Here is a 72,089-nt window from a genome sequence, read left to right on the forward strand (position 1 = left end):
CTGCAAATGCCTCTGGAAGTTTCATGCCGTTCGTATGCAATGTTGCAACACGAAAATGACCCGTTTTCCCATTCCGAGGGATTTCTGTGCGACCCTAACAGCCCCTGACCCACAAGAGAGACATCCCCGCTAATTTATAGCGTTTGATGGGGTCCATCCGTGAAAAATATTATTTTTTTAGTGCACATGCATTTCTGCTGCAAATGCCTCTGGAAGTTTCATACCGTTCGTATGCAATGTGGCAACACGAAAATGACCCGTTTTCCCATTCTGAGGGATTTCTGTGCGAACCTAACAGCCCCGTGACCCACAAGAGAGACATCCCCGCCAATTTCTAGCGTTTGACGGGGTCTATCCGTGAAAAATATTAATTTGTTGGAGTGCACATGCATTTCTGCTGCATTTTCCTCTGGAAGTTTCATGCCGTTCGTATGCAATGTGGCAACACGAAAATGACCCGTTTTCCCTATCCGAGGGATTTCTGTGCGACCCTAACAGCCCCGTGACCCCCCAAGAGAGACATCCCTGCCAACTTCTAGCGTTTGACGGGGTCTATCCATGAAAAATATTAAAGTTTTTGAGTGCACATGCATTTCTGCTGCAAATGCCTCTGGAAGTTTCAAGCCGTTCGTATGCCAATGTGGCAACACGAAAATGACCCGTTTTTCCATTCCGAGGGATTTCTGTGCGATCCTAACAGCCCCGTGACCCACAAGAGAGACATCCCCGCCAACTTCTAGCATTTGACGGGGTCTATCCGTGAAGAATATTAAATGTTTTGAGTGCACATGCATTTCTGCTGCAAATGTCTCTGGAAGTTTCATGCCATTCGTATGCAATGTGGCAACACGAAAATGACCCGTTTTCCCATTCCGAGGGATTTCTGTGCGACCCTAACAGCCCCGTGACCCACAAGAGAGACATCCCCGCCAATTTATAGCGTTTGACGGGGTCTATCCGTGAAAAATATTAAATTTATTGAGTGCACATGCATTTCTGCTGCAAATGCCTCTGGAAGTTTCATGCCGTTCGTATGCAATGTGGCAACACGAAAATGACCCGTTTTCCCATTCCGAGGGATTTCTGTGCGACCCTAACAGCCCCGTGACCCACAAGAGAGACATCCCCGCCAATATCTAGCTTTTGACGGGGTCTATCCGTGAAAATTATCAAATTTTTTGAGTGCACATGCATTCTGCTGCAAATGCCTCTGGAAGTTTCATGCCGTTCGTATGCAATGTGGCAACACGAAAATGACCCTTTTTCCATTCCGAGGGATTTCTGTGCGATCCTAACAGCCCCGTGACCTGCAAGAGAGACATCCCCGCCAACTTCTAGCGTTTGACGGGGTCTATCCGTGAAGAATATTACATTTTTGAGTGCACATTTATTTCTGCTGCAAATGCCTCTGGAAGTTTCATGCCGTTCGTATGCAATGTGGCAACACGAAAATGACTCGTTTTCCCATTCCGAGGGATTTCTGTGCGACCCTAACAGCCCCTGACCCACAAGAGAGACATCCCCGCCAATTTCTAGCGTTTGACGGGGTCTATTCGTGAAAAATATTAAAGTTTTTGAGTGCACATGCATTTCTGCTGCAAATGCCTCTGGAAGTTTCAGGCCGTTCGTATGCCAATGTGGCAACACGAAAATGACCCGTTTTCCCATTCCGAGGGATTTCTGTGCGACCCTAACAGCCCCTGACCCACAACAGAGACATCCCCGCCAATTTCTAGCGTTTGACGGGGTCTCTCCATGAAAAATATTAAAGTTTTTGAGTGCACATGCATTTCTGCTGCAAATGCCTCTGGAAGTTTCATGCCGTTCGTATGCAATGTGGCAACACGAAAATGACCCGTTTTCCCTATCCGAGGGATTTCTGTGCGACCCTAACAGCCCCGTGACCCCCCAAGAGAGACATCCCTGCCAACTTCTAGCGTTTGACGGGGTCTATCCATGAAAAATATTAAAGTTTTTGAGTGCACATGCATTTCTGCTGCAAATGCCTCTGGAAGTTTCAAGCCGTTCGTATGCCAATGTGGCAACACGAAAATGACCCGTTTTTCCATTCCGAGGGATTTCTGTGCGATCCTAACAGCCCCGTGACCCACAAGAGAGACATCCCCGCCAACTTCTAGCATTTGACGGGGTCTATCCGTGAAGAATATTAAATGTTTTGAGTGCACATGCATTTCTGCTGCAAATGTCTCTGGAAGTTTCATGCCATTCGTATGCAATGTGGCAACACGAAAATGACCCGTTTTCCCATTCCGAGGGATTTCTGTGCGACCCTAACAGCCCCGTGACCCACAAGAGAGACATCCCCGCCAATTTATAGCGTTTGACGGGGTCTATCCGTGAAAAATATTAAATTTATTGAGTGCACATGCATTTCTGCTGCAAATGCCTCTGGAAGTTTCATGCCGTTCGTATGCAATGTGGCAACACGAAAATGACCCGTTTTCCCATTCCGAGGGATTTCTGTGCGACCCTAACAGCCCCGTGACCCACAAGAGAGACATCCCCGCCAATATCTAGCTTTTGACGGGGTCTATCCGTGAAAAATATCAAATTTTTTGAGTGCACATGCATTCTGCTGCAAATGCCTCTGGAAGTTTCATGCCGTTCGTATGCAATGTGGCAACACGAAAATGACCCGTTTTTCCATTCCGAGGGATTTCTGTGCGATCCTAACAGCCCCGTGACCTGCAAGAGAGACATCCCCGCCAACTTCTAGCGTTTGACGGGGTCTATCCGTGAAGAATATTACATTTTTGAGTGCACATGCATTTCTGCTGCAAATGCCTCTGGAAGTTTCATGCCGTTCGTATGCAATGTGGCAACACGAAAATGACTCGTTTTCCCATTCCGAGGGATTTCTGTGCGACCCTAACAGCCCCTGACCCACAAGAGAGACATCCCCGCCAATTTCTAGCGTTTGACGGGGTCTATTCGTGAAAAATATTAAAGTTTTTGAGTGCACATGCATTTCTGCTGCAAATGCCTCTGGAAGTTTCAGGCCGTTCGTATGCCAATGTGGCAACACGAAAATGACCCGTTTTCCCATTCCGAGGGATTTCTGTGCGATCCTAACAGCCCCGTGACCCACAAGAGAGACATCCCCGCCAACTTCTAGCATTTGACGGGGTCTATCCGTGAAGAATATTAAATGTTTTGAGTGCACATGCATTTCTGCTGCAAATGTCTCTGGAAGTTTCATGCCATTCGTATGCAATGTGGCAACACGAAAATGACCCGTTTTCCCATTCCGAGGGATTTCTGTGCGACCCTAACAGCCCCGTGACCCACAAGAGAGACATCCCCGCCAATTTATAGCGTTTGACGGGGTCTATCCGTGAAAAATATTAAATTTATTGAGTGCACATGCATTTCTGCTGCAAATGCCTCTGGAAGTTTCATGCCGTTCGTATGCAATGTGGCAACACGAAAATGACCCGTTTTCCCATTCCGAGGGATTTCTGTGCGACCCTAACAGCCCCGTGACCCACAAGAGAGACATCCCCGCCAATATCTAGCTTTTGACGGGGTCTATCCGTGAAAAATATCAAATTTTTTGAGTGCACATGCATTCTGCTGCAAATGCCTCTGGAAGTTTCATGCCGTTCGTATGCAATGTGGCAACACGAAAATGACCCGTTTTTCCATTCCGAGGGATTTCTGTGCGATCCTAACAGCCCCGTGACCTGCAAGAGAGACATCCCCGCCAACTTCTAGCGTTTGACGGGGTCTATCCGTGAAGAATATTACATTTTTGAGTGCACATGCATTTCTGCTGCAAATGCCTCTGGAAGTTTCATGCCGTTCGTATGCAATGTGGCAACACGAAAATGACTCGTTTTCCCATTCCGAGGGATTTCTGTGCGACCCTAACAGCCCCTGACCCACAAGAGAGACATCCCCGCCAATTTCTAGCGTTTGACGGGGTCTATTCGTGAAAAATATTAAAGTTTTTGAGTGCACATGCATTTCTGCTGCAAATGCCTCTGGAAGTTTCAGGCCGTTCGTATGCCAATGTGGCAACATGAAAATGACCCGTTTTCCCATTCCGAGGGATTTCTGTGCGACCCTAACAGCCCCTGACCCACAACAGAGACATCCCCGCCAATTTCTAGCGTTTGACGGGGTCTCTCCATGAAAAATATTAAAGTTTTTGAGTGCACATGCATTTCTGCTGCAAATGCCTCTGGAAGTTTCATGCCGTTTGTATGCCAATGTGGCAACACGAAAATGACCCGTTTTCCCATTCCGAAGGATTTCTGTGCAACCCTAACAGCCCCTGACCCACAAGAGAGACATCCCCGCCAATGTATAGCGTTTGACGGGGTCTCTCCGTGAAAAATATTAAATTTTTTGAGTGCACATGCATTTCTGCTGCAAATGCCTCTGGAAGTTTCATGCCGTTCGTATGCAATGTTGCAACACGAAAATGACCCGTTTTCCCATTCCGAGGGATTTCTGTGCGAACCTAACAGCCCCGTGACCCACAAGAGAGACATCCCCGCCAATATCTAGCTTTTGATGGGGTCTATCCGTGAAAAATATCAATTTTTTTGAGTGCACATGCATTCTGCTGCAAATGCCTCTGGAAGTTTCATGCCGTTCGTATGCAATGTGGCAACACGAAAATGACCCGTTTTTCCATTCCGAGGGATTTCTGTGCGATCCTAACAGCCCCGTGACCCACAAGAGAGACATCCCTGCCAACTTCTAGCGTTTGACGGGGTCTATCCGTGAAAAATATTACATTTTTTGAATGCACATGCATTTCTGCTGCAAATGCCTCTGGAAGTTTCATGCCGTTCGTATGCAATGTGGCAACACGAAAATGACCCGTTTTCCCATTCCGAGGGATTTCTGTGCAACCCTAACAGCCCCGTGACCCACAAGAGAGACATCCCCGCCAATTTCTAGCGTTTGACGGGGTCTATTCGTGAAAAATATTAAAGTTTTTGAGTGCACATGCATTTCTGCTGCAAATGCCTCTGGAAGATTCAAGCCGTTCGTATGCCAATGTGGCAACACGAAAATGACCCGTTTTTCCATTCCGAGGGATTTCTGTGCGATCCTAACAGCCCCGTGACCCACAAGAGAGACATCCCCGCCAACTTCTAGCATTTGACGGGGTCTATCCGTGAAGAATATTAAATGTTTTGAGTGCACATGCATTTCTGCTGCAAATGTCTCTGGAAGTTTCATGCCATTCGTATGCAATGTGGCAACACGAAAATGACCCGTTTTCCCATTCCGAGGGATTTCTGTGCGACCATAACAGCCCCGTGACCCACAAGAGAGACATCCCCGCCAATTTATAGCGTTTGACGGGGTCTATCCGTGAAAAATATTAAATTTATTGAGTGCACATGCATTTCTGCTGCAAATGCCTCTGGAAGTTTCATGTCGTTCGTATGCAATGTGGCAACACGAAAATGACCCGTTTTCCCATTCCGAGGGATTTCTGTGCGACCCTAACAGCCCCGTGACCCACAAGAGAGACATCCCCGCCAATATCTAGCTTTTGACGGGGTCTATCCGTGAAAAATATCAATTTTTTTTAGTGCACATGCATTCTGCTGCAAATGCCTCTGGAAGTTTCATGCCGTTCGTATGCAATGTGGCAACACGAAAATGACCCGTTTTTCCATTCCGAGGGATTTCTGTGCGATCCTAACAGCCCCGTGACCTGCAAGAGAGACATCCCCGCCAACTTCTAGCGTTTGACGGGGTCTATCCGTGAAGAATATTACATTTTTGAGTGCACATGCATTTCTGCTGCAAATGCCTCTGGAAGTTTCATGCCGTTCGTATGCAATGTGGCAACACGAAAATGACTCGTTTTCCCATTCCGAGGGATTTCTGTGCGACCCTAACAGCCCCTGACCCACAAGAGAGACATCCCCGCCAATTTCTAGCGTTTGACGGGGTCTCTCCGTGAAAAATATTAAAGTTTTTGAGTGCACATGCATTTCTGCTGCTAATGCCTCTGGAAGTTTCATGCCGTTCGTATGCCAATGTGTCAACACGAAAATGACCCGTATTCCCATTCCGAGGGATTTCTGTGCGACCCTAACAGCCCCGTGACCCACAAGAGAGACATCCCCGCTAATTTATAGCGTTTGACGGGGTCCATCCGTGAAAAATATTAATTTTTTAGTGCACATGCATTTCTGCTGCAAATGCCTCTGGAAGTTTCATACCGTTCGTATGCAATGTGGCAACACGAAAATGACCCGTTTTCCCATTCTGAGGGATTTCTGTGCGAACCTAGCAGCCCCGTGACCCACAAGAGAGACATCCCCGCCAATTTCTAGTGTTTGACGGGGTCTATCCGTGAAAAATATTAATTTGTTTGAGTGCACATGCATTTCTGCTGCATTTTCCTCTGGAAGTTTCATGCCGTTCGTATGCAATGTGGCAACACGAAAATGACCCGTTTTCCCTATCCGAGGGATTTCTGTGCGACCCTAACAGCCCCGTGACCCCCCAAGAGAGACATCCCTGCCAACTTCTAGCGTTTGACGGGGTCTATCCATGAAAAATATTACATTTTTTGAGTGCACATGCATTTCTGCTGCAAATGCCTATGGAAGTTTCATTCCGTTCGTATGCAATGTGGCAACACGAAAATGACCCGTTTTTCCATTCCGAGGGATTTCTGTGCGATCCTAACAGCCCCGGGACCCACAAGAGAGACATCCCCTCCAACTTCTAGCTTTTGACGGGGTCTAACTGTGAAAAATATTAAATTTTTTGAGTGCACATGCATTTCTGCTGCAAATGCCTCTGGATGTTTCATACCGTTCATATGCCAATGTGGCAACACGAAAATGACCCGTTTTCCCATTCCGAGGGATTTCTGTGCGAACCTAACAGCCCCGTGACCCACAAGAGAGACATCCCCGCCAATTTCTAGCGTTTGACGGGTCTATCCGTGAAAATATTAATTTGTTTGAGTGCACATGCATTTCTGCTGCAAATGCCTATGGAAGTTTCATGCCGTTCGTATGCAATGTGGCAACACGAAAATGACCCGTTTTCCCATTCCGAGGGATTTCTGTGCGACCCTAACAGCCCCGTGACCACAAGAGAGACATCCCCGCCAATTTCTAGCGTTTGACGGGGTCTATCTGTGAAAAATATTAATTTGTTTGAGTGCAGATGCATTTCTGCTGCAAATGCCTGTGGAAGTTGCATGGCGTTCGTATGCAATGTGGCAACACGAAAATGACCCGTTCCCTATCCGAGGGATTTCTGTGCGACCCTAACAGCCCCGTGACCCACAAGAGAGACATCCCTGCCAACTTCTAGCGTTTGACGGGGTCTATCCGTGAAAAATATTACATTTTTTGAATGCACATGCATTTCTGCTGCAAATGCCTCTGGAAGTTTCATGCCGTTCGTATGCAATGTGGCAACACGAAAATGACCCATTTTCCCATTCCGAGGGATTTCTGTGCGACCCTAACAGCCCCGTGACCCAAAAGAGAGACATCCCCGCCAATTTCTAGCGTTTGACGGGGTCTATTCGTGAAAATATTAAAGTTTTTGAGTGCACATGCATTTCTGCTGCAAATGCCTCTGGAAGTTTCAAGCCGTTCGTATGCCAATGTGGCAACACGAAAATGACCCGTTTTCCCATTCCGAGGGATTTCTGTGCGACCCTAACAGCCCCTGACCCACAACAGAGACATCCCCGCCAATTTCTAGCGTTTGACGGGGTCTCTCCGTGAAAAATATTAAAGTTTTTGAGTGCACATGCATTTCTGCTGCAAATGCCTCTGGAAGTTTCATGCCGTTTGTATGCCAATGTGGCAACACGAAAATGACCCGTTTTCCCATTCCGAGGGATTTCTGTGCAACCCTAACAGCCCCTGACCCACAAGAGAGACATCCCCGCCAATGTATAGCGTTTGACGGGGTCTCTCCGTGAAAAATATTAAATTTTTTGAGTGCACATGCATTTCTGCTGCAAATGCCTCTGGAAGTTTCATGCCGTTCGTATGCAATGTTGCAACACGAAAATGACCCGTTTTCCCATTCCGAGGGATTTCTGTGCGAACCTAACAGCCCCGTGACCCACAAGAGAGACATCCCCGCCAATATCTAGCTTTTGACGGGGTCTATCCGTGAAAAATATCAAATTTTTTGAGTGCACATGCATTCTGCTGCAAATGCCTCTGGAAGTTTCATGCCGTTCGTATGCAATGTGGCAACACGAAAATGACCCGTTTTTCCATTCCGAGGGATTTCTGTGCGATCCTAACAGCCGCGTGACCCATAAGAGAGACATCCCTGCCAACTTCTAGCGTTTGACGGGGTCTATCCGTGAAAAATATTACATTTTTGAATGCACATGCATTTCTGCTGCAAATGCCTCTGGAAGTTTCATGCCGTTCGTATGAAATGTGGCAACACGAAAATGACCCGTTTTCCCATTCCGAGGGATTTCTGTGCGACCCTAACAGCCCCGTGACCCACAAGAGAGACATCCCCGCCAATTTCTAGCGTTTGACGGGGTCTATTCGTGAAAAATATTAAAGTTTTTGAGTGCACATGCATTTCTGCTGCAAATGCCTCTGGAAGTTTCAAGCCGTTCGTATGCCAATGTGGCAACACGAAAATGACCCGTTTTTCCATTCCGAGGGAGTTCTGTGCGATCCTAACAGCCCCGTGACCCACAAGAGAGACATCCCCGCCAACTTCTAGCATTTGACGGGGTCTATCCGTGAAGAATATTAAATGTTTTGAGTGCACTTGCATTTCTGCTGCAAATGTCTCTGGAAGTTTCATGCCATTCGTATGCAATGTGGCAACACGAAAATGACCCGTTTTCCCATTCCGAGGGATTTCTGTGCGACCCTAACAGCCCCGTGAACCACAAGAGAGACATCCCCGCCAATTTATAGCGTTTGACGGGGTCTATCCGTGAAAAATATTAAATTTATTGAGTGCACATGCATTTCTGCTGCAAATGCCTCTGGAAGTTTCATGCCGTTAGTATGCAATGTGGCAACACGAAAATGACCCGTTTTCCCATTCCGAGGGATTTCTGTGCGACCCTAACAGCCCCGTGACCCACAAGAGAGACATCCCCGCCAATATCTAGCTTTTGACGGGGTCTATCCGTGAAAAATATCAAATTTTTTGAGTGCACATGCATTCTGCTGCAAATGCCTCTGGAAGTTTCATGCCGTTCGTATGCAATGTGGCAACACGAAAATGACCCGTTTTTCCATTCCGTGGGATTTCTGTGCGATCCTAACAGCCCCGTTACCCACAAGAGAGACATCCCTGCCAACTTCTAGCGTTTGACGGGGTCTATCCGTGATAAATATTACATTTTTTGAATGCACATGCATTTCTGCTGCAAATGCCTCTGGAAGTTTCATGCCGTTTGTATGAAATGTGGCAACACGAAAATGACCCGTTTTCCCATTCCGAGGGATTTCTGTGCGACCCTAACAGCCCCGTGACCCACAAGAGAGACATCCCCGCCAATTTCTAGCGTTTGACGGTGTCTATTCGTGAATAATATTAAAGTTTTTGAGTGCACATGCATTTCTGCTGCAAATGTCTCTGGAAGTTTCATGCCATTCGTATGCAATGTGGCAACACGAAAATGACCCGTTTTCCCATTCCGAGGGATTTCTGTGCGACCCTAACAGCCCCGTGAACCACAAGAGAGACATCCCCGCCAATTTATAGCGTTTGTCGGGGTCTATCCGTGAAAAATATTAAATTTATTGAGTGCACATGCATTTCTGCTGCAAATGCCTCTGGAAGTTTCATGCCGTTAGTATGCAATGTGGCAACACGAAAATGACCCGTTTTCCCATTCCGAGGGATTTCTGTGCGACCCTAACAGCCCCGTGACCCACAAGAGAGACATCCCCGCCAATATCTAGCTTTTGACGGGGTCTATCCGTGAAAAATATCAAATTTTTTGAGTGCACATGCATTCTGCTGCAAATGCCTATGGAAGTTTCATGCCGTTCGTATGCAATGTGGCAACACGAAAATGACCCGTTTTTCCATTCCGAGGGATTTCTGTGCGATCCTAACAGCCCCGTGACCCACAAGAGAGACATCCCCGCCAACTTCTAGCGTTTGACGGGGTCTATCCGTGAAGAATATTACATTTTTGAGTGCACAGGCATTTCTGCTGCAAATGCCTCTGGAAGTTTCATGCCGTTCGTATGCAATGTGGCAACACGAAAATGACTCGTTTTCCCATTCCGAGGGATTTCTGTGCGACCCTAACAGCCCCTGACCCACAAGAGAGACATCCCCGCCAATTTCTAGCGTTTGATGGGGTCTCTCCGTGAAAAATATTAAAGTTTTTGAGTGCACATGCATTTCTGCTGCTAATGCCTCTGGAAGTTTCATGCCGTTCGTATGCCAATGTGTCAACACGAAAATGACCCGTATTCCCATTCCGAGGGATTTCTGTGCGACCCTAACAGCCCCGTGACCCATAAGAGAGACATCCCCGCTAATTTATAGCGTTTGACGGGGTCCATCCGTGACAAATATTAATTTTTTAGTGCACATGCATTTCTGCTGCAAATGCCTCTGGAAGTTTCATACCGTTCGTATGCAATGTGGCAACACGAAAATGACCCGTTTTCCCATTCTGAGGGATTTCTGTGCGAACCTAACAGCCCCGTGACCCACAAGAGAGACATCCCCGCCAATTTCTAGCGTTTGACGGGGTCTATCCGTGAAAAATATTAATTTGTTTGAGTGCACATGCATTTCTGCTGCATTTTCCTCTGGAAGTTTCATGCCGTTCGTATGCAATGTGGCAACACGAAAATGACCCGTTTTCCCTATCCGAGGGATTTCTGTGCGACCCTAACAGCCCCGTGACCCCCCAAGAGAGACATCCCTGCCAACTTCTAGCGTTTGACGGGGTCTATCCATGAAAAATATTACATTTTTTGAGTGCACATGCATTTCTGCTGCAAATGCCTATGGAAGTTTCATTCCGTTCGTATGCAATGTGGCAACACGAAAATGACCCGTTTTTCCATTCCGAGGGATTTCTGTGCGATCCTAACAGCCCCGTGATCCACAAGAGAGACATCCCCTCCAACTTCTAGCGTTTGACGGGGTCTATCTGTGAAAAATATTAAATTTTTTGAGTGCACATGCATTTCTGCTGCAAATGCCTCTGGAAGTTTCATACCGTTCGTATGCCAATGTGGCAACACGAAAATGACCCGTTTTCCCATTCCGAGGGATTTCTGTGCGACTCTAACAGCCCCGTGACCCACAAGAGAGACATCCCCGCCAACTTCTAGCATTTGACGGGGTCTATCCGTGAGAATATTAAATGTTTTGAGTGCACATGCATTTCTGCTGCAAATGTCTCTGGAAGTTTCATGCCATTCGTATGCAATGTGGCAACACGAAAATGACCCGTTTTCCCATTCCGAGGGATTTCTGTGCGACCCTAACAGCCCCGTGACCCACAAGAGAGACATCCCCGCCAATTTATAGCGTTTGACGGGGTCTATCCGTGAAAAATATTAAATTTATTGAGTGCACATGCATTTCTGCTGCAAATGCCTCTGGAAGTTTCATGCCGTTCGTATGCAATGTGGCAACACGAAAATGACCCGTTTTCCCATTCCGAGGGATTTCTGTGCGACCCTAACAGCCCCCTGACCCACAAGAGAGACATCCCCGCCAATATCTAGCTTTTGACGGGGTCTATCCGTGAAAAATATCAAATTTTTTGAGTGCACATGCATTCTGCTGCAAATGCCTCTGGAAGTTTCATGCCGTTCGTATGCAATGTGGCAACACGAAAATGACCCGTTTTTCCATTCTGAGGGATTTCTGTGCGATCCTAACAGCCCCGTGACCTGCAAGAGAGACATCCCCGCCAACTTCTAGCGTTTGTCGGGGTCTATCCGTGAAGAATATTACATTTTTGAGTGCACATGCATTTCTGCTGCAAATGCCTCTGGAAGTTTCATGCCGTTCGTATGCAATGTGGCAACACGAAAATGACTCGTTTTCCCATTCCGAGGGATTTCTGTGCGACCCTAATAGCCCCTGACCCACAAGAGAGACATCCCCGCCAATTTCTAGCGTTTGACGGGGTCTATTCGTGAAAAATATTAAAGTTTATGAGTGCACATGCATTTCTGCTGCAAATGCCTCTGGAAGTTTCAAGCCGTTCGTATGCCAATGTGGCAACACGAAAATGACCCGTTTTCCCATTCCGAGGGATTTCTGTGCGACCCTAACAGCCCCTGACCCACAACAGAGACATTCCCGCCAATTTCTAGCGTTTGACGGGGTCTCTCCGTGAAAAATATTAAAGTTTTTGAGTGCACATGCATTTCTGCTGCAAATGCCTCTGGAAGTTTCATGCCGTTTGTATGCCAATGTGGCAACACGAAAATGACCCGTTTTCCCATTCCAAGGGATTTCTGTGCAACCCTAACAGCCCCTGACCCACAAGAGAGACATCCCCGCCAATGTATAGCGTTTGACGGGGTCTCTCCGTGAAAAATATTAAATTTTTTGAGTGCACATGCATTTCTGCTGCAAATGCCTCTGGAAGTTTCATGCCGTTCGTATGCAATGTTGCAACACGAAAATGACCCGTTTTCCCATTCCGAGGGATTTCTGTGCGAACCTAACAGCCCCGTGACCCACAAGAGAGACATCCCCGCCAATATCTAGCTTTTGACGGGGTCTATCCGTGAAAAATATCAAATTTTTTGAGTGCACATGCATTCTGCTGCATATGCCTCTGGAAGTTTCATGCCGTTCGTATGCAATGTGGCAACACGAAAATGACCCGTTTTTCCATTCCGAGGGATTTCTGTGCGATCCTAACAGCCCCGTGACCCACAAGAGAGACATCCCTGCCAACTTCTAGCGTTTGACGGGGTCTATCCGTGAAAAATATTACATTTTTTGAATGCACATGCATTTCTGCTGCAAATGCCTCTGGAAGTTTCATGCCGTTCGTATGCAATGTGGCAACACGAAAATGACCCGTTTTGCCATTCCGAGGGATTTCTGTGCAACCCTAACAGCCCCGTGACCCACAAGAGAGACATCCCCGCCAATTTCTAGCGTTTGACGGGGTCTATTCGTGAAAAATATTAAAGGTTTTGAGTGCACATGCATTTCTGCTGCAAAAGCCTCTGGAAGTTTCAAGCCGTTCGTATGCCAATGTGGCAACACGAAAATGACCCGTTTTTCCATTCCGAGGGATTTCTGTGCGATCCTAACAGCCCCGTGACCCACAAGAGAGACATCCCCGCCAACTTCTAGCATTTGACGGGGTCTATCCGTGAAGAATATTAAATGTTTTGAGTGCACATGCATTTCTGCTGCAAATGTCTCTGGAAGTTTCATGCCATTCGTAAGCAATGTGGCAACACGAAAATGACCCGTTTTCCCATTCCGAGGGATTTCTGTGCGACTCTAACAGCCCCGTGACCCACAAGAGAGACATCCCCGCCAATTTATAGCGTTTGACGAGGTCTATCCGTGAAAAATATTAAATTTATTGAGTGCACATGCATTTCTGCTGCAAATGCCTCTGGAAGTTTCATGCCGTTCGTATGCAATGTGGCAACACGAAAATGACCCGTTTTCCCATTCCGAGGGATTTCTGTGCGACCCTAACAGCCCCGTGACCCACAAGAGAGACATCCCCGCCAATATCTAGCTTTTGACGGGGTCTATCCGTGAAAAATATCAAATTTTTTGAGTGCACATGCATTCTGCTGCAAATGCCTCTGGAAGTTTCATGCCGTTCGTATGCAATGTGGCAACACGAAAATGACCCGTTTTTCCATTCCGAGGGATTTCTGTGCGATCCTAACAGCCCCGTGACCTGCAAGAGAGACATCCCCGCCAACTTCTAGCGTTTGACGGGGTCTATCCGTGAAGAATATTACATTTTTGAGTGCACATGCATTTCTGCTGCAAATGCCTCTGGAAGTTTCATGCCGTTCGTATGCAATGTGGCAACACGAAAATGACTCGTTTTCCCATTCCGAGGGATTTCTGTGCGACCCTAACAGCCCCTGACCCACAAGAGAGACATCCCCGCTAATTTATAGCGTTTGATGGGGTCCATCCGTGAAAAATATTAATTTTTTAGTGCACATGCATTTCTGCTGCAAATGCCTCTGGAAGTTTCATACCGTTCGTATGCAATGTGGCAACACGAAAATGACCCGTTTTCCCATTCTGAGGGATTTCTGTGCGAACCTAACAGCCCCGTGACCCACAAGAGAGACATCCCCGCCAATTTCTAGCGTTTGACGGGGTCTATCCGTGAAAAATATTAATGTGTTGGAGTGCACATGCATTTCTGCTGCATTTTCCTCTGGAAGTTTCATGCCGTTCGTATGCAATGTGGCAACACGAAAATGACCCGTTTTCCCTATCCGAGGGATTTCTGTGCGACCCTAACAGCCCCGTGACCCCCCAAGAGAGACATCCCTGCCAACTTCTAGCGTTTGACGGGGTCTATCCATGAAAAATATTAAAGTTTTTGAGTGCACATGCATTTCTGCTGCAAATGCCTCTGGAAGTTTCAAGCCGTTCGTATGCCAATGTGGCAACACGAAAATGACCCGTTTTTCCATTCCGAGGGATTTCTGTGCGATCCTAACAGCCCCGTGACCCACAAGAGAGACATCCCCGCCAACTTCTAGCATTTGACGGGGTCTATCCGTGAAGAATATTAAATGTTTTGAGTGCACATGCATTTCTGCTGCAAATGTCTCTGGAAGTTTCATGCCATTCGTATGCAATGTGGCAACACGAAAATGACCCGTTTTCCCATTCCGAGGGATTTCTGTGCGACCCTAACAGCCCCGTGACCCACAAGAGAGACATCCCCACCAATTTATAGCGTTTGAAGGGGTCTATCCGTGAAAAATATTAAATTTATTGAGTGCACATGCATTTCTGCTGCAAATGCCTCTGGAAGTTTCATGCCGTTCGTATGCAATGTGGCAACACGAAAATGACCCGTTTTCCCATTCCGAGGGATTTCTGTGCGACCCTAACAGCCCCGTGACCCACAAGAGAGACATCCCCGCCAATATCTAGCTTTTGACGGGGTCTATCCGTGAAAAATATCAAATTTTTTGAGTGCACATGCATTCTGCTGCAAATGCCTCTGGAAGTTTCATGCCGTTCGTATGCAATGTGGCAACACGAAAATGACCCGTTTTTCCATTCCGAGGGATTTCTGTGCGATCCTAACAGCCCCGTGACCTGCAAGAGAGACATCCCCGCCAACTTCTAGCGTTTGACGGGGTCTATCCGTGAAGAATATTACATTTTTGAGTGCACATGCATTTCTGCTGCAAATGCCTCTGGAAGTTTCATGCCGTTCGTATGCAATGTGGCAACACGAAAATGACTCGTTTTCCCATTCCGAGGGATTTCTGTGCGACCCTAACAGCCCCTGACCCACAAGAGAGACATCCCCGCCAATTTCTAGCGTTTGACGGGGTCTATTCGTGAAAAATATTAAAGTTTTTGAGTGCACATGCATTTCTGCTGCAAATGCCTCTGGAAGTTTCAGGCCGTTCGTATGCCAATGTGGCAACACGAAAATGACCCGTTTTCCCATTCCGAGGGATTTCTGTGCGACCCTAACAGCCCCTGACCCACAACAGAGACATCCCCGCCAATTTCTAGCGTTTGACGGGGTCTCTCCATGAAAAATATTAAAGTTTTTGAGTGCACATGCATTTCTGCTGCAAATGCCTCTGGAAGTTTCATGCCGTTTGTATGCCAATGTGGCAACACGAAAATGACCCGTTTTCCCATTCCGAGGGATTTCTGTGCAACCCTAACAGCCCCTGACCCACAAGAGAGACATCCCCGCCAATGTATAGCGTTTGACGGGGTCTCTCCGTGAAAAATATTAAATTTTTTGAGTGCACATGCATTTCTGCTGCAAATGCCTCTGGAAGTTTCATGCCGTTCGTATGCAATGTTGCAACACGAAAATGACCCGTTTTCCCATTCCGAGGGATTTCTGTGCGAACCTAACAGCCCCGTGACCCACAAGAGAGACATCCCCGCCAATATCTAGCTTTTGACGGGGTCTATCCGTGAAAAATATCAAATTTTTTGAGTGCACATGCATTCTGCTGCAAATGCCTCTGGAAGTTTCATGCCGTTCGTATGCAATGTGGCAACACGAAAATGACCCGTTTTTCCATTCCGAGGGATTTCTGTGCGATCCTAACAGCCCCGTGACCCACAAGAGAGACATCCCTGCCAACTTCTAGCGTTTGACGGGGTCTATCCGTGAAAAATATTACATTTTTTGAATGCACATGCATTTCTGCTGCAAATGCCTCTGGAAGTTTCATGCCGTTCGTATGCAATGTGGCAACACGAAAATGACCCGTTTTCCCATTCCGAGGGATTTCTGTGCAACCCTAACAGCCCCGTGACCCACAAGAGAGACATCCCCGCCAATTTCTAGCGTTTGACGGGGTCTATTCGTGAAAAATATTAAAGTTTTTGAGTGCACATGCATTTCTGCTGCAAATGCCTCTGGAAGTTTCAAGCCGTTCGTATGCCAATGTGGCAACACGAAAATGACCCGTTTTTCCATTCCGAGGGATTTCTGTGCGATCCTAACAGCCCCGTGACCCACAAGAGAGACATCCCCGCCAACTTCTAGCATTTGACGGGGTCTATCCGTGAAGAATATTAAATGTTTTGAGTGCACATGCATTTCTGCTGCAAATGTCTCTGGAAGTTTCATTCCATTCGTATGCAATGTGGCAACACGAAAATGACCCGTTTTCCCATTCCGAGGGATTTCTGTGCGACCCTAACAGCCCCGTGACCCACAAGAGAGACATCCCCGCCAATTTATAGCGTTTGACGGGGTCTATCCGTGAAAAATATTAAATTTATTGAGTGCACATGCATTTCTGCTGCAAATGCCTCTGGAAGTTTCATGCCGTTCGTATGCAATGTGGCAACACGAAAATGACCCGTTTTCCCATTCTGAGGGATTTCTGTGCGAACCTAACAGCCCCGTGACCCACAAGAGAGACATCCCCGCCAATTTCTAGTGTTTGACGGGGTCTATCCGTGAAAAATATTAATTTGTTTGAGTGCACATGCATTTCTGCTGCATTTTCCTCTGGAAGTTTCATGCCGTTCGTATGCAATGTGGCAACTCGAAAATGACCCGTTTTCCCTATCCGAGGGATTTCTGTGCGACCCTAACAGCCCCGTGACCCCCCAAGAGAGACATCCCTGCCAACTTCTAGCGTTTGACGGGGTCTATCCATGAAAAATATTACATTTTTTGAGTGCACATGCATTTCTGCTGCAAATGCCTATGGAAGTTTCATTCCGTTCGTATGCAATGTGGCAACACGAAAATGACCCGTTTTTCCATTCCGAGGGATTTCTGTGCGATCCTAACAGCCCCGGGACCCACAAGAGAGACATCCCCTCCAACTTCTAGCGTTTGACGGGGTCTATCTGTGAAAAATATTAAATTTTTTGAGTGCACATGCATTTCTGCTGCAAATGCCTCTGGATGTTTCATACCGTTCGTATGCCAATGTGGCAACACGAAAATGACCCGTTTTCCCATTCCGAGGGATTTCTGTGCGAACCTAACAGCCCCGTGACCCACAAGAGAGACATCCCCGCCAATTTCTAGCGTTTGACGGGTCTATCCGTGAAAATATTAATTTGTTTGAGTGCACATGCATTTCTGCTGCAAATGCCTATGGAAGTTTCATGCCGTTCGTATGCAATGTGGCAACACGAAAATGACCCGTTTTCCCATTCCGAGGGATTTCTGTGCGACCCTAACAGCCCCGTGACCCACAAGAGAGACATCCCCGCCAATTTCTAGCGTTTGACGGGGTCTATCTGTGAAAAATATTAATTTGTTTGAGTGCAGATGCATTTCTGCTGCAAATGCCTGTGGAAGTTGCATGGCGTTCGTATGCAATGTGGCAACACGAAAATGACCCGTTCCCTATCCGAGGGATTTCTGTGCGACCCTAACAGCCCCGTGACCCACAAGAGAGACATCCCTGCCAACTTCTAGCGTTTGACGGGGTCTATCCGTGAAAAATATTACATTTTTTGAATGCACATGCATTTCTGCTGCAAATGCCTCTGGAAGTTTCATGCCGTTCGTATGCAATGTGGCAACACGAAAATGACCCATTTTCCCATTCCGAGGGATTTCTGTGCGACCCTAACAGCCCCGTGACCCAAAAGAGAGACATCCCCGCCAATTTCTAGCGTTTGATGGGGTCTATTCGTGAAAAATATTAAAGTTTTTGAGTGCACATGCATTTCTGCTGCAAATGCCTCTGGAAGTTTCAAGCCGTTCGTATGCCAATGTGGCAACACGAAAATGACCCGTTTTCCCATTCCGAGGGATTTCTGTGCGACCCTAACAGCCCCTGACCCACAACAGAGACATCCCCGCCAATTTCTAGCGTTTGACGGGGTCTCTCCGTGAAAAATATTAAAGTTTTTGAGTGCACATGCATTTCTGCTGCAAATGCCTCTGGAAGTTTCATGCCGTTTGTATGCCAATGTGGCAACACGAAAATGACCCGTTTTCCCATTCCGAGGGATTTCTGTGCAACCCTAACAGCCCCTGACCCACAAGAGAGACATCCCCGCCAATGTATAGCGTTTGACGGGGTCTCTCCGTGAAAAATATTAGATTTTTTGAGTGCACATGCATTTCTGCTGCAAATGCCTCTGGAAGTTTCATGCCGTTCGTATGCAATGTTGCAACACGAAAATGACCCGTTTTCCCATTCCGAGGGATTTCTGTGCGAACCTAACAGCCCCGTGACCCACAAGAGAGACATCCCCGCCAATATCTAGCTTTTGACGGGGTCTATCCGTGAAAAATATCAAATTTTTTGAGTGCACATGCATTCTGCTGCAAATGCCTCTGGAAGTTTCATGCCGTTCGTATGCAATGTGGCAACACGAAAATGACCCGTTTTTCCATTCCGAGGGATTTCTGTGCGATCCTAACAGCCGCGTGACCCACAAGAGAGACATCCCCTCCAACTTCTAGCGTTTGACGGGGTCTATCTGTGAAAAATATTAAATTTTTTGAGTGCACATGCATTTCTGCTGCAAATGCCTCTGGATGTTTCATACCGTTCGTATGCCAATGTGGCAACACGAAAATGACCCGTTTTCCCATTCCGAGGGATTTCTGTGCGAACCTAACAGCCCCGTGACCCACAAGAGAGACATCCCCGCCAATTTCTAGCGTTTGACGGGTCTATCCGTGAAAATATTAATTTGTTTGAGTGCACATGCATTTCTGCTGCAAATGCCTATGGAAGTTTCATGCCGTTCGTATGCAATGTGGCAACACGAAAATGACCCGTTTTCCCATTCCGAGGGATTTCTGTGCGACCCTAACAGCCCCGTGACCCACAAGAGAGACATCCCCGCCAATTTCTAGCGTTTGACGGGGTCTATCTGTGAAAAATATTAATTTGTTTGAGTGCAGATGCATTTCTGCTGCAAATGCCTGTGGAAGTTGCATGGCGTTCGTATGCAATGTGGCAACACGAAAATGACCCGTTCCCTATCCGAGGGATTTCTGTGCGACCCTAACAGCCCCGTGACCCACAAGAGAGACATCCCTGCCAACTTCTAGCGTTTGACGGGGTCTATCCGTGAAAAATATTACATTTTTTGAATGCACATGCATTTCTGCTGCAAATGCCTCTGGAAGTTTCATGCCGTTCGTATGCAATGTGGCAACACGAAAATGACCCATTTTCCCATTCCGAGGGATTTCTGTGCGACCCTAACAGCCCCGTGACCCAAAAGAGAGACATCCCCGCCAATTTCTAGCGTTTGACGGGGTCTATTCGTGAAAAATATTAAAGTTTTTGAGTGCACATGCATTTCTGCTGCAAATGCCTCTGGAAGTTTCAAGCCGTTCGTATGCCAATGTGGCAACACGAAAATGACCCGTTTTCCCATTCCGAGGGATTTCTGTGCGACCCTAACAGCCCCTGACCCACAACAGAGACATCCCCGCCAATTTCTAGCGTTTGACGGGGTCTCTCCGTGAAAAATATTAAAGTTTTTGAGTGCACATGCATTTCTGCTGCAAATGCCTCTGGAAGTTTCATGCCGTTTGTATGCCAATGTGGCAACACGAAAATGACCCGTTTTCCCATTCCGAGGGATTTCTGTGCAACCCTAACAGCCCCTGACCCACAAGAGAGACATCCCCGCCAATGTATAGCGTTTGACGGGGTCTCTCCGTGAAAAATATTAGATTTTTTGAGTGCACATGCATTTCTGCTGCAAATGCCTCTGGAAGTTTCATGCCGTTCGTATGCAATGTTGCAACACGAAAATGACCCGTTTTCCCATTCCGAGGGATTTCTGTGCGAACCTAACAGCCCCGTGACCCACAAGAGAGACATCCCCGCCAATATCTAGCTTTTGACGGGGTCTATCCGTGAAAAATATCAAATTTTTTGAGTGCACATGCATTCTGCTGCAAATGCCTCTGGAAGTTTCATGCCGTTCGTATGCAATGTGGCAACACGAAAATGACCCGTTTTTCCATTCCGAGGGATTTCTGTGCGATCCTAACAGCCGCGTGACCCACAAGAGAGACATCCCTGCCAACTTCTAGCGTTTGACGGGGTCTATCCGTGAAAAATATTACATTTTTTGAATGCACATGCATTTCTGCTGCAAATGCCTCTGGAAGTTTCATGCCGTTCGTATGAAATGTGGCAACACGAAAATGACCCGTTTTCCCATTCCGAGGGATTTCTGTGCGACCCTAACAGCCCCGTGACCCACAAGAGAGACATCCCCGCCAATTTCTAGCGTTTGACGGGGTCTATTCGTGAAAAATATTAAAGTTTTTGAGTGCACATGCATTTCTGCTGCAAATGCCTCTGGAAGTTTCAAGCCGTTCGTATGCCAATGTGGCAACACGAAAATGACCCGTTTTTCCATTCCGAGGGATTTCTGTGCGATCCTAACAGCCCCGTGACCCACAAGAGAGACATCCCCGCCAATTTCTAGCGTTTGACGGGGTCTCTCCGTGAAAAATATTAAAGTTTTTGAGTGCACATGCATTTCTGCTGCAAATGCCTCTGGAAGTTTCATGCCGTTTGTATGCCAATGTGGCAACACGAAAATGACCCGTTTTCCCATTCCGAGGGATTTCTGTGCAACCCTAACAGCCCCGTGAACCACAAGAGAGACATCCCCGCCAATTTATAGCGTTTGACGGGGTCTATCCGTGAAAAATATTAAATTTATTGAGTGCACATGCATTTCTGCTGCAAATGCCTCTGGAAGTTTCATGCCGTTAGTATGCAATGTGGCAACACGAAAATGACCCGTTTTCCCATTCCGAGGGATTTCTGTGCGACCCTAACAGCCCCGTGACCCACAAGAGAGACATCCCCGCCAATATCTAGCTTTTGACGGGGTCTATCCGTGAAAAATATCAAATTTTTTGAGTGCACATGCATTCTGCTGCAAATGCCTCTGGAAGTTTCATGCCGTTCGTATGCAATGTGGCAACACGAAAATGACCCGTTTTTCCATTCCGAGGGATTTCTGTGCGATCCTAACAGCCCCGTGACCCACAAGAGAGACATCCCTGCCAACTTCTAGCGTTTGACGGGGTCTATCCGTGATAAATATTACATTTTTTGAATGCACATGCATTTCTGCTGCAAATGCCTCTGGAAGTTTCATGCCTTTCTTATGAAATGTGGCAACACGAAAATGACCCGTTTTCCCATTCCGAGGGATTTCTGTGCGACCCTAACAGCCCCGTGACCCACAAGAGAGACATCCCCGCCAATTTCTAGCGTTTGACGGGGTCTATTCGTGAAAAATATTAAAGTTTTTGAGTGCACATGCATTTCTGCTGCAAATGCCTCTGGAAGTTTCAAGCCGTTCGTATGCCAATGTGGCAACACGAAAATGACCCGTTTTTCCATTCCGAGGGATTTCTGTGCGATCCTAACAGCCCCGTGACCCACAAGAGAGACATCCCCGCCAACTTCTAGCATTTGACGGGGTCTATCCGTGAAGAATATTAAATGTTTTGAGTGCACATGCATTTCTGCTGCAAATGTCTCTGGAAGTTTCATGCCATTCGTATGCAATGTGGCAACACGAAAATGACCCGTTTTCCCATTCCGAGGGATTTCTGTGCGACCCTAACAGCCCCGTGAACCACAAGAGAGACATCCCCGCCAATTTATAGCGTTTGACGGGGTCTATCCGTGAAAAATATTAAATTTATTGAGTGCACATGCATTTCTGCTGCAAATGCCTCTGGAAGTTTCATGCCGTTAGTATGCAATGTGGCAACACGAAAATGACCCGTTTTCCCATTCCGAGGGATTTCTGTGCGACCCTAACAGCCCCGTGACCCACAAGAGAGACATCCCCGCCAATATCTAGCTTTTGACGGGGTCTATCCGTGAAAAATATCAAATTTTTTGAGTGCACATGCATTCTGCTGCAAATGCCTATGGAAGTTTCATGCCGTTCGTATGCAATGTGGCAACACGAAAATGACCCGTTTTTCCATTCCGAGGGATTTCTGTGCGATCCTAACAGCCCCGTGACCCACAAGAGAGACATCCCCGCCAACTTCTAGCGTTTGACGGGGTCTATCCGTGAAGAATATTACATTTTTGAGTGCACATGCATTTCTGCTGCAAATGCCTCTGGAAGTTTCATGCCGTTCGTATGCAATGTGGCAACACGAAAATGACTCGTTTTCCCATTCCGAGGGATTTCTGTGCGACCCTAACAGCCCCTGACCCACAAGAGAGACATCCCCGCCAATTTCTAGCGTTTGACGGGGTCTCTCCGTGAAAAATATTAAAGTTTTTGAGTGCACATGCATTTCTGCTGCTAATGCCTCTGGAAGTTTCATGCCGTTCGTATGCCAATGTGTCAACACGAAAATGACCCGTATTCCCATTGCGAGGGATTTCTGTGCGACCCTAACAGCCCCGTGACCCACAAGAGAGACATCCCCGCTAATTTATAGCGTTTGACGGGGTCCATCCGTGAAAAATATTAATTTTTTAGTGCACATGCATTTCTGCTGCAAATGCCTCTGGAAGTTTCATACCGTTCGTATGCAATGTGGCAACACGAAAATGACCCGTTTTCCCATTCTGAGGGATTTCTGTGCGAACCTAACAGCCCCGTGACCCACAAGAGAGACATCCCCGCCAATTTCTAGCGTTTGACGGGGTCTATCCGTGAAAAATATTAATTTGTTTGAGTGCACATGCATTTCTGCTGCATTTTCCTCTGGAAGTTTCATGCCGTTCGTATGCAATGTGGCAACACGAAAATGACCCGTTTTCCCTATCCGAGGGATTTCTGTGCGACCCTAACAGCCCCGTGACCCCCAAGAGAGACATCCCTGCCAACTTCTAGCGTTTGACGGGGTCTATCCATGAAAAATATTACATTTTTTGAGTGCACATGCATTTCTGCTGCAAATGCCTATGGAAGTTTCATTCCGTTCGTATGCAATGTGGCAACACGAAAATGACCCGTTTTTCCATTCCGAGGGATTTCTGTGCGATCCTAACAGCCCCGTGACCCACAAGAGAGACATCCCCTCCAACTTCTAGCGTTTGACGGGGTCTATGTGTGAAAAATATTAAATTTTTTGAGTGCACATGCATTTCTGCTGCAAATGCCTCTGGAAGTTTCATACCGTTCGTATGCCAATGTGGCAACACGAAAATGACCCGTTTTCCCATTCCGAGGGATTTCTGTGCGAACCTAACAGCCCCGTGACCCACAAGAGAGACATCCCCGCCAATTTCTAGCGTTTGACGGGTCTATCCGTGAAAATATTAATTTGTTTGAGTGCACATGCATTTCTGCTGCAAATGCCTATGGAAGTTTCATGCCGTTCGTATGCAATGTGGCAACACGAAAATGACCCGTTTTCCCATTCCGAGCGATTTCTGTGCGACCCTAACAGCCCCGTGACCCACAAGAGAGACATCCCCGCCAATTTCTAGCGTTTGACGGGGTCTATCTGTGAAAAATATTAATTTGTTTGAGTGCAGATGCATTTCTGCTGCAAATGCCTGTGGAAGTTGCATGGCGTTCGTATGCAATGTGGCAACACGAAAATGACCCGTTCCCTATCCGAGGGATTTCTGTGCGACCCTAACAGCCCCGTGACCCACAAGAGAGACATCCCTGCCAACTTCTAGCGTTTGACGGGGTCTATCCGTGAAAAATATTACATTTTTTGAGTGCACATGCATTTCTGCTGCAAATGCCTCTGGAAGTTTCATGCCATTTGTATGCCAATGTGGCAACACGAAAATGACCCGTTTTCCCATTCCGAGGGATTTCTGTGCAACCCTAACAGCCCCGTGACCCACAAGAGAGACATCCCCGCCAATATCTAGCTTTTGACGGGGTCTATCCGTGAAAAATATCAAATTTTTTGAGTGCACATGCATTCTGCTGCAAATGCCTCTGGAAGTTTCATGCCGTTCGTATGCAATGTGGCAACACGAAAATGACCCGTTTTCCCATTCCGAGGGATTTCTGTGCGACCCTAACAGCCCCGTGACCCACAAGAGAGACATCGCCGCCAATATCTAGCTTTTGACGGGGTCTATCCGTGAAAAATATCAAATTTTTTGAGTGCACATGCATTCTGCTGCAAATGCCTCTGGAAGTTTCATGCCGTTCGTATGCAATGTGGCAACACGAAAATGACCCGTTTTTCCATTCCGAGGGATTTCTGTGCGATCCTAACAGCCCCGTGACCCACAAGAGAGACATCCCTGCCAACTTCTAGCGTTTGACGGGGTCTATCCGTGATAAATATTACATTTTTTGAATGCACATGCATTTCTGCTGCAAATGCCTCTGGAAGTTTCATGCCGTTCTTATGAAATGTGGCAACACGAAAATGACCCGTTTTCCCATTCCGAGGGATTTCTGTGCGACCCTAACAGCCCCGTGACCCACAAGAGAGACATCCCCGCCAATTTCTAGCGTTTGACGGGGTCTATTCGTGAAAAATATTAAAGTTTTTGAGTGCACATGCATTTCTGCTGCAAATGCCTCTGGAAGTTTCAAGCCGTTCGTATGCCAATGTGGCAACACGAAAATGACCCGTTTTTCCATTCCGAGGGATTTCTGTGCGATCCTAACAGCCCCGTGACCCACAAGAGAGACATCCCCGCCAACTTCTAGCATTTGACGGGGTCTATCCGTGAAGAATATTAAATGTTTTGAGTGCACATGCATTTCTGCTGCAAATGTCTCTGGAAGTTTCATGCCATTCGTATGCAATGTGGCAACACGAAAATGACCCGTTTTCCCATTCCGAGGGATTTCTGTGCGACCCTAACAGCCCCGTGAACCACAAGAGAGACATCCCCGCCAATTTATAGCGTTTGACGGGGTCTATCCGTGAAAAATATTAAATTTATTGAGTGCACATGCATTTCTGCTGCAAATGCCTCTGGAAGTTTCATGCCGTTAGTATGCAATGTGGCAACACGAAAATGACCCGTTTTCCCATTCCGAGGGATTTCTGTGCGACCCTAACAGCCCCGTGACCCACAAGAGAGACATCCCCGCCAATATCTAGCTTTTGACGGGGTCTATCCGTGAAAAATATCAAATTTTTTGAGTGCACATGCATTCTGCTGCAAATGCCTATGGAAGTTTCATGCCGTTCGTATGCAATGTGGCAACACGAAAATGACCCGTTTTTCCATTCCGAGGGATTTCTGTGCGATCCTAACAGCCCCGTGACCCACAAGAGAGACATCCCCGCCAACTTCTAGCGTTTGACGGGGTCTATCCGTGAAGAATATTACATTTTTGAGTGCACATGCATTTCTGCTGCAAATGCCTCTGGAAGTTTCATGCCGTTCGTATGCAATGTGGCAACACGAAAATGACTCGTTTTCCCATTCCGAGGGATTTCTGTGCGACCCTAACAGCCCCTGACCCACAAGAGAGACATCCCCGCCAATTTCTAGCGTTTGACGGGGTCTCTCCGTGAAAAATATTAAAGTTTTTGAGTGCACATGCATTTCTGCTGCTAATGCCTCTGGAAGTTTCATGCCGTTCGTATGCCAATGTGTCAACACGAAAATGACCCGTATTCCCATTCCGAGGGATTTCTGTGCGACCCTAACAGCCCCGTGACCCACAAGAGAGACATCCCCGCTAATTTATAGCGTTTGACGGGGTCCATCCGTGAAAAATATTAATTTTTTAGTGCACATGCATTTCTGCTGCAAATGCCTCTGGAAGTTTCATACCGTTCGTATGCAATGTGGCAACACGAAAATGACCCGTTTTCCCATTCTGAGGGATTTCTGTGCGAACCTAACAGCCCCGTGACCCACAAGAGAGACATCCCCGCCAATTTCTAGCGTTTGACGGGGTCTATCCGTGAAAAATATTAATTTGTTTGAGTGCACATGCATTTCTGCTGCATTTTCCTCTGGAAGTTTCATGCCGTTCGTATGCAATGTGGCAACACGAAAATGACCCGTTTTCCCTATCCGAGGGATTTCTGTGCGACCCTACCAGCCCCGTGACCCCCAAGAGAGACATCCCTGCCAACTTCTAGCGTTTGACGGGGTCTATCCATGAAAAATATTACATTTTTTGAGTGCACATGCATTTATGCTGCAAATGCCTATGGAAGTTTCATTCCGTTCGTATGCAATGTGGCAACACGAAAATGACCCGTTTTTCCATTCCGAGGGATTTCTGTGCGATCCTAACAGCCCCGTGACCCACAAGAGAGACATCCCCTCCAACTTCTAGCGTTTGACGGGGTCTATGTGTGAAAAATATTAAATTTTTTGAGTGCACATGCATTTCTGCTGCAAATGCCTCTGGAAGTTTCATACCGTTCGTATGCCAATGTGGCAACACGAAAATGACCCGTTTTCCCATTCCGAGGGATTTCTGTGCGAACCTAACAGCCCCGTGACCCACAAGAGAGACATCCCCGCCAATTTCTAGCGTTTGACGGGTCTATCCGTGAAAATATTAATTTGTTTGAGTGCACATGCATTTCTGCTGCAAATGCCTATGGAAGTTTCATGCCGTTCGTATGCAATGTGGCAACACGAAAATGACCCGTTTTCCCATTCCGAGCGATTTCTGTGCGACCCTAACAGCCCCGTGACCCACAAGAGAGACATCCCCGCCAATTTCTAGCGTTTGACGGGGTCTATCTGTGAAAAATATTAATTTGTTTGAGTGCAGATGCATTTCTGCTGCAAATGCCTGTGGAAGTTGCATGGCGTTCGTATGCAATGTGGCAACACGAAAATGACCCGTTCCCTATCCGAGGGATTTCTGTGCGACCCTAACAGCCCCGTGACCCACAAGAGAGACATCCCTGCCAACTTCTAGCGTTTGACGGGGTCTATCCGTGAAAAATATTACATTTTTTGAGTGCACATGCATTTCTGCTGCAAATGCCTCTGGAAGTTTCATGCCATTTGTATGCCAATGTGGCAACACGAAAATGACCCGTTTTCCCATTCCGAGGGATTTCTGTGCAACCCTAACAGCCCCGTGACCCACAGGAGAGACATCCCCGCCAATTTCTAGCATTTGACGGGGTCTATCCGTGAAAAAATATTCAATTTTTTGAGTGCACATGCATTTCTGCTGCAAATGCCTCTGGAAGTTTCATGCCGTTCGTATGCAATGTGGCAACACGAAAATGACTCGTTTACCCATTCCGAGGGATTTCTGTGCGACCCTAACAGCCCTGTGACCCACAAGAGAGACATCCCCGCCAATTTCTAGCGTTTGACGGGGTCTATCCGTGAAAAATATTAATTTGTTTGAGTGCACATGCATTTCTGCTGCATTTTCCTCAGGAAGTTTCATGCCGTTCGTATGCAATGTGGCAACACGAAAATGACCCGTTTTCCCTATCCGAGGGATTTCTGTGCGACCCTAACAGCCCCGTGACCCCCCAAGAGAGACATCCCTGCCAACTTCTAGCGTTTGACGGGGTCTATCCGTGAAAAATATTACATTTTTTGAGTGCACATGCATTTCTGCTGCAAATGCCTATGGAAGTTTCATGCCGTTCGTATGCAATGTGGCAACACGAAAATGACCCGTTTTTCCATTCCGAGGGATTTCTGTGCGACCCTAACAGCCCCGTGACCCACAAGAGAGACATCCCCGCCAATTTCTATCATTTGACGGGGTCTATCTGTGAAAAATATTAATTTGTTTGAGTGCAGATGCATTTCTGCTGCAAATGCCTCTGGAAGTTCCATCCCGTTCGTATGCAATGTGGCAACACGAAAATGACCCGTTCCCTATCCGAGGGATTTCTGTGCGACCCTAACAGCCCCGTGACCCACAAGAGAGACATCCCTGCCAACTTCTAGCATTTGACGGGGTCTATCCGTGATAATTATTAAATTTTTTGAGTGCACATGCATTTCTGCTGCAAATGCCTCTGGAAGTTTCATGCCGTTTGTATGTCAATGTGGCAACACGAAAATGACCCGTTTTCCCATTCCGAGGGATTTCTGTGCAACCCTAACAGCCCCCTGACCCACAAGAGAGACATCCCCGCCAATTTCTAGCATTTGACGGGGTCTATCCGTGAAAAAATATTCAATTTTTTGAGTGCACATGCATTTCTGCTGCAAATGCCTCTGGAAGTTTCATGCCGTTCGTATGCAATGTGGCAACACGAAAATGACCCGTTTTCCCATTCCGAGGGATTTCTGTGCGATCCTAACAGCCCCGTGACCCACAAGAGAGGCATCCCCGCCAACTTCTCGCGTTTGACGGGGTCTATCCGTGAAGAATATTACATTTTTGAGTGCACATGCATTTCTGCTGCAAATGCCTCTGGAAGTTTCATGCCGTTCGTATGCAATGTGGCAACACGAAAATGACTCGTTTTCCCATTCCGAGGGATTTCTGTGCGACCCTAACAGCCCCTGACCCACAGAGAGACATCCCCACCAATTTCTAGCGTTTGATGGGGTCTCTCCGTGAAAAATATTAAAGTTTTTGAGTGCACATGCATTTCTGCTGCAAATGCCTCTGGAAGTTTCATGCCGTTCGTATGCCAATGTGGCAACACGAAAATGACCCGTTTTCCCATTCCGAGGGATTTCTGTGCGACCCTAACAGCCCCGTGACCCGCAAGAGAGACATCCCCGCTAATTTATAGCGTTTGACGGGGTCCATCCGTGAAAAAGATGAAAATTTTTTAGTGCACATGCATTTCTGCTGCAAATGCCTCTGGAAGTTTCATACCGTTCGTATGCAATGTGGCAACACGAAAATGACCCGTTCCCTATCCGAGGGATTTCTGTGCGACCCTAACAGCCCCGTGACCCACAAGAGAGACATCCCTGCCAACTTCTAGCGTTTGACGGGGTCTATCCGTGAAAAATATTACATTTTTTGAGTGCACATGCATTTCTGCTGCAAATGTCTCTGGAAGTTTCATGCCGTTTGTATGCCAATGTGGCAACACGAAAATGACCCGTTTTCCCATTCCGAGGGATTTCTGTGCAACCCTAACAGCCCCGTGACCCACAAGAGAGACATCCCCGCCAATTTCTAGCATTTGACGGGGTCTATCCGTGAAAAAATATTCATTTTTTTGAGTGCACATGCATTTCTGCGGCAAATGCCTCTGGAAGTTTCATGCCGTTCGTATGCAATGTGGCAACACGAAAATGACCCGTTTTCCCATTCCGAGGGATTTCTGTGCGATCCTAACAGCCCCGTGACCCACAAGAGAGGCATCCCCGCCAACTTCTCGCGTTTGAAGGGGTCTATCCGTGAAGAATATTACATTTTTGAGTGCACATGCATTTCTGCTGCAAATGCCTCTGGAAGTTTCATGCCGTTCGTATGCAATGTGGCAACACGAAAATGACTCGTTTTCCCATTCCGAGGGATTTCTGTGCGACCCTAACAGCCCTTGACCCACAAGAGAGACATCCCCACCAATTTCTAGCGTTTGACGGGGTCTCTCCGTGAAAAATATTAAAGTTTTTGAGTGCACATGCATTTCTGCTGCAAATGCCTCTGGAAGTTTCATGCCGTTCGTATGCCAATGTGGCAACACGAAAATGACCCGTTTTCCCATTCCGAGGGATTTCTGTGCGACCCTAACAGCCCCGTGACCCGCAAGAGAGACATCCCCGCTAATTTATAGCGTTTGACGGGGTCCATCCGTGAAAAAGATGAAAATTTTTTAGTGCACATGCATTTCTGCTGCAAATGCCTCTGGAAGTTTCATACCGTTCGTATGCAATGTGGCAACACGAAAATGACCCGTTCCCTATCCGAGGGATTTCTGTGCGACCCTAACAGCCCCGTGACCCACAAGTGAGACATCCCTGCCAACTTCTAGCATTTGACGGGGTCTATCCGTGAAAAATATTAAATTTTTTGAGTGCACATGCATTTCTGCTTCAAATGCCTCTGGAAGTTTCATGCCGTTTGTATGCCAATGTGGCAACACGAAAATGACCCGTTTTCCCATTCCGAGGGATTTCTGTGCAACCCTAACAGCCCCGTGACCCACAAGAGAGACATCCCCGCCAATTTCTAGCATTTGACGGGGTCTATCCGTGAAAAAATATTCATTTTTTTGAGTGCACATGCATTTCTGCGGCAAATGCCTCTGGAAGTTTCATGCCGTTCGTATGCAATGTGGCAACACGAAAATGACCCGTTTTCCCATTCCGAGGGATTTCTGTGCGATCCTAACAGCCCCGTGACCCACAAGAGAGACATCCCCGCCAACTTCTCGCGTTTGACGGGGTCTATCCGTGAAGAATATTACATTTTTGAGTGCACATGCATTTCTGCTGCAAATGCCTCTGGAAGGTTCATGCCGTTCGTATGCAATGTGGCAACACGAAAATGACTCGTTTTCCCATTCCGAGGGATTTCTGTGCGACCCTAACAGCCCCTGACCCACAAGAGAGACATCCCCGCCAATTTCTAGCGTTTGACGGGGTCTCTCCGTGAAAAATATTAAAGTTTTTGAGTGCACATGCATTTCTGCTGCAAATGCCTCTGGAAGTTTCATGCCGTTCGTATGCCAATGTGGCAACACGAAAATGACCCGTTTTCCCATTCCGAGGGATTTCTGTGCGACCCTAACAGCCCCGTGACCCACAAGAGAGACATCCCCGCTAATTTATAGCGTTTGACGGGGTCCATCCGTGAAAAAAATTAAAAATTATTAGTGCACATGCATTTCTGCTGCAAATGCCTCTGCAAGTTTCATACCGTTCGTATGCAATGTGGCAACACGAAAATGACCCGTTTTCCCATTCTGAGGGATTTCTGTGCGAACCTAACAGCCCCGTGACCCACAAGAGAGACATCCCCGCCAATTTCTAGCGTTTGACGGGGTCTATTCGTGAAAAATATTAAAGTTTTTGAGTGCACATGCATTTCTGCTGCAAATGCCTCTGGAAGTTTCATGCCGTTCGTATGCCAATGTGGCAACACGAAAATGACCCGTTTTCCCATTCTGAGTGATTTCTGTGCGAACCTAACAGCCCCGTGACCCACAAGAGAGACATCCCCGCCAATTTCTCGCGTTTGATGGGGTCTATCCGTGAAAAATATTAATTTGTTTGAGTGCACATGCATTTCTGCTGCATTTTCCTCTGGAAGTTTCATGCCGTTCGTATGCAATGTGGCAACATGAAAATGACCCGTTTTCCCTATCCGAGGGATTTCTGTGCGACCCTAACAGCCCCGTGACCCCCCAAGAGAGACATCCCTGCCAACTTCTAGCGTTTGACGGGGTCTATCCGTGAAAAATATTACATTTTTTGAGTGCACATGCATTTCTGCTGCAAATGCCTATGGAAGTTTCATGCCGTTCGTATGCAATGTGGCAACACGAAAATGACCCGTTTTTCCATTCCGAGGGATTTCTGTGCGACCCTAACAGCCCCGTGACCCAAAAGAGAGACATCCCCGCCAATTTCTAGCGTTTGACGGGGTCTATCTGTGAAAAATATTAATTTGTTTGAGTGCAGATGCATTTCTGCTGCAAATGCCTCTGGAAGTTCCATCCCGTTCGTATGCAATGTGGCAACACGAACATGACCCGTTCCCTATCCGAGGGATTTCTGTGCGACCCTAACAGCCCCGTGACCCACAAGAGAGACATCCCTGCCAACTTCTAGCATTTGACGGGGTCTATCCGTGAAAAATATTACATTTTTTGAGTGCACATGCATTTCTGCTGCAAATGCCTCTGGAAGTTTCATGCCGTTTGTATGCCAATGTGGCAACACGAAAATGACCCGTTTTCCCATTCCGAGGGATTTCTGTGCAACCCTAACAGCCCCGTGACCCACAAGAGAGACATCCCCGCCAATTTCTAGCATTTGACGGGGTCTATCCGTGAAAAAATATTCAATTTTTTGAGTGCACATGCATTTCTGCTGCAAATGCCTCTGGAAGTTTCATGCCGTTCGTATGCAATGTGGCAACACGAAAATGACCCGTTTTCCCATTCCGAGGGATTTCTGTGCGATCCTAACAGCCCTGTGACCCACAAGAGAGACATCCCCGCCAACTTCTCGCGTTTGACGGGGTCTATCCGTGAAGAATATTACATTTTTGAGTGCACATGCATTTCTGCTGCAAATGCCTCTGGAAGTTTCATGTCGTTCGTATGCCAATGTGGCAACACGAAAATGACTCGTTTTCCCATTCCGAGGGATTTCTGTGCGACCCTAACAGCCCCTGACCCACAAGAGAGACATACCCGCCAATTTCTAGCGTTTGACGGGGTCTATGCGTGAAAAATATTACATTTTTTGAGTGCACATGCATTTCTGTTGCAAATGCCTCTGGAAGTTTCATGCGGTTCGTATGCAATGTGGCAACACGAAAATGACCCGTTTTCCCATTCCGAGGGATTTCTGTGCGATCCTAACAGCCCCGTGACCCACAAGAGAGGCATCCCCGCCAACTTCTCGCGTTTGAAGGGGTCTATCCGTGAAGAATATTACATTTTTGAGTGCACATGCATTTCTGCTGCAAATGCCTCTGGAAGTTTCATGCCGTTCGTATGCAATGTGGCAACACGAAAATGACTCGTTTTCCCATTCCGAGGGATTTCTGTGCGACCCTAACAGCCCTTGACCCACAAGAGAGACATCCCCACCAATTTCTAGCGTTTGACGGGGTCTCTCCGTGAAAAATATTAAAGTTTTTGAGTGCACATGCATTTCTGCTGCAAATGCCTCTGGAAGTTTCATGCCGTTCGTATGCCAATGTGGCAACACGAAAATGACCCGTTTTCCCATTCCGAGGGATTTCTGTGCGACCCTAACAGCCCCGTGACCCGCAAGAGAGACATCCCCGCTAATTTATAGCGTTTGACGGGGTCCATCCGTGAAAAAGATGAAAATTTTTTAGTGCACATGCATTTCTGCTGCAAATGCCTCTGGAAGTTTCATACCGTTCGTATGCAATGTGGCAACACGAAAATGACCCGTTCCCTATCCGAGGGATTTCTGTGCGACCCTAACAGCCCCGTGACCCACAAGTGAGACATCCCTGCCAACTTCTAGCATTTGACGGGGTCTATCCGTGAAAAATATTAAATTTTTTGAGTGCACATGCATTTCTGCTTCAAATGCCTCTGGAAGTTTCATGCCGTTTGTATGCCAATGTGGCAACACGAAAATGACCCGTTTTCCCATTCCGAGGGATTTCTGTGCAACCCTAACAGCCCCGTGACCCACAAGAGAGACATCCCCGCCAATTTCTAGCATTTGACGGGGTCTATCCGTGAAAAAATATTCATTTTTTTGAGTGCACATGCATTTCTGCGGCAAATGCCTCTGGAAGTTTCATGCCGTTCGTATGCAATGTGGCAACACGAAAATGACCCGTTTTCCCATTCCGAGGGATTTCTGTGCGATCCTAACAGCCCCGTGACCCACAAGAGAGACATCCCCGCCAACTTCTCGCGTTTGACGGGGTCTATCCGTGAAGAATATTACATTTTTGAGTGCACATGCATTTCTGCTGCAAATGCCTCTGGAAGGTTCATGCCGTTCGTATGCAATGTGGCAACACGAAAATGACTCGTTTTCCCATTCCGAGGGATTTCTGTGCGACCCTAACAGCCCCTGACCCACAAGAGAGACATCCCCGCCAATTTCTAGCGTTTGACGGGGTCTCTCCGTGAAAAATATTAAAGTTTTTGAGTGCACATGCATTTCTGCTGCAAATGCCTCTGGAAGTTTCATGCCGTTCGTATGCCAATGTGGCAACACGAAAATGACCCGTTTTCCCATTCCGAGGGATTTCTGTGCGACCCTAACAGCCCCGTGACCCACAAGAGAGACATCCCCGCTAATTTATAGCGTTTGACGGGGTCCATCCGTGAAAAAAATTAAAAATTATTAGTGCACATGCATTTCTGCTGCAAATGCCTCTGCAAGTTTCATACCGTTCGTATGCAATGTGGCAACACGAAAATGACCCGTTTTCCCATTCTGAGGGATTTCTGTGCGAACCTAACAGCCCCGTGACCCACAAGAGAGACATCCCCGCCAATTTCTAGCGTTTGACGGGGTCTATTCGTGAAAAATATTAAAGTTTTTGAGTGCACATGCATTTCTGCTGCAAATGCCTCTGGAAGTTTCATGCCGTTCGTATGCCAATGTGGCAACACGAAAATGACCCGTTTTCCCATTCTGAGTGATTTCTGTGCGAACCTAACAGCCCCGTGACCCACAAGAGAGACATCCCCGCCAATTTCTCGCGTTTGACGGGGTCTATCCGTGAAAAATATTAATTTGTTTGAGTGCACATGCATTTCTGCTGCATTTTCCTCTGGAAGTTTCATGCCGTTCGTATGCAATGTGGCAACATGAAAATGACCCGTTTTCCCTATCCGAGGGATTTCTGTGCGACCCTAACAGCCCCGTGACCCCCCAAGAGAGACATCCCTGCCAACTTCTAGCGTTTGACGGGGTCTATCCGTGAAAAATATTACATTTTTTGAGTGCACATGCATTTCTGCTGCAAATGCCTATGGAAGTTTCATGCCGTTCGTATGCAATGTGGCAACACGAAAATGACCCGTTTTTCCATTCCGAGGGATTTCTGTGCGACCCTAACAGCCCCGTGACCCAAAAGAGAGACATCCCCGCCAATTTCTAGCGTTTGACGGGGTCTATCTGTGAAAAATATTAATTTGTTTGAGTGCAGATGCATTTCTGCTGCAAATGCCTCTGGAAGTTCCATCCCGTTCGTATGCAATGTGGCAACACGAACATGACCCGTTCCCTATCCGAGGGATTTCTGTGCGACCCTAACAGCCCCGTGACCCACAAGAGAGACATCCCTGCCAACTTCTAGCATTTGACGGGGTCTATCCGTGAAAAATATTACATTTTTTGAGTGCACATGCATTTCTGCTGCAAATGCCTCTGGAAGTTTCATGCCGTTTGTATGCCAATGTGGCAACACGAAAATGACCCGTTTTCCCATTCCGAGGGATTTCTGTGCAACCCTAACAGCCCCGTGACCCACAAGAGAGACATCCCCGCCAATTTCTAGCATTTGACGGGGTCTATCCGTGAAAAAATATTCAATTTTTTGAGTGCACATGCATTTCTGCTGCAAATGCCTCTGGAAGTTTCATGCCGTTCGTATGCAATGTGGCAACACGAAAATGACCCGTTTTCCCATTCCGAGGGATTTCTGTGCGATCCTAACAGCCCTGTGACCCACAAGAGAGACATCCCCGCCAACTTCTCGCGTTTGACGGGGTCTATCCGTGAAGAATATTACATTTTTGAGTGCACATGCATTTCTGCTGCAAATGCCTCTGGAAGTTTCATGTCGTTCGTATGCCAATGTGGCAACACGAAAATGACTCGTTTTCCCATTCCGAGGGATTTCTGTGCGACCCTAACAGCCCCTGACCCACAAGAGAGACATACCCGCCAATTTCTAGCGTTTGACGGGGTCTCTCCGTGAAAAATATTAAAGTTTTTGAGTGCACATGCATTTCTGCTGCAAATGCCTCTGGAAGTTTCATGCCGTTCGTATGCCAATGTGGCAACACGAAAATGACCCGTTTTCCCATTCCGAGGGATTTCTGTGCGACCCTAACAGCCCCGTGACCCACAAGAGAGACATCCCCGCCAACTTCTAGCGTTTGACGGGGTCTATCCGTGAAGAATATTACATTTTTGAGTGCACATGCATTTCTGCTGCAAATGCCTCTGGAAGTTTCATGCCGTTCGTATGCAATGTGGCAACACGAAAATGACTCGTTTTCCCATTCCGAGGGATTTCTGTGCGACCCTAACAGCCCCTGACCCACAAGAGAGACATCCCCGCCAATTTCTAGCGTTTGACGGGGTCTCTCCGTGAAAAATATTAAAGTTTTTGAGTGCACATGCATTTCTGCTGCTAATGCCTCTGGAAGTTTCATGCCATTCGTATGCCAATGTGTCAACACGAAAATGACCCGTTCCCTATCCGAGGGATTTCTGTGCGACCCTAACAGCCCCGTGACCCACAAGAGAGACATCCCCGCTAATTTATAGCGTTTGACGGGGTCCATCCGTGAAAAATATTAATTTTTTAGTGCACATGCATTTCTGCTGCAAATGCCTCTGGAAGTTTCATACCGTTCGTATGCAATGTGGCAACACGAAAATGACCCGTTTTCCCATTCTGAGGGATTTCTGTGCGAACCTAACAGCCCCGTGACCCACAAGAGAGACATCCTCGCCAATTTCTAGCGTTTGACGGGGTCTATCCGTGAAAAATATTAATTTGTTTGAGTGCACATGCATTTCTGCTGCATTTTCCTCTGGAAGTTTCATGCCGTTCGTATGCAATGTGGCAACACGAAAATGACCCGTTTTCCCTATCCGAGGGATTTCTGTGCGACCCTAACAGCCCCTGACCCACAAGAGAGACATCCCCGCCAATTTCTAGCGTTTGACGGGGTCTCTCCGTGAAAAATATTAAAGTTTTTGAGTGCACATGCATTTCTGCTGCTAATGCCTCTGGAAGTTTCATGCCGTTCGTATGCCAATGTGTCAACACGAAAATGACCCGTATTCCCATTCCGAGGGATTTCTGTGCGACCCTAACAGCCCCGTGACCCACAAGAGAGACATCATCGCTAATTTATAGCGTTTGACGGGGTCCATCCGTGAAAAAGATTAAAAATTTTTAGTGCACATGCATTTCTGCTTCAAATGCCTCTGGAAGTTTCATACCGTTCGTATGCAATGTTGCAACACGAAAATGACCCGTTTTCCCATTCTGAGGGATTTTTGTGCGAACCTAACAGCCCCGTGACCCACAAGAGAGACATCCCCGCCAATGTATAGCGTTTGACGGGGTCTCTCCGTGAAAAATATTACATTTTTTGAGTGCAGATGCATTTCTGCTGCAAATGCCTCTGGAAGTTCCATCCCGTTCGTATGCAATGTGGCAACACGAAAATGACCCGTTCCCTATCCGAGGGATTTCTGTGCGACCCTAACAGCCCCGTGACCCACAAGAGAGACATCCCCGCCAATATCTAGCTTTTGACGGGGTCTATCCGTGAAAAATATCAAATTTTTTGAGTGCACATGCATTCTGCTGCAAATGCCTATGGAAGTTTCATGCCGTTCGTATGCAATGTGGCAACACGAAAATGACCCGTTTTTCCATTCCGAGGGATTTCTGTGCGATCCTAACAGCCCCGTGACCCACAAGAGAGACATCCCCGCCAACTTCTAGCGTTTGACGGGGTCTATCCGTGAAGAATATTACATTTTTGAGTGCACATGCATTTCTGCTGCAAATGCCTCTGGAAGTTTCATGCCGTTCGTATGCAATGTGGCAACACGAAAATGACTCGTTTTCCCATTCCGAGGGATTTCTGTGCGACCCTAACAGCCCCTGACCCACAAGAGAGACATCCCCGCCAATTTCTAGCGTTTGACGGGGTCTCTCCGTGAAAAATATTAAAGTTTTTGAGTGCACATGCATTTCTGCTGCTAATGCCTCTGGAAGTTTCATGCCGTTCGTATGCCAATGTGTCAACACGAAAATGACCCGTATTCCCATTCCGAGGGATTTCTGTGCGACCCTAACAGCCCCGTGACCCACAAGAGAGACATCCCCGCTAATTTATAGCGTTTGACGGGGTCCATCCGTGAAAAATATTAATTTTTTAGTGCACATGCATTTCTGCTGCAAATGCCTCTGGAAGTTTCATACCGTTCGTATGCAATGTGGCAACACGAAAATGACCCGTTTTCCCATTCTGAGGGATTTCTGTGCGAACCTAACAGCCCCGTGACCCACAAGAGAGACATCCTCGCCAATTTCTAGCGTTTGACGGGGTCTATCCGTGAAAAATATTAATTTGTTTGAGTGCACATGCATTTCTGCTGCATTTTCCTCTGGAAGTTTCATGCCGTTCGTATGCAATGTGGCAACACGAAAATGACCCGTTTTCCCTATCCGAGGGATTTCTGTGCGACCCTAACAGCCCCTGACCCACAAGAGAGACATCCCCGCCAATTTCTAGCGTTTGACGGGGTCTCTCCGTGAAAAATATTAAAGTTTTTGAGTGCACATGCATTTCTGCTGCTAATGCCTCTGGAAGTTTCATGCCGTTCGTATGCCAATGTGTCAACACGAAAATGACCCGTATTCCCATTCCGAGGGATTTCTGTGCGACCCTAACAGCCCCGTGACCCACAAGAGAGACATCCCCGCTAATTTATAGCGTTTGACGGGGTCCATCCGTGAAAAATATAAATTTTTTAGTGCACATGCATTTCTGCTGCAAATGCCTCTGGAAGTTTCATACCGTTCGTATGCAATGTGGCAACACGGAAATGACCCGTTTTCCCATTCTGAGGGATTTCTGTGCGAACCTAACAGCCCCGTGACCCACAAGAGAGACATCCCCGCCAATTTCTAGCGTTTGACGGGGTCTATCCGTGAAAAATATTAATTTGTTTGAGTGCACATGCATTTCTGCTGCATTTTAATCTGGAAGTTTCATGCCGTTCGTATGCAATGTGGCAACACGAAAATGACCCGTTTTCCCTATCCGAGGGATTTCTGTGCGACCCTAACAGCCCCGTGACCCCCCAAGAGAGACATCCCTGCCAACTTCTAGCGTTTGACGGGGTCTATCCATGAAAAATATTACATTTTTTGAGTGCACATGCATTTCTGCTGCAAATGCCTATGGAAGTTTCATTCCGTTCGTATGCAATGTGGCAACACGAAAATGACCCGTTTTTCCATTCCGAGGGATTTCTGTGCGATCCTAACAGCCCCGTGACCCACAAGAGAGACATCCCCTCCAACTTCTAGCGTTTGACGGGGTCTATCTGTGAAAAATATTAAATTTTTTGAGTGCACATGCATTTCTGCTGCAAATGCCTCTGGAAGTTTCATACCGTTCGTATGCCAATGTGGCAACACGAAAATGACCCGTTTTCCCATTCCGAGGGATTTCTGTGCGAACCTAACAGCCCCGTGACCCACAAGAGAGACATCCCCGCCAATTTCTAGCGTTTGACGCGTCTATCCGTGAAAATATTAATTTGTTTGAGTGCACATGCATTTCTGCTGCAAATGCCTATGGAAGTTTCATGCCGTTCGTATGCAATGTGGCAACACGAAAATGACCCGTTTTTCCATTCCGAGCGATTTCTGTGCGACCCTAACAGCCCCGTGACCCACAAGAGAGACATCCCCGCCAATTTCTAGCATTTGACGGGGTCTATCTGTGAAAAATATTAATTTGTTTGAGTGCAGATGCATTTCTGCTGCAAATGCCTCTGGAAGTTCCATCCCGTTCGTATGCAATGTGGCAACACGAAAATGACCCGTTCCCTATCCGAGGGATTTCTGTGCGACCCTAACAGCCCCGTGACCCACAAGAGAGACATCCCTGCCAACTTCTAGCATTTGACGGGGTCTATCCGTGAAAATTATTAAATTTTTTGAGTGCACATGCATTTCTGCTGCAAATGCCTCTGGAAGTTTCATGCCGTTTGTATGCCAATGTGGCAACACGAAAATGACCCGTTTTCCCATTCCCAGTGATTTCTGTGCAACCCTAACAGCCCCCTGACCCACAAGAGAGACATCCCCGCCAATTTCTAGCATTTGACGGGGTCTATCCGTGAAAAAATATTCAATTTTTTGAGTGCACATGCATTTCTGCTGCAAATGCCTCTGGCAGTTTCATGCCGTTCGTATGCAATGTGGCAACACGAAAATGACCGGTTTTCCCATTCCGAGGGATTTCTGTGCGATCCTAACAGCCCCGTGACCCACAAGAGAGGCATCCCCGCCAACTTCTCGCGTTTGACGGGGTCTATCCGTGAAGAATATTACATTTTTGAGTGCACATGCATTTCTGCTGCAAATGCCTCTGGAAGTTTCATGCCGTTCGTATGCAATGTGGCAACACGAAAATGACTCGTTTTCCCATTCCGAGGGATTTCTGTGCGACCCTAACAGCCCCTGACCCACAAGAGAGACATCCCCACCAATTTCTAGCGTTTGACGGGGTCTCTCCGTGAAAAATATTAAAGTTTTTGAGTGCACATGCATTTCTGCTGCAAATGCCTCTGGAAGTTTCATGCCGTTCGTATGCCAATGTGGCAACACGAAAATGACCCGTTTTCCCATTCCGAGGGATTTCTGTGCGACCCTAACAGCCCCGTAACCCACAAGAGAGACATCCCCGCTAATTTATAGCGTTTGACGGGGTCCATCCGTGAAAAAGATGAAATTTTTTTAGTGCACATGCATTTCTGCTGCAAATGCCTCTGGAAGTTTCATACCGTTCGTATGCAATGTGGCAACACGAAAATGACCCGTTCCCTATCCGAGGGATTTCTGTGCGACCCTAACAGCCCCGTGACCCACAAGTGAGACATCCCTGCCAACTTCTAGCATTTGACGGGGTCTATCCGTGAAAAATATTACATTTTTTGAGTGCACATGCATTTCTGCTTCAAATGCCTCTGGAAGTTTCATGCCGTTTGTATGCCAATGTGGCAACACGAAAATGACCCGTTTTCCCATTCCGAGGGATTTCTGTGCAACCCTAACAGCCCCGTGACCCACAAGAGAGACATCCCCGCCAATTTCTAGCATTTGACGGGGTCTATCCGTGAAAAAATATTCATTTTTTTGAGTGCACATGCATTTCTGCGGCAAATGCCTCTGGAAATTTCATGCCGTTCGTATGCAATGTGGCAACACGAAAATGACCCGTTTTCCCATTCCGAGGGATTTCTGTGCGATCCTAACAGCCCCGTGACCCACAAGAGAGACATCCCCGCCAACTTCTCGCGTTTGACGGGGTCTATCCGTGAAGAATATTACATTTTTGAGTGCACATGCATTTCTGCTGCAAATGCCTCTGGAAGGTTCATGCCGTTCGTATGCAATGTGGCAACACGAAAATGACTCGTTTTCCCATTCCGAGGGATTTCTGTGCGACCCTAACAGCCCCTGACCCACAAGAGAGACATCCCCGCCAATTTCTAGCGTTTGACGGGGTCTCTCCGTGAAAAATATTAAAGTTTTTGAGTGCACATGCATTTCTGCTGCAAATGCCTCTGGAAGTTTCATGCCGTTCGTATGCCAATGTGGCAACACGAAAATGACCCGTTTTCCCATTCCGAGGGATTTCTGTGCGACCCTAACAGCCCCGTGACCCACAAGAGAGACATCCCCGCTAATTTATAGCATTTGACGGGGTCCATCCGTGAAAAAAATTAAAAAATATTTGTGCACATGCATTTCTGCTGCAAATGCCTCTGCAAGTTTCATACCGTTCGTATGCAATGTGGCAACACGAAAATGACCCGTTTTCCCATTCTGAGGGATTTCTGTGCGAACCTAACAGCCCCGTGACCCACAAGAGAGACATCCCCGCCAATTTCTAGCGTTTGACGGGGTCTATTCGTGAAAAATATTAAAGTTTTTGAGTGCACATGCATTTCTGCTGCAAATGCCTCTGGAAGTTTCATGCCGTTCGTATGCCAATGTGGCAACACGAAAATGACCCGTTTTCCCATTCTGAGTGATTTCTGTGCGAACCTAACAGCCCCGTGACCCACAAGAGAGACATCCCCGCCAATTTCTTGCGTTTGACGGGGTCTATCCGTGAAAAATATTAATTTGTTTGAGTGCACATGCATTTCTGCTGCATTTTCCTCTGGAAGTTTCATGCCGTTCGTATGCAATGTGGCAACATGAAAATGACCCGTTTTCCCTATCCGAGGGATTTCTGTGCGACCCTAACAGCCCCGTGACCCCCCAAGAGAGACATCCCTGCCAACTTCTAGCGTTTGACGGGGTCTATCCGTGAAAAATATTACATTTTTTGAGTGCACATGCATTTCTGCTGCAAATGCCTATGGAAGTTTCATGCCGTTCGTATGCAATGTGGCAACACGAAAATGACCCGTTTTTCCATTCCGAGGGATTTCTGTGCGACCCTAACAGCCCCGTGACCCACAAGAGAGACATCCCCGCCAATTTCTAGCGTTTGACGGGGTCTATCTGTGAAAAATATTAATTTGTTTGAGTGCAGATGCATTTCTGCTGCAAATGCCTCTGGAAGTTCCATCCCGTTCGTATGCAATGTGGCAACACGAACATGACCCGTTCCTTATCCGAGGGATTTCTGTGCGACCCTAACAGCCCCGTGACCCACAAGAGAGACATCCCTGCCAACTTCTAGCATTTGACGGGGTCTATCCGTGAAAAATATTACATTTTTTGAGTGCACATGCATTTCTGCTGCAAATGCCTCTGGAAGTTTCATACCGTTTGTATGCCAATGTGGCAACACGAAAATGACCCGTTTTCCCATTCCGAGGGATTTCTGTGCAACCCTAACAGCCCCGTGACCCACAAGAGAGACATCCCCGCCAATTTCTAGCATTTGACGGGGTCTATCCGTGAAAAAATATTCAATTTTTTGAGTGCACATGCATTTCTGCTGCAAATGCCTCTGGAAGTTTCATGCCGTTCGTATGCAATGTGGCAACACGAAAATGACCCGTTTTCCCATTCCGAGGGATTTCTGTGCGATCCTAACAGCCCTGTGACCCACAAGAGAGACATCCCCGCCAACTTCTCGCGTTTGACGGGGTCTATCCGTGAAGAATATTACATTTTTGAGTGCACATGCATTTCTGCTGCAAATGCCTCTGGAAGTTTCATGTCGTTCGTATGCCAATGTGGCAACACGAAAATGACTCGTTTTCCCATTCCGAGGGATTTCTGTGCGACCCTAACAGCCCCTGACCCACAAGAGAGACATACCCGCCAATTTCTAGCGTTTGACGGGGTCTCTCCGTGAAAAATATTAAAGTTTTTGAGTGCACATGCATTTCTGCTGCAAATGCCTCTGGAAGTTTCATGCCGTTCGTATGCCAATGTGGCAACACGAAAATGACCCGTTTTCCCATTCCGGGGGATTTCTGTGCGACCCTAACAGCCCCGTGACCCACAAGAGAGACATCCCCGCTAATTTATAGCGTTTGACGGGGTCCATCCGTGAAAAAGATTAAAATTTTTTAGTGCACATGCATTTCTCCTTCAAATGCCTCTGGAAGTTTCATACCGTTCGTATGCAATGTGGCAACACGAAAATGACCCGTTTTCCCATTCTGAGGGATTTTTGTGCGAACCTAACAGCCCCGTGACCCACAAGAGAGACATCCCCGCCAATGTATAGCGTTTGACGGGGTCTCTCCGTGAAAAATATTAAATTTTTTGAGTGCAGATGCATTTCTGCTGCAAATGCCTCTGGAAGTTCCATCCCGTTCGTATGCAATGTGGCAACACGAAAATGACCCGTTTTCCCATTCCGAGGGATTTCTGTGCAACCCTAACAGCCCCGTGACCCACAAGAGAGACATCCCCGCCAATTTCTAGCATTTGACGGGGTCTATCCGTGAAAAAATATTCAATTTTTTGAGTGCACATGCATTTCTGCTGCAAATGCCTCTGGAAGTTTCATGCCGTTCGTATGCAATGTGGCAACACGAAAATGACCCGTTTTCCCATTCCGAGGGATTTCTGTGCGATCCTAACAGCCCTGTGACCCACAAGTGAGACATCCCCGCCAACTTCTCGCGTTTGACGGGGTCTATCCGTGAAGAATATTACATTTTTGAGTGCACATGCATTTCTGCTGCAAATGCCTCTGGAAGTTTCATGTCGTTCGTATGCCAATGTGGCAACACGAAAATGACTCGTTTTCCCATTCCGAGGGATTTCTGTGCGACCCTAACAGCCCCTGACCCACAAGAGAGACATACCCGCCAATTTCTAGCGTTTGACGGGGTCTCTCCGTGAAAAATATTAAAGTTTTTGAGTGCACATGCATTTCTGCTGCAAATGCCTCTGGAAGTTTCATGCCGTTCGTATGCCAATGTGGCAACACGAAAATGACCCGTTTTCCCATTCCGAGGGATTTCTGTGCGACCCTAACAGCCCCGTGACCCACAAGAGAGACATCCCCGCTAATTTATAGCGTTTGACGGGGTCCATCCGTGAAAAAGATTAAAATTTTTTAGTGCACATGCATTTCTGCTTCAAATGCCTCTGGAAGTTTCATACCGTTCGTATGCAATGTGGCAACACGAAAATGACCCGTTTTCCCATTCTGAGGGATTTTTGTGCGAACCTAACAGCCCCGTGACCCACAAGAGAGACATCCCCGCCAATGTATAGCGTTTGACGGGGTCTCTCCGTGAAAAATATTAAATTTTTTGAGTGCACATGCATTTCTGCTGCAAATGCCTCTGGAAGTTTCATGCCGTTCGTATGCAATGTTGCAACACGAAAATGACCCGTTTTCCCATTCCGAGGGATTTCTGTGCGAAATCCCCGGACCCTCCCCGGACCCTCCCCGGACCCTCCCCGGACCCTCCCCGGACCCTCCCCGGACCCTCCCCGGACCCTCCCCGGACCCTCCCCGGACCCTCCCCGGACCCTCCCCGGACCCTCCCCGGACCCTCCCCGGACCCTCCCCGGACCCTCCCCGGACCCTCCCCGGACCCTCCCCGGACCCTCCCCGGACCCTCCCCGGACCCTCCCCGGACCCTCCCCGGACCCTCCCCGGACCCTCCCCGGACCCTCCCCGGACCCTCCCCGGACCCTCCCCGGACCCTCCCCGGACCCTCCCCGGACCCTCCCCGGACCCTCCCCGGACCCTCCCCGGACCCTCCCCGGACCCTCCCCGGACCCTCCCCGGACCCTCCCCGGACCCTCCCCGGACCCTCCCCGGACCCTCCCCGGACCCTCCCCGGACCCTCCCCGGACCCTCCCCGGACCCTCCCCGGACCCTCCCCGGACCCTCCCCGGACCCTCCCCGGACCCTCCCCGGACCCTCCCCGGACCCTCCCCGGACCCTCCCCGGACCCTCCCCGGACCCTCCCCGGACCCTCCCCGGACCCTCCCCGGACCCTCCCCGGACCCTCCCCGGACCCTCCCCGGACCCTCCCCGGACCCTCCCCGGACCCTCCCCGGACCCTCCCCGGACCCTCCCCGGACCCTCCCCGGACCCTCCCCGGACCCTCCCCGGACCCTCCCCGGACCCTCCCCGGACCCTCCCCGGACCCTCCCCGGACCCTCCCCGGACCCTCCCCGGACCCTCCCCGGACCCTCCCCGGACCCTCCCCGGACCCTCCCCGGACCCTCCCCGGACCCTCCCCGGACCCTCCCCGGACCCTCCCCGGACCCTCCCCGGACCCTCCCCGGACCCTCCCCGGACCCTCCCCGGACCCTCCCCGGACCCTCCCCGGACCCTCCCCGGACCCTCCCCGGACCCTCCCCGGACCCTCCCCGGACCCTCCCCGGACCCTCCCCGGACCCTCCCCGGACCCTCCCCGGACCCTCCCCGGACCCTCCCCGGACCCTCCCCGGACCCTCCCCGGACCCTCCCCGGACCCTCCCCGGACCCTCCCCGGACCCTCCCCGGACCCTCCCCGGACCCTCCCCGGACCCTCCCCGGACCCTCCCCGGACCCTCCCCGGACCCTCCCCGGACCCTCCCCGGACCCTCCCCGGACCCTCCCCGGACCCTCCCCGGACCCTCCCCGGACCCTCCCCGGACCCTCCCCGGACCCTCCCCGGACCCTCCCCGGACCCTCCCCGGACCCTCCCCGGACCCTCCCCGGACCCTCCCCGGACCCTCCCCGGACCCTCCCCGGACCCTCCCCGGACCCTCCCCGGACCCTCCCCGGACCCTCCCCGGACCCTCCCCGGACCCTCCCCGGACCCTCCCCGGACCCTCCCCGGACCCTCCCCGGACCCTCCCCGGACCCTCCCCGGACCCTCCCCGGACCCTCCCCGGACCCTCCCCGGACCCTCCCCGGACCCTCCCCGGACCCTCCCCGGACCCTCCCCGGACCCTCCCCGGACCCTCCCCGGACCCTCCCCGGACCCTCCCCGGACCCTCCCCGGACCCTCCCCGGACCCTCCCCGGACCCTCCCCGGACCCTCCCCGGACCCTCCCCGGACCCTCCCCGGACCCTCCCCGGACCCTCCCCGGACCCTCCCCGGACCCTCCCCGGACCCTCCCCGGACCCTCCCCGGACCCTCCCCGGACCCTCCCCGGACCCTCCCCGGACCCTCCCCGGACCCTCCCCGGACCCTCCCCGGACCCTCCCCGGACCCTCCCCGGACCCTCCCCGGACCCTCCCCGGACCCTCCCCGGACCCTCCCCGGACCCTCCCCGGACCCTCCCCGGACCCTCCCCGGACCCTCCCCGGACCCTCCCCGGACCCTCCCCGGACCCTCCCCGGACCCTCCCCGGACCCTCCCCGGACCCTCCCCGGACCCTCCCCGGACCCTCCCCGGACCCTCCCCGGACCCTCCCCGGACCCTCCCCGGACCCTCCCCGGACCCTCCCCGGACCCTCCCCGGACCCTCCCCGGACCCTCCCCGGACCCTCCCCGGACCCTCCCCGGACCCTCCCCGGACCCTCCCCGGACCCTCCCCGGACCCTCCCCGGACCCTCCCCGGACCCTCCCCGGACCCTCCCCGGACCCTCCCCGGACCCTCCCCGGACCCTCCCCGGACCCTCCCCGGACCCTCCCCGGACCCTCCCCGGACCCTCCCCGGACCCTCCCCGGACCCTCCCCGGACCCTCCCCGGACCCTCCCCGGACCCTCCCCGGACCCTCCCCGGACCCTCCCCGGACCCTCCCCGGACCCTCCCCGGACCCTCCCCGGACCCTCCCCGGACCCTCCCCGGACCCTCCCCGGACCCTCCCCGGACCCTCCCCGGACCCTCCCCGGACCCTCCCCGGACCCTCCCCGGACCCTCCCCGGACCCTCCCCGGACCCTCCCCGGACCCTCCCCGGACCCTCCCCGGACCCTCCCCGGACCCTCCCCGGACCCTCCCCGGACCCTCCCCGGACCCTCCCCGGACCCTCCCCGGACCCTCCCCGGACCCTCCCCGGACCCTCCCCGGACCCTCCCCGGACCCTCCCCGGACCCTCCCCGGACCCTCCCCGGACCCTCCCCGGACCCTCCCCGGACCCTCCCCGGACCCTCCCCGGACCCTCCCCGGACCCTCCCCGGACCCTCCCCGGACCCTCCCCGGACCCTCCCCGGACCCTCCCCGGACCCTCCCCGGACCCTCCCCGGACCCTCCCCGGACCCTCCCCGGACCCTCCCCGGACCCTCCCCGGACCCTCCCCGGACCCTCCCCGGACCCTCCCCGGACCCTCCCCGGACCCTCCCCGGACCCTCCCCGGACCCTCCCCGGACCCTCCCCGGACCCTCCCCGGACCCTCCCCGGACCCTCCCCGGACCCTCCCCGGACCCTCCCCGGACCCTCCCCGGACCCTCCCCGGACCCTCCCCGGACCCTCCCCGGACCCTCCCCGGACCCTCCCCGGACCCTCCCCGGACCCTCCCCGGACCCTCCCCGGACCCTCCCCGGACCCTCCCCGGACCCTCCCCGGACCCTCCCCGGACCCTCCCCGGACCCTCCCCGGACCCTCCCCGGACCCTCCCCGGACCCTCCCCGGACCCTCCCCGGACCCTCCCCGGACCCTCCCCGGACCCTCCCCGGACCCTCCCCGGACCCTCCCCGGACCCTCCCCGGACCCTCCCCGGACCCTCCCCGGACCCTCCCCGGACCCTCCCCGGACCCTCCCCGGACCCTCCCCGGACCCTCCCCGGACCCTCCCCGGACCCTCCCCGGACCCTCCCCGGACCCTCCCCGGACCCTCCCCGGACCCTCCCCGGACCCTCCCCGGACCCTCCCCGGACCCTCCCCGGACCCTCCCCGGACCCTCCCCGGACCCTCCCCGGACCCTCCCCGGACCCTCCCCGGACCCTCCCCGGACCCTCCCCGGACCCTCCCCGGACCCTCCCCGGACCCTCCCCGGACCCTCCCCGGACCCTCCCCGGACCCTCCCCGGACCCTCCCCGGACCCTCCCCGGACCCTCCCCGGACCCTCCCCGGACCCTCCCCGGACCCTCCCCGGACCCTCCCCGGACCCTCCCCGGACCCTCCCCGGACCCTCCCCGGACCCTCCCCGGACCCTCCCCGGACCCTCCCCGGACCCTCCCCGGACCCTCCCCGGACCCTCCCCGGACCCTCCCCGGACCCTCCCCGGACCCTCCCCGGACCCTCCCCGGACCCTCCCCGGACCCTCCCCGGACCCTCCCCGGACCCTCCCCGGACCCTCCCCGGACCCTCCCCGGACCCTCCCCGGACCCTCCCCGGACCCTCCCCGGACCCTCCCCGGACCCTCCCCGGACCCTCCCCGGACCCTCCCCGGACCCTCCCCGGACCCTCCCCGGACCCTCCCCGGACCCTCCCCGGACCCTCCCCGGACCCTCCCCGGACCCTCCCCGGACCCTCCCCGGACCCTCCCCGGACCCTCCCCGGACCCTCCCCGGACCCTCCCCGGACCCTCCCCGGACCCTCCCCGGACCCTCCCCGGACCCTCCCCGGACCCTCCCCGGACCCTCCCCGGACCCTCCCCGGACCCTCCCCGGACCCTCCCCGGACCCTCCCCGGACCCTCCCCGGACCCTCCCCGGACCCTCCCCGGACCCTCCCCGGACCCTCCCCGGACCCTCCCCGGACCCTCCCCGGACCCTCCCCGGACCCTCCCCGGACCCTCCCCGGACCCTCCCCGGACCCTCCCCGGACCCTCCCCGGACCCTCCCCGGACCCTCCCCGGACCCTCCCCGGACCCTCCCCGGACCCTCCCCGGACCCTCCCCGGACCCTCCCCGGACCCTCCCCGGACCCTCCCCGGACCCTCCCCGGACCCTCCCCGGACCCTCCCCGGACCCTCCCCGGACCCTCCCCGGACCCTCCCCGGACCCTCCCCGGACCCTCCCCGGACCCTCCCCGGACCCTCCCCGGACCCTCCCCGGACCCTCCCCGGACCCTCCCCGGACCCTCCCCGGACCCTCCCCGGACCCTCCCCGGACCCTCCCCGGACCCTCCCCGGACCCTCCCCGGACCCTCCCCGGACCCTCCCCGGACCCTCCCCGGACCCTCCCCGGACCCTCCCCGGACCCTCCCCGGACCCTCCCCGGACCCTCCCCGGACCCTCCCCGGACCCTCCCCGGACCCTCCCCGGACCCTCCCCGGACCCTCCCCGGACCCTCCCCGGACCCTCCCCGGACCCTCCCCGGACCCTCCCCGGACCCTCCCCGGACCCTCCCCGGACCCTCCCCGGACCCTCCCCGGACCCTCCCCGGACCCTCCCCGGACCCTCCCCGGACCCTCCCCGGACCCTCCCCGGACCCTCCCCGGACCCTCCCCGGACCCTCCCCGGACCCTCCCCGGACCCTCCCCGGACCCTCCCCGGACCCTCCCCGGACCCTCCCCGGACCCTCCCCGGACCCTCCCCGGACCCTCCCCGGACCCTCCCCGGACCCTCCCCGGACCCTCCCCGGACCCTCCCCGGACCCTCCCCGGACCCTCCCCGGACCCTCCCCGGACCCTCCCCGGACCCTCCCCGGACCCTCCCCGGACCCTCCCCGGACCCTCCCCGGACCCTCCCCGGACCCTCCCCGGACCCTCCCCGGACCCTCCCCGGACCCTCCCCGGACCCTCCCCGGACCCTCCCCGGACCCTCCCCGGACCCTCCCCGGACCCTCCCCGGACCCTCCCCGGACCCTCCCCGGACCCTCCCCGGACCCTCCCCGGACCCTCCCCGGACCCTCCCCGGACCCTCCCCGGACCCTCCCCGGACCCTCCCCGGACCCTCCCCGGACCCTCCCCGGACCCTCCCCGGACCCTCCCCGGACCCTCCCCGGACCCTCCCCGGACCCTCCCCGGACCCTCCCCGGACCCTCCCCGGACCCTCCCCGGACCCTCCCCGGACCCTCCCCGGACCCTCCCCGGACCCTCCCCGGACCCTCCCCGGACCCTCCCCGGACCCTCCCCGGACCCTCCCCGGACCCTCCCCGGACCCTCCCCGGACCCTCCCCGGACCCTCCCCGGACCCTCCCCGGACCCTCCCCGGACCCTCCCCGGACCCTCCCCGGACCCTCCCCGGACCCTCCCCGGACCCTCCCCGGACCCTCCCCGGACCCTCCCCGGACCCTCCCCGGACCCTCCCCGGACCCTCCCCGGACCCTCCCCGGACCCTCCCCGGACCCTCCCCGGACCCTCCCCGGACCCTCCCCGGACCCTCCCCGGACCCTCCCCGGACCCTCCCCGGACCCTCCCCGGACCCTCCCCGGACCCTCCCCGGACCCTCCCCGGACCCTCCCCGGACCCTCCCCGGACCCTCCCCGGACCCTCCCCGGACCCTCCCCGGACCCTCCCCGGACCCTCCCCGGACCCTCCCCGGACCCTCCCCGGACCCTCCCCGGACCCTCCCCGGACCCTCCCCGGACCCTCCCCGGACCCTCCCCGGACCCTCCCCGGACCCTCCCCGGACCCTCCCCGGACCCTCCCCGGACCCTCCCCGGACCCTCCCCGGACCCTCCCCGGACCCTCCCCGGACCCTCCCCGGACCCTCCCCGGACCCTCCCCGGACCCTCCCCGGACCCTCCCCGGACCCTCCCCGGACCCTCCCCGGACCCTCCCCGGACCCTCCCCGGACCCTCCCCGGACCCTCCCCGGACCCTCCCCGGACCCTCCCCGGACCCTCCCCGGACCCTCCCCGGACCCTCCCCGGACCCTCCCCGGACCCTCCCCGGACCCTCCCCGGACCCTCCCCGGACCCTCCCCGGACCCTCCCCGGACCCTCCCCGGACCCTCCCCGGACCCTCCCCGGACCCTCCCCGGACCCTCCCCGGACCCTCCCCGGACCCTCCCCGGACCCTCCCCGGACCCTCCCCGGACCCTCCCCGGACCCTCCCCGGACCCTCCCCGGACCCTCCCCGGACCCTCCCCGGACCCTCCCCGGACCCTCCCCGGACCCTCCCCGGACCCTCCCCGGACCCTCCCCGGACCCTCCCCGGACCCTCCCCGGACCCTCCCCGGACCCTCCCCGGACCCTCCCCGGACCCTCCCCGGACCCTCCCCGGACCCTCCCCGGACCCTCCCCGGACCCTCCCCGGACCCTCCCCGGACCCTCCCCGGACCCTCCCCGGACCCTCCCCGGACCCTCCCCGGACCCTCCCCGGACCCTCCCCGGACCCTCCCCGGACCCTCCCCGGACCCTCCCCGGACCCTCCCCGGACCCTCCCCGGACCCTCCCCGGACCCTCCCCGGACCCTCCCCGGACCCTCCCCGGACCCTCCCCGGACCCTCCCCGGACCCTCCCCGGACCCTCCCCGGACCCTCCCCGGACCCTCCCCGGACCCTCCCCGGACCCTCCCCGGACCCTCCCCGGACCCTCCCCGGACCCTCCCCGGACCCTCCCCGGACCCTCCCCGGACCCTCCCCGGACCCTCCCCGGACCCTCCCCGGACCCTCCCCGGACCCTCCCCGGACCCTCCCCGGACCCTCCCCGGACCCTCCCCGGACCCTCCCCGGACCCTCCCCGGACCCTCCCCGGACCCTCCCCGGACCCTCCCCGGACCCTCCCCGGACCCTCCCCGGACCCTCCCCGGACCCTCCCCGGACCCTCCCCGGACCCTCCCCGGACCATCCCCGGACCCTCCCCGGACCCTCCCCGGACCCTCCCCGGACCCTCCCCGGACCCTCCCCGGACCCTCCCCGGACCCTCCCCGGACCCTCCCCGGACCCTCCCCGGACCCTCCCCGGACCCTCCCCGGACCCTCCCCGGACCCTCCCCGGACCCTCCCCGGACCCTCCCCGGACCCTCCCCGGACCCTCCCCGGACCCTCCCCGGACCCTCCCCGGACCCTCCCCGGACCCTCCCCGGACCCTCCCCGGACCCTCCCCGGACCCTCCCCGGACCCTCCCCGGACCCTCCCCGGACCCTCCCCGGACCCTCCCCGGACCCTCCCCGGACCCTCCCCGGACCCTCCCCGGACCCTCCCCGGACCCTCCCCGGACCCTCCCCGGACCCTCCCCGGACCCTCCCCGGACCCTCCCCGGACCCTCCCCGGACCCTCCCCGGACCCTCCCCGGACCCTCCCCGGACCCTCCCCGGACCCTCCCCGGACCCTCCCCGGACCCTCCCCGGACCCTCCCCGGACCCTCCCCGGACCCTCCCCGGACCCTCCCCGGACCCTCCCCGGACCCTCCCCGGACCCTCCCCGGACCCTCCCCGGACCCTCCCCGGACCCTCCCCGGACCCTCCCCGGACCCTCCCCGGACCCTCCCCGGACCCTCCCCGGACCCTCCCCGGACCCTCCCCGGACCCTCCCCGGACCCTCCCCGGACCCTCCCCGGACCCTCCCCGGACCCTCCCCGGACCCTCCCCGGACCCTCCCCGGACCCTCCCCGGACCCTCCCCGGACCCTCCCCGGACCCTCCCCGGACCCTCCCCGGACCCTCCCCGGACCCTCCCCGGACCCTCCCCGGACCCTCCCCGGACCCTCCCCGGACCCTCCCCGGACCCTCCCCGGACCCTCCCCGGACCCTCCCCGGACCCTCCCCGGACCCTCCCCGGACCCTCCCCGGACCCTCCCCGGACCCTCCCCGGACCCTCCCCGGACCCTCCCCGGACCCTCCCCGGACCCTCCCCGGACCCTCCCCGGACCCTCCCCGGACCCTCCCCGGACCCTCCCCGGACCCTCCCCGGACCCTCCCCGGACCCTCCCCGGACCCTCCCCGGACCCTCCCCGGACCCTCCCCGGACCCTCCCCGGACCCTCCCCGGACCCTCCCCGGACCCTCCCCGGACCCTCCCCGGACCCTCCCCGGACCCTCCCCGGACCCTCCCCGGACCCTCCCCGGACCCTCCCCGGACCCTCCCCGGACCCTCCCCGGACCCTCCCCGGACCCTCCCCGGACCCTCCCCGGACCCTCCCCGGACCCTCCCCGGACCCTCCCCGGACCCTCCCCGGACCCTCCCCGGACCCTCCCCGGACCCTCCCCGGACCCTCCCCGGACCCTCCCCGGACCCTCCCCGGACCCTCCCCGGACCCTCCCCGGACCCTCCCCGGACCCTCCCCGGACCCTCCCCGGACCCTCCCCGGACCCTCCCCGGACCCTCCCCGGACCCTCCCCGGACCCTCCCCGGACCCTCCCCGGACCCTCCCCGGACCCTCCCCGGACCCTCCCCGGACCCTCCCCGGACCCTCCCCGGACCCTCCCCGGACCCTCCCCGGACCCTCCCCGGACCCTCCCCGGACCCTCCCCGGACCCTCCCCGGACCCTCCCCGGACCCTCCCCGGACCCTCCCCGGACCCTCCCCGGACCCTCCCCGGACCCTCCCCGGACCCTCCCCGGACCCTCCCCGGACCCTCCCCGGACCCTCCCCGGACCCTCCCCGGACCCTCCCCGGACCCTCCCCGGACCCTCCCCGGACCCTCCCCGGACCCTCCCCGGACCCTCCCCGGACCCTCCCCGGACCCTCCCCGGACCCTCCCCGGACCCTCCCCTGGACCCTCCCCGGACCCTCCCCGGACCCTCCCCGGACCCTCCCCGGACCCTCCCCGGACCCTCCCCGGACCCTCCCCGGACCCTCCCCGGACCCTCCCCGGACCCTCCCCGGACCCTCCCCGGACCCTCCCCGGACCCTCCCCGGACCCTCCCCGGACCCTCCCCGGACCCTCCCCGGACCCTCCCCGGACCCTCCCCGGACCCTCCCCGGACCCTCCCCGGACCCTCCCCGGACCCTCCCCGGACCCTCCCCGGACCCTCCCCGGACCCTCCCCGGACCCTCCCCGGACCCTCCCCGGACCCTCCCCGGACCCTCCCCGGACCCTCCCCGGACCCTCCCCGGACCCTCCCCGGACCCTCCCCGGACCCTCCCCGGACCCTCCCCGGACCCTCCCCGGACCCTCCCCGGACCCTCCCCGGACCCTCCCCGGACCCTCCCCGGACCCTCCCCGGACCCTCCCCGGACCCTCCCCGGACCCTCCCCGGACCCTCCCCGGACCCTCCCCGGACCCTCCCCGGACCCTCCCCGGACCCTCCCCGGACCCTCCCCGGACCCTCCCCGGACCCTCCCCGGACCCTCCCCGGACCCTCCCCGGACCCTCCCCGGACCCTCCCCGGACCCTCCCCGGACCCTCCCCGGACCCTCCCCGGACCCTCCCCGGACCCTCCCCGGACCCTCCCCGGACCCTCCCCGGACCCTCCCCGGACCCTCCCCGGACCCTCCCCGGACCCTCCCCGGACCCTCCCCGGACCCTCCCCGGACCCTCCCCGGACCCTCCCCGGACCCTCCCCGGACCCTCCCCGGACCCTCCCCGGACCCTCCCCGGACCCTCCCCGGACCCTCCCCGGACCCTCCCCGGACCCTCCCCGGACCCTCCCCGGACCCTCCCCGGACCCTCCCCGGACCCTCCCCGGACCCTCCCCGGACCCTCCCCGGACCCTCCCCGGACCCTCCCCGGACCCTCCCCGGACCCTCCCCGGACCCTCCCCGGACCCTCCCCGGACCCTCCCCGGACCCTCCCCGGACCCTCCCCGGACCCTCCCCGGACCCTCCCCGGACCCTCCCCGGACCCTCCCCGGACCCTCCCCGGACCCTCCCCGGACCCTCCCCGGACCCTCCCCGGACCCTCCCCGGACCCTCCCCGGACCCTCCCCGGACCCTCCCCGGACCCTCCCCGGACCCTCCCCGGACCCTCCCCGGACCCTCCCCGGACCCTCCCCGGACCCTCCCCGGACCCTCCCCGGACCCTCCCCGGACCCTCCCCGGACCCTCCCCGGACCCTCCCCGGACCCTCCCCGGACCCTCCCCGGACCCTCCCCGGACCCTCCCCGGACCCTCCCCGGACCCTCCCCGGACCCTCCCCGGACCCTCCCCGGACCCTCCCCGGACCCTCCCCGGACCCTCCCCGGACCCTCCCCGGACCCTCCCCGGACCCTCCCCGGACCCTCCCCGGACCCTCCCCGGACCCTCCCCGGACCCTCCCCGGACCCTCCCCGGACCCTCCCCGGACCCTCCCCGGACCCTCCCCGGACCCTCCCCGGACCCTCCCCGGACCCTCCCCGGACCCTCCCCGGACCCTCCCCGGACCCTCCCCGGACCCTCCCCGGACCCTCCCCGGACCCTCCCCGGACCCTCCCCGGACCCTCCCCGGACCCTCCCCGGACCCTCCCCGGACCCTCCCCGGACCCTCCCCGGACCCTCCCCGGACCCTCCCCGGACCCTCCCCGGACCCTCCCCGGACCCTCCCCGGACCCTCCCCGGACCCTCCCCGGACCCTCCCCGGACCCTCCCCGGACCCTCCCCGGACCCTCCCCGGACCCTCCCCGGACCCTCCCCGGACCCTCCCCGGACCCTCCCCGGACCCTCCCCGGACCCTCCCCGGACCCTCCCCGGACCCTCCCCGGACCCTCCCCGGACCCTCCCCGCCCGGACCCTCCCCGGACCCTCCCCGGACCCTCCCCGGACCCTCCCCGGACCCTCCCCGGACCCTCCCCGGACCCTCCCCGGACCCTCCCCGGACCCTCCCCGGACCCTCCCCGGACCCTCCCCGGACCCTCCCCGGACCCTCCCCGGACCCTCCCCGGACCCTCCCCGGACCCTCCCCGGACCCTCCCCGGACCCTCCCCGGACCCTCCCCGGACCCTCCCCGGACCCTCCCCGGACCCTCCCCGGACCCTCCCCGGACCCTCCCCGGACCCTCCCCGGACCCTCCCCGGACCCTCCCCGGACCCTCCCCGGACCCTCCCCGGACCCTCCCCGGACCCTCCCCGGACCCTCCCCGGACCCTCCCCGGACCCTCCCCGGACCCTCCCCGGACCCTCCCCGGACCCTCCCCGGACCCTCCCCGGACCCTCCCCGGACCCTCCCCGGACCCTCCCCGGACCCTCCCCGGACCCTCCCCGGACCCTCCCCGGACCCTCCCCGGACCCTCCCCGGACCCTCCCCGGACCCTCCCCGGACCCTCCCCGGACCCTCCCCGGACCCTCCCCGGACCCTCCCCGGACCCTCCCCGGACCCTCCCCGGACCCTCCCCGGACCCTCCCCGGACCCTCCCCGGACCCTCCCCGGACCCTCCCCGGACCCTCCCCGGACCCTCCCCGGACCCTCCCCGGACCCTCCCCGGACCCTCCCCGGACCCTCCCCGGACCCTCCCCGGACCCTCCCCGGACCCTCCCCGGACCCTCCCCGGACCCTCCCCGGACCCTCCCCGGACCCTCCCCGGACCCTCCCCGGACCCTCCCCGGACCCTCCCCGGACCCTCCCCGGACCCTCCCCGGACCCTCCCCGGACCCTCCCCGGACCCTCCCCGGACCCTCCCCGGACCCTCCCCGGACCCTCCCCGGACCCTCCCCGGACCCTCCCCGGACCCTCCCCGGACCCTCCCCGGACCCTCCCCGGACCCTCCCCGGACCCTCCCCGGACCCTCCCCGGACCCTCCCCGGACCCTCCCCGGACCCTCCCCGGACCCTCCCCGGACCCTCCCCGGACCCTCCCCGGACCCTCCCCGGACCCTCCCCGGACCCTCCCCGGACCCTCCCCGGACCCTCCCCGGACCCTCCCCGGACCCTCCCCGGACCCTCCCCGGACCCTCCCCGGACCCTCCCCGGACCCTCCCCGGACCCTCCCCGGACCCTCCCCGGACCCTCCCCGGACCCTCCCCGGACCCTCCCCGGACCCTCCCCGGACCCTCCCCGGACCCTCCCCGGACCCTCCCCGGACCCTCCCCGGACCCTCCCCGGACCCTCCCCGGACCCTCCCCGGACCCTCCCCGGACCCTCCCCGGACCCTCCCCGGACCCTCCCCGGACCCTCCCCGGACCCTCCCCGGACCCTCCCCGGACCCTCCCCGGACCCTCCCCGGACCCTCCCCGGACCCTCCCCGGACCCTCCCCGGACCCTCCCCGGACCCTCCCCGGACCCTCCCCGGACCCTCCCCGGACCCTCCCCGGACCCTCCCCGGACCCTCCCCGGACCCTCCCCGGACCCTCCCCGGACCCTCCCCGGACCCTCCCCGGACCCTCCCCGGACCCTCCCCGGACCCTCCCCGGACCCTCCCCGGACCCTCCCCGGACCCTCCCCGGACCCTCCCCGGACCCTCCCCGGACCCTCCCCGGACCCTCCCCGGACCCTCCCCGGACCCTCCCCGGACCCTCCCCGGACCCTCCCCGGACCCTCCCCGGACCCTCCCCGGACCCTCCCCGGACCCTCCCCGGACCCTCCCCGGACCCTCCCCGGACCCTCCCCGGACCCTCCCCGGACCCTCCCCGGACCCTCCCCGGACCCTCCCCGGACCCTCCCCGGACCCTCCCCGGACCCTCCCCGGACCCTCCCCGGACCCTCCCCGGACCCTCCCCGGACCCTCCCCGGACCCTCCCCGGACCCTCCCCGGACCCTCCCCGGACCCTCCCCGGACCCTCCCCGGACCCTCCCCGGACCCTCCCCGGACCCTCCCCGGACCCTCCCCGGACCCTCCCCGGACCCTCCCCGGACCCTCCCCGGACCCTCCCCGGACCCTCCCCGGACCCTCCCCGGACCCTCCCCGGACCCTCCCCGGACCCTCCCCGGACCCTCCCCGGACCCTCCCCGGACCCTCCCCGGACCCTCCCCGGACCCTCCCCGGACCCTCCCCGGACCCTCCCCGGACCCTCCCCGGACCCTCCCCGGACCCTCCCCGGACCCTCCCCGGACCCTCCCCGGACCCTCCCCGGACCCTCCCCGGACCCTCCCCGGACCCTCCCCGGACCCTCCCCGGACCCTCCCCGGACCCTCCCCGGACCCTCCCCGGACCCTCCCCGGACCCTCCCCGGACCCTCCCCGGACCCTCCCCGGACCCTCCCCGGACCCTCCCCGGACCCTCCCCGGACCCTCCCCGGACCCTCCCCGGACCCTCCCCGGACCCTCCCCGGACCCTCCCCGGACCCTCCCCGGACCCTCCCCGGACCCTCCCCGGACCCTCCCCGGACCCTCCCCGGACCCTCCCCGGACCCTCCCCGGACCCTCCCCGGACCCTCCCCGGACCCTCCCCGGACCCTCCCCGGACCCTCCCCGGACCCTCCCCGGACCCTCCCCGGACCCTCCCCGGACCCTCCCCGGACCCTCCCCGGACCCTCCCCGGACCCTCCCCGGACCCTCCCCGGACCCTCCCCGGACCCTCCCCGGACCCTCCCCGGACCCTCCCCGGACCCTCCCCGGACCCTCCCCGGACCCTCCCCGGACCCTCCCCGGACCCTCCCCGGACCCTCCCCGGACCCTCCCCGGACCCTCCCCGGACCCTCCCCGGACCCTCCCCGGACCCTCCCCGGACCCTCCCCGGACCCTCCCCGGACCCTCCCCGGACCCTCCCCGGACCCTCCCCGGACCCTCCCCGGACCCTCCCCGGACCCTCCCCGGACCCTCCCCGGACCCTCCCCGGACCCTCCCCGGACCCTCCCCGGACCCTCCCCGGACCCTCCCCGGACCCTCCCCGGACCCTCCCCGGACCCTCCCCGGACCCTCCCCGGACCCTCCCCGGACCCTCCCCGGACCCTCCCCGGACCCTCCCCGGACCCTCCCCGGACCCTCCCCGGACCCTCCCCGGACCCTCCCCGGACCCTCCCCGGACCCTCCCCGGACCCTCCCCGGACCCTCCCCGGACCCTCCCCGGACCCTCCCCGGACCCTCCCCGGACCCTCCCCGGACCCTCCCCGGACCCTCCCCGGACCCTCCCCGGACCCTCCCCGGACCCTCCCCGGACCCTCCCCGGACCCTCCCCGGACCCTCCCCGGACCCTCCCCGGACCCTCCCCGGACCCTCCCCGGACCCTCCCCGGACCCTCCCCGGACCCTCCCCGGACCCTCCCCGGACCCTCCCCGGACCCTCCCCGGACCCTCCCCGGACCCTCCCCGGACCCTCCCCGGACCCTCCCCGGACCCTCCCCGGACCCTCCCCGGACCCTCCCCGGACCCTCCCCGGACCCTCCCCGGACCCTCCCCGGACCCTCCCCGGACCCTCCCCGGACCCTCCCCGGACCCTCCCCGGACCCTCCCCGGACCCTCCCCGGACCCTCCCCGGACCCTCCCCGGACCCTCCCCGGACCCTCCCCGGACCCTCCCCGGACCCTCCCCGGACCCTCCCCGGACCCTCCCCGGACCCTCCCCGGACCCTCCCCGGACCCTCCCCGGACCCTCCCCGGACCCTCCCCGGACCCTCCCCGGACCCTCCCCGGACCCTCCCCGGACCCTCCCCGGACCCTCCCCGGACCCTCCCCGGACCCTCCCCGGACCCTCCCCGGACCCTCCCCGGACCCTCCCCGGACCCTCCCCGGACCCTCCCCGGACCCTCCCCGGACCCTCCCCGGACCCTCCCCGGACCCTCCCCGGACCCTCCCCGGACCCTCCCCGGACCCTCCCCGGACCCTCCCCGGACCCTCCCCGGACCCTCCCCGGACCCTCCCCGGACCCTCCCCGGACCCTCCCCGGACCCTCCCCGGACCCTCCCCGGACCCTCCCCGGACCCTCCCCGGACCCTCCCCGGACCCTCCCCGGACCCTCCCCGGACCCTCCCCGGACCCTCCCCGGACCCTCCCCGGACCCTCCCCGGACCCTCCCCGGACCCTCCCCGGACCCTCCCCGGACCCTCCCCGGACCCTCCCCGGACCCTCCCCGGACCCTCCCCGGACCCTCCCCGGACCCTCCCCGGACCCTCCCCGGACCCTCCCCGGACCCTCCCCGGACCCTCCCCGGACCCTCCCCGGACCCTCCCCGGACCCTCCCCGGACCCTCCCCGGACCCTCCCCGGACCCTCCCCGGACCCTCCCCGGACCCTCCCCGGACCCTCCCCGGACCCTCCCCGGACCCTCCCCGGACCCTCCCCGGACCCTCCCCGGACCCTCCCCGGACCCTCCCCGGACCCTCCCCGGACCCTCCCCGGACCCTCCCCGGACCCTCCCCGGACCCTCCCCGGACCCTCCCCGGACCCTCCCCGGACCCTCCCCGGACCCTCCCCGGACCCTCCCCGGACCCTCCCCGGACCCTCCCCGGACCCTCCCCGGACCCTCCCCGGACCCTCCCCGGACCCTCCCCGGACCCTCCCCGGACCCTCCCCGGACCCTCCCCGGACCCTCCCCGGACCCTCCCCGGACCCTCCCCGGACCCTCCCCGGACCCTCCCCGGACCCTCCCCGGACCCTCCCCGGACCCTCCCCGGACCCTCCCCGGACCCTCCCCGGACCCTCCCCGGACCCTCCCCGGACCCTCCCCGGACCCTCCCCGGACCCTCCCCGGACCCTCCCCGGACCCTCCCCGGACCCTCCCCGGACCCTCCCCGGACCCTCCCCGGACCCTCCCCGGACCCTCCCCGGACCCTCCCCGGACCCTCCCCGGACCCTCCCCGGACCCTCCCCGGACCCTCCCCGGACCCTCCCCGGACCCTCCCCGGACCCTCCCCGGACCCTCCCCGGACCCTCCCCGGACCCTCCCCGGACCCTCCCCGGACCCTCCCCGGACCCTCCCCGGACCCTCCCCGGACCCTCCCCGGACCCTCCCCGGACCCTCCCCGGACCCTCCCCGGACCCTCCCCGGACCCTCCCCGGACCCTCCCCGGACCCTCCCCGGACCCTCCCCGGACCCTCCCCGGACCCTCCCCGGACCCTCCCCGGACCCTCCCCGGACCCTCCCCGGACCCTCCCCGGACCCTCCCCGGACCCTCCCCGGACCCTCCCCGGACCCTCCCCGGACCCTCCCCGGACCCTCCCCGGACCCTCCCCGGACCCTCCCCGGACCCTCCCCGGACCCTCCCCGGACCCTCCCCGGACCCTCCCCGGACCCTCCCCGGACCCTCCCCGGACCCTCCCCGGACCCTCCCCGGACCCTCCCCGGACCCTCCCCGGACCCTCCCCGGACCCTCCCCGGACCCTCCCCGGACCCTCCCCGGACCCTCCCCGGACCCTCCCCGGACCCTCCCCGGACCCTCCCCGGACCCTCCCCGGACCCTCCCCGGACCCTCCCCGGACCCTCCCCGGACCCTCCCCGGACCCTCCCCGGACCCTCCCCGGACCCTCCCCGGACCCTCCCCGGACCCTCCCCGGACCCTCCCCGGACCCTCCCCGGACCCTCCCCGGACCCTCCCCGGACCCTCCCCGGACCCTCCCCGGACCCTCCCCGGACCCTCCCCGGACCCTCCCCGGACCCTCCCCGGACCCTCCCCGGACCCTCCCCGGACCCTCCCCGGACCCTCCCCGGACCCTCCCCGGACCCTCCCCGGACCCTCCCCGGACCCTCCCCGGACCCTCCCCGGACCCTCCCCGGACCCTCCCCGGACCCTCCCCGGACCCTCCCCGGACCCTCCCCGGACCCTCCCCGGACCCTCCCCGGACCCTCCCCGGACCCTCCCCGGACCCTCCCCGGACCCTCCCCGGACCCTCCCCGGACCCTCCCCGGACCCTCCCCGGACCCTCCCCGGACCCTCCCCGGACCCTCCCCGGACCCTCCCCGGACCCTCCCCGGACCCTCCCCGGACCCTCCCCGGACCCTCCCCGGACCCTCCCCGGACCCTCCCCGGACCCTCCCCGGACCCTCCCCGGACCCTCCCCGGACCCTCCCCGGACCCTCCCCGGACCCTCCCCGGACCCTCCCCGGACCCTCCCCGGACCCTCCCCGGACCCTCCCCGGACCCTCCCCGGACCCTCCCCGGACCCTCCCCGGACCCTCCCCGGACCCTCCCCGGACCCTCCCCGGACCCTCCCCGGACCCTCCCCGGACCCTCCCCGGACCCTCCCCGGACCCTCCCCGGACCCTCCCCGGACCCTCCCCGGACCCTCCCCGGACCCTCCCCGGACCCTCCCCGGACCCTCCCCGGACCCTCCCCGGACCCTCCCCGGACCCTCCCCGGACCCTCCCCGGACCCTCCCCGGACCCTCCCCGGACCCTCCCCGGACCCTCCCCGGACCCTCCCCGGACCCTCCCCGGACCCTCCCCGGACCCTCCCCGGACCCTCCCCGGACCCTCCCCGGACCCTCCCCGGACCCTCCCCGGACCCTCCCCGGACCCTCCCCGGACCCTCCCCGGACCCTCCCCGGACCCTCCCCGGACCCTCCCCGGACCCTCCCCGGACCCTCCCCGGACCCTCCCCGGACCCTCCCCGGACCCTCCCCGGACCCTCCCCGGACCCTCCCCGGACCCTCCCCGGACCCTCCCCGGACCCTCCCCGGACCCTCCCCGGACCCTCCCCGGACCCTCCCCGGACCCTCCCCGGACCCTCCCCGGACCCTCCCCGGACCCTCCCCGGACCCTCCCCGGACCCTCCCCGGACCCTCCCCGGACCCTCCCCGGACCCTCCCCGGACCCTCCCCGGACCCTCCCCGGACCCTCCCCGGACCCTCCCCGGACCCTCCCCGGACCCTCCCCGGACCCTCCCCGGACCCTCCCCGGACCCTCCCCGGACCCTCCCCGGACCCTCCCCGGACCCTCCCCGGACCCTCCCCGGACCCTCCCCGGACCCTCCCCGGACCCTCCCCGGACCCTCCCCGGACCCTCCCCGGACCCTCCCCGGACCCTCCCCGGACCCTCCCCGGACCCTCCCCGGACCCTCCCCGGACCCTCCCCGGACCCTCCCCGGACCCTCCCCGGACCCTCCCCGGACCCTCCCCGGACCCTCCCCGGACCCTCCCCGGACCCTCCCCGGACCCTCCCCGGACCCTCCCCGGACCCTCCCCGGACCCTCCCCGGACCCTCCCCGGACCCTCCCCGGACCCTCCCCGGACCCTCCCCGGACCCTCCCCGGACCCTCCCCGGACCCTCCCCGGACCCTCCCCGGACCCTCCCCGGACCCTCCCCGGACCCTCCCCGGACCCTCCCCGGACCCTCCCCGGACCCTCCCCGGACCCTCCCCGGACCCTCCCCGGACCCTCCCCGGACCCTCCCCGGACCCTCCCCGGACCCTCCCCGGACCCTCCCCGGACCCTCCCCGGACCCTCCCCGGACCCTCCCCGGACCCTCCCCGGACCCTCCCCGGACCCTCCCCGGACCCTCCCCGGACCCTCCCCGGACCCTCCCCGGACCCTCCCCGGACCCTCCCCGGACCCTCCCCGGACCCTCCCCGGACCCTCCCCGGACCCTCCCCGGACCCTCCCCGGACCCTCCCCGGACCCTCCCCGGACCCTCCCCGGACCCTCCCCGGACCCTCCCCGGACCCTCCCCGGACCCTCCCCGGACCCTGGACCCTCCCCGGACCCTCCCCGGACCCTCCCCGGACCCTCCCCGGACCCTCCCCGGACCCTCCCCGGACCCTCCCCGGACCCTCCCCGGACCCTCCCCGGACCCTCCCCGGACCCTCCCCGGACCCTCCCCGGACCCTCCCCGGACCCTCCCCGGACCCTCCCCGGACCCTCCCCGGACCCTCCCCGGACCCTCCCCGGACCCTCCCCGGACCCTCCCCGGACCCTCCCCGGACCCTCCCCGGACCCTCCCCGGACCCTCCCCGGACCCTCCCCGGACCCTCCCCGGACCCTCCCCGGACCCTCCCCGGACCCTCCCCGGACCCTCCCCGGACCCTCCCCGGACCCTCCCCGGACCCTCCCCGGACCCTCCCCGGACCCTCCCCGGACCCTCCCCGGACCCTCCCCGGACCCTCCCCGGACCCTCCCCGGACCCTCCCCGGACCCTCCCCGGACCCTCCCCGGACCCTCCCCGGACCCTCCCCGGACCCTCCCCGGACCCTCCCCGGACCCTCCCCGGACCCTCCCCGGACCCTCCCCGGACCCTCCCCGGACCCTCCCCGGACCCTCCCCGGACCCTCCCCGGACCCTCCCCGGACCCTCCCCGGACCCTCCCCGGACCCTCCCCGGACCCTCCCCGGACCCTCCCCGGACCCTCCCCGGACCCTCCCCGGACCCTCCCCGGACCCTCCCCGGACCCTCCCCGGACCCTCCCCGGACCCTCCCCGGACCCTCCCCGGACCCTCCCCGGACCCTCCCCGGACCCTCCCCGGACCCTCCCCGGACCCTCCCCGGACCCTCCCCGGACCCTCCCCGGACCCTCCCCGGACCCTCCCCGGACCCTCCCCGGACCCTCCCCGGACCCTCCCCGGACCCTCCCCGGACCCTCCCCGGACCCTCCCCGGACCCTCCCCGGACCCTCCCCGGACCCTCCCCGGACCCTCCCCGGACCCTCCCCGGACCCTCCCCGGACCCTCCCCGGACCCTCCCCGGACCCTCCCCGGACCCTCCCCGGACCCTCCCCGGACCCTCCCCGGACCCTCCCCGGACCCTCCCCGGACCCTCCCCGGACCCTCCCCGGACCCTCCCCGGACCCTCCCCGGACCCTCCCCGGACCCTCCCCGGACCCTCCCCGGACCCTCCCCGGACCCTCCCCGGACCCTCCCCGGACCCTCCCCGGACCCTCCCCGGACCCTCCCCGGACCCTCCCCGGACCCTCCCCGGACCCTCCCCGGACCCTCCCCGGACCCTCCCCGGACCCTCCCCGGACCCTCCCCGGACCCTCCCCGGACCCTCCCCGGACCCTCCCCGGACCCTCCCCGGACCCTCCCCGGACCCTCCCCGGACCCTCCCCGGACCCTCCCCGGACCCTCCCCGGACCCTCCCCGGACCCTCCCCGGACCCTCCCCGGACCCTCCCCGGACCCTCCCCGGACCCTCCCCGGACCCTCCCCGGACCCTCCCCGGACCCTCCCCGGACCCTCCCCGGACCCTCCCCGGACCCTCCCCGGACCCTCCCCGGACCCTCCCCGGACCCTCCCCGGACCCTCCCCGGACCCTCCCCGGACCCTCCCCGGACCCTCCCCGGACCCTCCCCGGACCCTCCCCGGACCCTCCCCGGACCCTCCCCGGACCCTCCCCGGACCCTCCCCGGACCCTCCCCGGACCCTCCCCGGACCCTCCCCGGACCCTCCCCGGACCCTCCCCGGACCCTCCCCGGACCCTCCCCGGACCCTCCCCGGACCCTCCCCGGACCCTCCCCGGACCCTCCCCGGACCCTCCCCGGACCCTCCCCGGACCCTCCCCGGACCCTCCCCGGACCCTCCCCGGACCCTCCCCGGACCCTCCCCGGACCCTCCCCGGACCCTCCCCGGACCCTCCCCGGACCCTCCCCGGACCCTCCCCGGACCCTCCCCGGACCCTCCCCGGACCCTCCCCGGACCCTCCCCGGACCCTCCCCGGACCCTCCCCGGACCCTCCCCGGACCCTCCCCGGACCCTCCCCGGACCCTCCCCGGACCCTCCCCGGACCCTCCCCGGACCCTCCCCGGACCCTCCCCGGACCCTCCCCGGACCCTCCCCGGACCCTCCCCGGACCCTCCCCGGACCCTCCCCGGACCCTCCCCGGACCCTCCCCGGACCCTCCCCGGACCCTCCCCGGACCCTCCCCGGACCCTCCCCGGACCCTCCCCGGACCCTCCCCGGACCCTCCCCGGACCCTCCCCGGACCCTCCCCGGACCCTCCCCGGACCCTCCCCGGACCCTCCCCGGACCCTCCCCGGACCCTCCCCGGACCCTCCCCGGACCCTCCCCGGACCCTCCCCGGACCCTCCCCGGACCCTCCCCGGACCCTCCCCGGACCCTCCCCGGACCCTCCCCGGACCCTCCCCGGACCCTCCCCGGACCCTCCCCGGACCCTCCCCGGACCCTCCCCGGACCCTCCCCGGACCCTCCCCGGACCCTCCCCGGACCCTCCCCGGACCCTCCCCGGACCCTCCCCGGACCCTCCCCGGACCCTCCCCGGACCCTCCCCGGACCCTCCCCGGACCCTCCCCGGACCCTCCCCGGACCCTCCCCGGACCCTCCCCGGACCCTCCCCGGACCCTCCCCGGACCCTCCCCGGACCCTCCCCGGACCCTCCCCGGACCCTCCCCGGACCCTCCCCGGACCCTCCCCGGACCCTCCCCGGACCCTCCCCGGACCCTCCCCGGACCCTCCCCGGACCCTCCCCGGACCCTCCCCGGACCCTCCCCGGACCCTCCCCGGACCCTCCCCGGACCCTCCCCGGACCCTCCCCGGACCCTCCCCGGACCCTCCCCGGACCCTCCCCGGACCCTCCCCGGACCCTCCCCGGACCCTCCCCGGACCCTCCCCGGACCCTCCCCGGACCCTCCCCGGACCCTCCCCGGACCCTCCCCGGACCCTCCCCGGACCCTCCCCGGACCCTCCCCGGACCCTCCCCGGACCCTCCCCGGACCCTCCCCGGACCCTCCCCGGACCCTCCCCGGACCCTCCCCGGACCCTCCCCGGACCCTCCCCGGACCCTCCCCGGACCCTCCCCGGACCCTCCCCGGACCCTCCCCGGACCCTCCCCGGACCCTCCCCGGACCCTCCCCGGACCCTCCCCGGACCCTCCCCGGACCCTCCCCGGACCCTCCCCGGACCCTCCCCGGACCCTCCCCGGACCCTCCCCGGACCCTCCCCGGACCCTCCCCGGACCCTCCCCGGACCCTCCCCGGACCCTCCCCGGACCCTCCCCGGACCCTCCCCGGACCCTCCCCGGACCCTCCCCGGACCCTCCCCGGACCCTCCCCGGACCCTCCCCGGACCCTCCCCGGACCCTCCCCGGACCCTCCCCGGACCCTCCCCGGACCCTCCCCGGACCCTCCCCGGACCCTCCCCGGACCCTCCCCGGACCCTCCCCGGACCCTCCCCGGACCCTCCCCGGACCCTCCCCGGACCCTCCCCGGACCCTCCCCGGACCCTCCCCGGACCCTCCCCGGACCCTCCCCGGACCCTCCCCGGACCCTCCCCGGACCCTCCCCGGACCCTCCCCGGACCCTCCCCGGACCCTCCCCGGACCCTCCCCGGACCCTCCCCGGACCCTCCCCGGACCCTCCCCGGACCCTCCCCGGACCCTCCCCGGACCCTCCCCGGACCCTCCCCGGACCCTCCCCGGACCCTCCCCGGACCCTCCCCGGACCCTCCCCGGACCCTCCCCGGACCCTCCCCGGACCCTCCCCGGACCCTCCCCGGACCCTCCCCGGACCCTCCCCGGACCCTCCCCGGACCCTCCCCGGACCCTCCCCGGACCCTCCCCGGACCCTCCCCGGACCCTCCCCGGACCCTCCCCGGACCCTCCCCGGACCCTCCCCGGACCCTCCCCGGACCCTCCCCGGACCCTCCCCGGACCCTCCCCGGACCCTCCCCGGACCCTCCCCGGACCCTCCCCGGACCCTCCCCGGACCCTCCCCGGACCCTCCCCGGACCCTCCCCGGACCCTCCCCGGACCCTCCCCGGACCCTCCCCGGACCCTCCCCGGACCCTCCCCGGACCCTCCCCGGACCCTCCCCGGACCCTCCCCGGACCCTCCCCGGACCCTCCCCGGACCCTCCCCGGACCCTCCCCGGACCCTCCCCGGACCCTCCCCGGACCCTCCCCGGACCCTCCCCGGACCCTCCCCGGACCCTCCCCGGACCCTCCCCGGACCCTCCCCGGACCCTCCCCGGACCCTCCCCGGACCCTCCCCGGACCCTCCCCGGACCCTCCCCGGACCCTCCCCGGACCCTCCCCGGACCCTCCCCGGACCCTCCCCGGACCCTCCCCGGACCCTCCCCGGACCCTCCCCGGACCCTCCCCGGACCCTCCCCGGACCCTCCCCGGACCCTCCCCGGACCCTCCCCGGACCCTCCCCGGACCCTCCCCGGACCCTCCCCGGACCCTCCCCGGACCCTCCCCGGACCCTCCCCGGACCCTCCCCGGACCCTCCCCGGACCCTCCCCGGACCCTCCCCGGACCCTCCCCGGACCCTCCCCGGACCCTCCCCGGACCCTCCCCGGACCCTCCCCGGACCCTCCCCGGACCCTCCCCGGACCCTCCCCGGACCCTCCCCGGACCCTCCCCGGACCCTCCCCGGACCCTCCCCGGACCCTCCCCGGACCCTCCCCGGACCCTCCCCGGACCCTCCCCGGACCCTCCCCGGACCCTCCCCGGACCCTCCCCGGACCCTCCCCGGACCCTCCCCGGACCCTCCCCGGACCCTCCCCGGACCCTCCCCGGACCCTCCCCGGACCCTCCCCGGACCCTCCCCGGACCCTCCCCGGACCCTCCCCGGACCCTCCCCGGACCCTCCCCGGACCCTCCCCGGACCCTCCCCGGACCCTCCCCGGACCCTCCCCGGACCCTCCCCGGACCCTCCCCGGACCCTCCCCGGACCCTCCCCGGACCCTCCCCGGACCCTCCCCGGACCCTCCCCGGACCCTCCCCGGACCCTCCCCGGACCCTCCCCGGACCCTCCCCGGACCCTCCCCGGACCCTCCCCGGACCCTCCCCGGACCCTCCCCGGACCCTCCCCGGACCCTCCCCGGACCCTCCCCGGACCCTCCCCGGACCCTCCCCGGACCCTCCCCGGACCCTCCCCGGACCCTCCCCGGACCCTCCCCGGACCCTCCCCGGACCCTCCCCGGACCCTCCCCGGACCCTCCCCGGACCCTCCCCGGACCCTCCCCGGACCCTCCCCGGACCCTCCCCGGACCCTCCCCGGACCCTCCCCGGACCCTCCCCGGACCCTCCCCGGACCCTCCCCGGACCCTCCCCGGACCCTCCCCGGACCCTCCCCGGACCCTCCCCGGACCCTCCCCGGACCCTCCCCGGACCCTCCCCGGACCCTCCCCGGACCCTCCCCGGACCCTCCCCGGACCCTCCCCGGACCCTCCCCGGACCCTCCCCGGACCCTCCCCGGACCCTCCCCGGACCCTCCCCGGACCCTCCCCGGACCCTCCCCGGACCCTCCCCGGACCCTCCCCGGACCCTCCCCGGACCCTCCCCGGACCCTCCCCGGACCCTCCCCGGACCCTCCCCGGACCCTCCCCGGACCCTCCCCGGACCCTCCCCGGACCCTCCCCGGACCCTCCCCGGACCCTCCCCGGACCCTCCCCGGACCCTCCCCGGACCCTCCCCGGACCCTCCCCGGACCCTCCCCGGACCCTCCCCGGACCCTCCCCGGACCCTCCCCGGACCCTCCCCGGACCCTCCCCGGACCCTCCCCGGACCCTCCCCGGACCCTCCCCGGACCCTCCCCGGACCCTCCCCGGACCCTCCCCGGACCCTCCCCGGACCCTCCCCGGACCCTCCCCGGACCCTCCCCGGACCCTCCCCGGACCCTCCCCGGACCCTCCCCGGACCCTCCCCGGACCCTCCCCGGACCCTCCCCGGACCCTCCCCGGACCCTCCCCGGACCCTCCCCGGACCCTCCCCGGACCCTCCCCGGACCCTCCCCGGACCCTCCCCGGACCCTCCCCGGACCCTCCCCGGACCCTCCCCGGACCCTCCCCGGACCCTCCCCGGACCCTCCCCGGACCCTCCCCGGACCCTCCCCGGACCCTCCCCGGACCCTCCCCGGACCCTCCCCGGACCCTCCCCGGACCCTCCCCGGACCCTCCCCGGACCCTCCCCGGACCCTCCCCGGACCCTCCCCGGACCCTCCCCGGACCCTCCCCGGACCCTCCCCGGACCCTCCCCGGACCCTCCCCGGACCCTCCCCGGACCCTCCCCGGACCCTCCCCGGACCCTCCCCGGACCCTCCCCGGACCCTCCCCGGACCCTCCCCGGACCCTCCCCGGACCCTCCCCGGACCCTCCCCGGACCCTCCCCGGACCCTCCCCGGACCCTCCCCGGACCCTCCCCGGACCCTCCCCGGACCCTCCCCGGACCCTCCCCGGACCCTCCCCGGACCCTCCCCGGACCCTCCCCGGACCCTCCCCGGACCCTCCCCGGACCCTCCCCGGACCCTCCCCGGACCCTCCCCGGACCCTCCCCGGACCCTCCCCGGACCCTCCCCGGACCCTCCCCGGACCCTCCCCGGACCCTCCCCGGACCCTCCCCGGACCCTCCCCGGACCCTCCCCGGACCCTCCCCGGACCCTCCCCGGACCCTCCCCGGACCCTCCCCGGACCCTCCCCGGACCCTCCCCGGACCCTCCCCGGACCCTCCCCGGACCCTCCCCGGACCCTCCCCGGACCCTCCCCGGACCCTCCCCGGACCCTCCCCGGACCCTCCCCGGACCCTCCCCGGACCCTCCCCGGACCCTCCCCGGACCCTCCCCGGACCCTCCCCGGACCCTCCCCGGACCCTCCCCGGACCCTCCCCGGACCCTCCCCGGACCCTCCCCGGACCCTCCCCGGACCCTCCCCGGACCCTCCCCGGACCCTCCCCGGACCCTCCCCGGACCCTCCCCGGACCCTCCCCGGACCCTCCCCGGACCCTCCCCGGACCCTCCCCGGACCCTCCCCGGACCCTCCCCGGACCCTCCCCGGACCCTCCCCGGACCCTCCCCGGACCCTCCCCGGACCCTCCCCGGACCCTCCCCGGACCCTCCCCGGACCCTCCCCGGACCCTCCCCGGACCCTCCCCGGACCCTCCCCGGACCCTCCCCGGACCCTCCCCGGACCCTCCCCGGACCCTCCCCGGACCCTCCCCGGACCCTCCCCGGACCCTCCCCGGACCCTCCCCGGACCCTCCCCGGACCCTCCCCGGACCCTCCCCGGACCCTCCCCGGACCCTCCCCGGACCCTCCCCGGACCCTCCCCGGACCCTCCCCGGACCCTCCCCGGACCCTCCCCGGACCCTCCCCGGACCCTCCCCGGACCCTCCCCGGACCCTCCCCGGACCCTCCCCGGACCCTCCCCGGACCCTCCCCGGACCCTCCCCGGACCCTCCCCGGACCCTCCCCGGACCCTCCCCGGACCCTCCCCGGACCCTCCCCGGACCCTCCCCGGACCCTCCCCGGACCCTCCCCGGACCCTCCCCGGACCCTCCCCGGACCCTCCCCGGACCCTCCCCGGACCCTCCCCGGACCCTCCCCGGACCCTCCCCGGACCCTCCCCGGACCCTCCCCGGACCCTCCCCGGACCCTCCCCGGACCCTCCCCGGACCCTCCCCGGACCCTCCCCGGACCCTCCCCGGACCCTCCCCGGACCCTCCCCGGACCCTCCCCGGACCCTCCCCGGACCCTCCCCGGACCCTCCCCGGACCCTCCCCGGACCCTCCCCGGACCCTCCCCGGACCCTCCCCGGACCCTCCCCGGACCCTCCCCGGACCCTCCCCGGACCCTCCCCGGACCCTCCCCGGACCCTCCCCGGACCCTCCCCGGACCCTCCCCGGACCCTCCCCGGACCCTCCCCGGACCCTCCCCGGACCCTCCCCGGACCCTCCCCGGACCCTCCCCGGACCCTCCCCGGACCCTCCCCGGACCCTCCCCGGACCCTCCCCGGACCCTCCCCGGACCCTCCCCGGACCCTCCCCGGACCCTCCCCGGACCCTCCCCGGACCCTCCCCGGACCCTCCCCGGACCCTCCCCGGACCCTCCCCGGACCCTCCCCGGACCCTCCCCGGACCCTCCCCGGACCCTCCCCGGACCCTCCCCGGACCCTCCCCGGACCCTCCCCGGACCCTCCCCGGACCCTCCCCGGACCCTCCCCGGACCCTCCCCGGACCCTCCCCGGACCCTCCCCGGACCCTCCCCGGACCCTCCCCGGACCCTCCCCGGACCCTCCCCGGACCCTCCCCGGACCCTCCCCGGACCCTCCCCG

Source organism: Petromyzon marinus, chromosome 35 (genome assembly GCF_048934315.1).
Source record: "Petromyzon marinus isolate PM22_M1 ecotype Great Lakes invasive population chromosome 35, UKy_Petmar_22M1.pri1.0, whole genome shotgun sequence".
In the NCBI taxonomy this organism is placed as follows: Eukaryota; Metazoa; Chordata; class Hyperoartia; order Petromyzontiformes; family Petromyzontidae; genus Petromyzon; species Petromyzon marinus.